Source organism: Phyllobates terribilis, unplaced genomic scaffold, assembly GCF_046119375.1.
Source record: "Phyllobates terribilis strain yellow unplaced genomic scaffold, ASM4611937v1 Scaffold_3__8_contigs__length_932513732, whole genome shotgun sequence".
Taxonomy (NCBI): domain Eukaryota; kingdom Metazoa; phylum Chordata; class Amphibia; order Anura; family Dendrobatidae; genus Phyllobates; species Phyllobates terribilis.
The window spans coordinates 140,979,886-141,051,974 of record NW_027362763.1 but is presented as its reverse complement, the minus strand read 5'-3'; the positions used below and the strand labels follow the sequence as shown (position 1 = coordinate 141,051,974).

The following is a 72,089-nucleotide window of genomic DNA, read 5'->3' as shown; positions in this document are numbered from 1 at the left end:
GGACAATCCCTTTAATTATCCTACAAATACTTTCAGACTTCACAAATATAGGCATGGCCGAAAGTGTTGCCACCCTTGAGTTTTTTCCAGAAAATGAAGTATATCTCCCAGAAAATTACTGCAATTACACATGTTTTGCTATTCATATCTTTATTTCCTTGGTATGTATGGGAACAAAAAAAAAATCTGAGAAAAAAAGACAAATTGGACATAATTTCACACAAAACCCCCAAATTAGGATAGATAAAATTGTTAGCATCTTTCCAAAATTGTGGGTAAACAACTTTATTGTGTGTGCCACATGAACAGAAAGAAAACTAACTGTCTGAGGACCTGAGAACCAAAATTGTTGAAAAATGTATACAATCTCAAGGATACTACTGCTCCGGTAGTCTCGCTCTGCTCTGACCCTTTGATCACTGCTCCGGCAGTCTCGCTCTGCTCTGACCCTTTGCTCACTGCTCTGGCAGTCTCGCTCTGCTCTGACCCTTTGCTCACTGCTCCGGCAGTCTCGCTCTGCTCTGACCCCTTGCTCACTGCTCCGGCAGTCTCTCTCTGCTCTGACCCTTTGCTCACTGCTCCGGCAGTCTCGCTCTGCTCTGACTCTTGCTCACCGCTCCAGGTGGCCTCGTCTTGCTCTACTCTCGCTCACCGCTCCAGGCGGTCTCGTCTTGCTCTGCTCTTGCTCGCCGCTCCGGGCGGCCTCACTCTGCTGTGTTTGTCCACCGCATCTGCGGTTCTGTTCCTGAGTCCCAGTCTGTACTGGGACCTATCCACTCTGTGCGCCAACCTGTCGTACCTGCCAGTACCTCCCTGCCTGCATACCAGTCGTACTTACCAGCATCCACCTGCCTGCATACCGGCCGTACCTGTCAGTACCTCCCTGTTTGCATACCAGTCGTGCTTGCCAGCAGCCACCCGTCTGTGTGCCAGCCTAACCTGCCTGTTCCTGTATTCCCCGGTGTGGGTCAACAGCCATGTCCGGGGTCTGGGGTCTGACCTGGAGTAGCCCCTGGTCCCTCTGCTCGGTTCCTCCTTGGTGCACTGGCGTCGTATGCCGTCGTGCGACCTTGGTCGGATCGGGTGGATACTTAGTTACGCCCCTCCAGGCATTCACTCTCCGGTACGGTCCAGTGAAATCACTACATATACACGCACACGCCAGTCAGTCCGGGTGTGTGCATTACACTAACAAACAGGCAATCCCGGAATGTGTTTTTAATATCTGTAACAGACATAAAGCATGCAGACTCAGGGTCTCAAACATAATATACGAGCACGCTGAAGATACTCAGGAAGCACCCGAGCGTGCTCGGTGAAAGGGTTAAACAAGCACGCTCGCTCCTCACTAATAGGCACTCGGTCAGACACTGCAGGAATCATGGAATAAGTACAGATTCAGACACTGCAGGTTTCTGACACCAGAGGTAAGGGAAAGATCCAGACACAGATACAAACAGGTTCAGGGAAAGGTCCCAATTCAGACAGGAACTGACACAAGTACACGTTATGGGTACAGGCCTGGGTATTCAGCTCCCAGGGTGGCAGAAAACAGACTAGATAAGACACAGTTAAAGGTTCAGGGTTCAGGCCTGGGTACTCAGCCCCAAGGGTGGCAAAAACAGGGAGAGAAACAGGACAGAACCTGGCAACTCAGCAGTTGCACAAACACACTGAAAGAGAGTGTTGCTCAGGCACCTCCGTACAGGTGGAGGTGCTTTAAGTACCCAGTGCCTCCCAGCTGGGGACACATTAGGAATGTGCGCACTGTTCCTTTAAGAAACAGGAAGTGCAGGCGCTGCCGCCTAAGCATGCAGCCAGGACACATGCACGCAGCAAGCAAAGAAAAAGGAACACACTGAACACAGCAAGTAGAAGAACACACTACGCAAAGCAAGCAGAGGAACTAACTGCGCGACTTGGAGTGATGAGCAAGTCAGTGTCCCTGCATGGTGAGGGATGGGAAACCATGCAGTAATGCCAGCAGTGATGTTACACACTCATTACTTGTATTAATTGCACCTGTTTGAACTCGTTACTTGTATAAAAGACACCTGTCCACACAATCACACTCCAACCTCTCCACCATGGCCAAGACCTAAAAGCTGTCTAAGGACACCAGGTACAAAATTGTAGACCTTCACAAAGCTGCGATGGGCTACAGGACAGTAGGCAAGCAGCTTGTTAAGAAGGCAACAACTGTTGGCGCAATTATTAGAAAATGAAAGAAACACAAAAAGACTGTCAATCTTCCTTTGGTTTGGGGCTCCATGCAAGATCTCGCCTTGAAGTGCATTACTGGCCATCTGGATGTTCCAGAGGAGGCAAGGGAGATCATGTGGTCAGATCAGACCAAAATAGAACTTTTAGGTATCAACTCAACTCGCCGTGTTTGGAGGAAGAAGAAGGATGAGTACAACCCCAAGAACACCATCCCAACCATGAAGCACGGTGGGGGAAACATCATACTTTGGGGGTGCTTTTCTGCAAAGAGGACAGGCCGACTGCACTGTATTGAAGGGAGTATGGATGGGGTCATGCATCGTGAGATTTTGGCCAACAACCTCCTTCCCTCAGTAAGAGCATTGAAGATGGGTCGTGGCTGGGTCTTCCAGCATGACAATGGCCTGAAACATACAGCCAAGGCAACTAAAAAGTGGCTCGTTCAGAAGCATTTCAAGGTCCTGGAGTGGCCTAGCCAGTCTCCAGACCTGAACCCAATAGAAAATCTTTGGAGGGAGCTGAAACTCAATGTTGCCCAGCGACAGCCCCAAATCCTGAAAGATCTGGAGAAAATCTGCATGGAGGAGTGGACCAAAATCCCTGCTGCAGTGTGTGCAAACTTGGTCAAGAACTACAGGAAACGTCTGACCTCTGTAATTGCAAACAAAGGTTTCTGTACCAAATATTAAGTTCTGTTTTTCTATCGTATCACATACTTATTTTATGCAATAAAATGCAAATTAATTATGTAACAATCATACAATGTGATTTTCTGGATTTTTTTTAAGATTCTGTCTCTCACAGTTGAAGTGTACCTACGATAAAAATTACAGACCTCTCCATTCTTTGTAGGTGGGAAAAGTTGCAAAATCGGCAGTGTATCAAATACTTATTTTCCCCACTATACATCTGGACCTATGCGTATGGAGTATTAAGAACCTACAGTGATTGGATTGTACAGATGTAGCAGGGGCACATTTTGCCACTTGATAAGTTTACCTGCAGTCCCATGCACAACAGTGATCTGAGTTGTGCAAACTCTGCTCGGCTACATCCATTTGTGCCTCAGAGTTTGTGGTCTGTAACTATGGTTTCTATTAAAACTGTACAGCAAAATGTAACTCGGTGAATACAAAGAACTGTAAAAGGGCTGATAGGTGGCCACACCAATTAAAGACTGTAACCAAAACAAACCACCTCGCCCTTAGGGGATGCCTCCGGCCATTTCCAGTGGTGACAGCGTAAACTTGTATGGGGTTACTAATACTTTGCACAGACACAATGCACTCTGGAGCCAGCAGGGATCTGAGGCAACTGACAACACGTCCCATTCCCTCTGGGCTGATAAGACTTTGGGTTTACTACAGACGTGTGTCTGTCAAGGTGGCTTGTAAAATGTTCAAATGTGTAAAGATTTACAATAAGATCTATAGGAATGCAGAAATTAGGTGACAGGGAGCCGTAGCTCGGGCCGTACAGAAGAAGAACGGAAAGTTTTTGTTAGAATTTGCTGCCAATTATTTATACTGTTTATAGAGACAGCGCCACAATCATCTCTGTATCAGCTGTTGTAATAAAGACGGATCAAGCATGTTGGATTTCAATATGTCCAGTCTGCCCATGAAATAAGCATGCACTGTAGCAATCAAAATTGTCCACTCCCCATTGCAAATTCAATTTATTTACAGTAGATGAGGGAAGAGCTGCACGACCAGCTCTACCCTCACCTACTGTATCCTCACCCATCCCTTGTAGATTGTGAGCCCTCGCGGGCAGGGTCCTCGCTCCTCCTGTACCAGTCGCTGTCACATTGTGTTCAAGATTATTGTAATTGTTCTTGTATGTATACCCCTTTTTCACATGTAAAGTGCCATGGAATAAATGGCACTATAATAATAAATAATAATAATAAATAATAATAAAGTTTAAAAACTTTTTGCTGTTTGCAATAAATCAATGAAACTGGAACAATTTAAAGAGAATCTGTCATCAGGATTTAGCCCTAGAAACTAAAGCCAGGGCTATAATGGCACTGAGATGCTGATTAAGCTGATACCTGATGTGAAGGGATCCGCTCAGTGGCTGACATCTTCTGTGCTTTGGGTCGGGACGTGGAGGCAGGGTCTTCTTCTCCCTCTCCGCCCCCCACCAGCCTCCTCTGCTTCTTGTGCCTCCTTTTTAAAATTCCGCGCCTCTGCCATAATCGAGTGGGCGGCGTGTGCACAGTGGGAGTCAGTGTCCTGTGAGCAGGACTTCAGTAAAATGGCGCTGGAGGCGCCGCATACGCAGATCAAGATTTCGGCTCAGTGAAAAATTCTCCAAGCCGACATCTCGATCTGTGCATGCGACGCCTCCGGTGCCATTTTACTGAAGTCCTGCTCACAGGATACCTGCTCCCAGTGTGCACGCACCGCCCACACAATGATGGCGGCTGCGGGGAATTTTTAAAAGGAGGCAGGTCACTCAATAATCAGTGACCTATACAAGAAGCAGAGGAGGTTGGTGGCGGTGCGGAGAGCCAGAAGAAGACCCTGCCTTCACGTCCCGACCCCAAGCACAGAAGACGTCATTTTATAAAAACTTCACAAGTATTCAACAGCCTCTGATCATATCCCTTCGCATCAGGTATCAGATTAATCAGCATCACAGAGCCATGCCTTTAATTTATAGGGTTAAATCCTGCTAACAGGTTCTCTTTAAAGACCTCATCACAACTAATATAACAAGTGGCTTCTGCAAATTTATCATAAAATGCCACTAATGACTACCTCAGTCTCAGAATTATTCACCCCCTTCATGACTAGCGTCTTTAGTACCTAGTAAAGCACCTCTGGCTTTTATGACCTGCTGCAAACATGATACATCACTAGACATCAGCTTCTGGCAGCATTCCTGAGGAATCTTAGCCCATTCCTCATGGGTAACGGCCTCAAGTTCTCAAAATATTCTTGGGCTATCAAGAGATTGGTCCAAAAAGTTAAGAGAAGAGATCATTAATTTGCACAAACAATATCAAGGATACAAAAAGATACAAATATATTTTATGCTCTTAGACTAGGGATGTCACACTCAAACATACAGAGCGCCAAAATTAAAAACTTGGACAAAGTCACGGGCCAACCAGTATTCAGTATAATGGGCCCCACAAAGTCCTTCATACAGAATAATGGGCCCCACATAGTCCTCCATACAGAATAATGGCCCCACATAGTCCTCCATACAGAATAATGGGCCCCACATAGTCCTCCATACAGAATAATGGCCCCACATAGTCCTCCATACAGAATAATGGCCCCACATAGTCCTCTATACAGAATAATGGGCCCCACATAGTCCTCTATACAGAATAATGGGCCCCACATAGTCTTCCATACAGAATAATGGGCCCACATAGTCCTCCATACAGAATAATGGACCCCACATAGTCCTCCATACAGTATAATGGGCCCCACATAGTTCCCCATACAGAATAATAGGCCCAATATAGTCTTCCATACAGAATAATGGGCCCCACCTAGTCCTCCATACAGAATAATGGGCCTCACATAGTCCTCCATAAAGAATAATGGGCCCCACATAGTCCTCCATACAGAATAATGGCCCCACATAGTCATCCATACAGTATAATGGGCCCCACATAGTCCTCCATACAGTATAATGGTCCCACATAGTCATCCATACAGTATAATGGGCCCCATATAGTTCTCCATACAGAATTATAACCCATATAGAAGTGGTGGTTCTGGTGTCACAGGCCAAATGAAAACCCCCTGCAGGACAGATTTGGCCCATGGGCCAGAGTTTGACATTTATGTCCTATAGAAAAAGTTGGAAGCATTGTGGTCCAAAAACTTAAGACAAGCAAACTGTCACGATTCCGCCTATTAGTGTGTCTGGATGTAGTGAATAACAGTTCTGCCGCCCAATCTAGCACAGTGGCGTGCTGAGCTGTCAGTATGATGATTGACAACTCAGCTGTCCAATCGGATGCTGGGGCATGCTGAGCTGTCAGTGTCTTGAGTGACAGTTTAGCCGTCCAATCAGGGCCAGGGCACGCTGGGGTGTCATCCATGTGTCTCCTGTTCAGAGTAATTACCTGGCTATTTAGCTGGCTCTCTGCCTTAGATTGCTGACAATTGTTATTTTCTCAAGAGGTGTGTGCTTGCTCTGTGCTCCTAGTCTCATATTCTGATCTTTTTTGATCTACCTTAGATTTGCCTTGACCATCCGGTTGCCTAGCCCTTTTGTCGTGATCTGCTACCTTCTTGGAATTCTGACCTCTTACTGTTACCCGACTACACCTTTGTCTCACCCCCCTGTCTATGCTGTACCCTCCTGGCTTTTGACCTCGGACCTCTTGACTACCCAGCCTCACTCATGGCTTGTCCGTGAGTAGTGACTAGCGTCATATTAACATCATAAACTTTGTAAGTTTTGCTAATAAATTTCATTAGCAATGAGGTGGTGAATAATTTTGATTGCAACTGTGGGTTTAAACCTATCCGAGAATGCATGTCTGTGGGTGAGAGCAGCAGTTATAAATGTCAAGTTCTTAGTCCATTTCTCATTCATGCGACAGCTGTCACAGCTTCTATCCAACTATCCCCTACTCCTGAGGAGCAAATATGTGCGGTCATACAAGGATGGACTCACAGAGATCAACTGATTGTAAGCAGGTCCTCAAAGAGAAAAATGGTTGTCCAGTTGGGATATCCTCTTTTAATGGAAAGGTATCACTAATGTATGTTCTGTAGTAGAATACTTACCAGCCGCCATCTTCTTCTGTTCTCACAGCCGCTCCAGTTGTCTTCTGCAGGTCTGACCTGCCGCATCTCTCCAGTGTTTGCTGGGCGGACCAGAAGTCACTTCTCAACGTAAGTCTATGACACAAGAACAAGGCTCTCATAGACACACATTGAGAGCTTGCGACTGTTACCTCTGACTTCCGGCCAGTCGGGAACTGCAATCACAATATGGCAGAGCGGGACTGGAGCAGCACTGGGAAGAGCAGAAGACGGCGGCTTGTAAGTATATTACTAGGGGCAGGGAACTTACATTAGTGATACCATTCTCAAGGTGAAGTAAAAAAAACATCAAAGTGGTGCTTTAACTACTTCAAGTCTACAAAAATGATCACCTATTCACTGGATAGGCTATAATTCTTAAATTGGTGTAGGCTTCAATGATCAAGAGAGTAGAGGCGTTATGTTCCCCATTCTCCCTTACCTGCTACCGCACCCAAAAGTAGTTGAGTGGAGCAGCACATCTGCTCTGCCTCTACCTTCATTGTCTATGAGAGCTACATTGTACAAGCACAGCACCATAGAAATTTTATCTTGCTGTAACTCTTTGGCATCTAAAGATCTCTGTGAAGCCTCGGTTTACAAAGGATGAGTTATAACTTCATGTTAGTTTTAGAGGAACCTAACTTAAAGTGGTTGTCCGCTGAAAACCACACGGTAGGTGGTTTCATCCACCAGATAGGTGATAACTTATTGACTGGTGGTGCTCCAAATGCTGGGACCCGCACTGATCAGCAAATCGGAGAATTTTTACGCTCCGACTGGGCTCTTTTATATCCATTAGAGTGGAGTGGAAGTCTACATGCCCGACTGCTGCTCCATTCATTTTCTATAGGTTGCCGTAAAAAGCCAAACACAGCGCTCGACAGCCCCATTGGGGCTGAATGGATGGATGGAGCGGCAGTCGAACATGCAAACTGCTGCTCCATTGTAACTGGGATAAAAGTGTCCTGTTCTGCAGATCGGTGCGGATCCAAGAAGTCAGACTCTCACCATTTTATAAGTTGTCACCTATCCCATGGATAACTTGATTTCTATGGACAACCCGTTTAAGTAATTTTTTTAATAGGACACAGACAGAAGAGGGGCCATGTACAAAAACAGCATATGGGCCCCTTGCAGCCCTTTATCTCATCATAAATCAACCCCTTTATGCGTCTGTGACAGAAGCTGCTTTGGATGTGGAAGTGGCCCCTTTTACCTCTTGGGCCCCTGTGTGTGTGATTTTATGTTATATAGGTGCACTTTAGTGTGCATACTTTTTATTGTGTTGTATTTTGTGTTATTTCTTTCGGTCATTTCTTTTTACATGTTTTTACTCTCACTTTATGCAGGCAATATACCAACATGTTGTTGTGGGTCCCTAGTCGTCTCAATGGTATCACCAATCAATGTTCCGGCTCGTTTCCTTGATACCAGGTTTTTGCTGGTGGTGGCAGCAGAGTGACGAACTCCACCTCATTTCTTTCTGGATCTTGTAGGCACACTTACAATGCTTGTGACGTTGTCATAATAATAATGGTAAGTTAGCTGACCATTGTCTCATCATGACTCCTCAAATCATGCTTTTGGTCAGCTAGGCCTCCCCACTGGATAGCAAAGGAGTCCGCGGGGGTTAGATTGGACATATCTATAACAGGATGAATACATTGGTGACTATGGGAGATGTTTAGTACAGCGCTCAGCTATCTCCATCAGTGGCAGTGATCGTCTGCAGCTACGCCGCTCAATTCAGCCTCTACTTTTATGAGGAAAAACAGGGGATCAGGAGCCCGGGCTCTGGCTCTTGAGAACGGTGTGGTCACAGTGGTGGGACCCTGAGCAATCAGACTATTATAACTTATCCTATGGATAGGTGATAAATGATTTTCGTGGAAAATCAACTCACTGAGCAGACCACTTCTGGGTTCTCCCAGGGTCCAGCACAGTGAATCCGTTGCTATTCCGGTCTCTGCTGATCGGCTGCAGCAGTGAAGTCACGTTGAACGTGCTGAAGCAAATCACTAACCACTTTGGGCTACAACATTGTGACCCTGCCACTGCCTTGTCTCTGTTGATTGGCTGCAGTGGTGATATCATGTTGAGTGCGCTGCAGCAAAACACTGAAGCGATGTCAATGTGATGTCACTGTAGCAGCCATCAACAGAGATCGGGACAGCTGTGTAGTCAGAGCGTTGGACCCAGGGAGGGTAAGTAGGGCTGTTTGTTTTTTTACAACAAACTGAGCAGATGGTCACAAGTTTCCGGAAAGGAAACAAACCCTTAAAGATTTTGGTTTAGCCATTTGGTTGTGGAGAGTATGGCCGTCATTATAGGTGTTGTCATCCAGCCTTACAGACTCCTGAACAGCCAATTTACATGGCTTACTGCCCCACAATGCAGCCAACTTAGAGAAGATGCAGTGTATTGGCTCCCAGTAATCCATTGTACTCGATCATGCTGCTGACGACACTCGCCAGCGCTGCAGAGACACGAAGAACATTGGTAGTAAGTGCTCCAGTGGAGCTGAAGTCACTGAAGTTTGGGGAGAGAGAAATGGATGGGTGAGGACACAGTATAAAAAGGAGAAATTTGAGGACACAGCATGAGGAGCAAGGGGGTCGATGGGGGGCATGTAAGAGGAAACAGTATGAGCGGGTGGGTGCAGACACAGCATGGTGAGTGAAGGAATGGGTGCAGACACAGTTTGAGGAGTTAGAGGGGAATGTATGCGGACACACAATGGGGAGGATGGGTGCAGACACAGTATGGGGAGCGAGGGAGGGGATGGGTGCGGACACAGTATGGTGAGTGGGGGGATGGGTGTGGACACTGTATGAGTAGTGAGGGGGGGAATGTATGTAGACAGAGCATGAGGATAGAGGGGAAGAATGTATGCGGACATAGAATGGGGAGCAGGGGAATGTGAGAGGAGACAATATGAGGAGGGAGGGGAAAGTATGGGAGGAGACTATTGAGGGGAATAGTGTGAAGAAGAAAGTATAGGGGGGAGAAAAGTGTGAGAAAGGAGAGGGCAGTGTGGAGAGCATGTACCATAAGAGGGTCAATGTGTGGGTCATATTTTGTGCAGGGAATATAGTGAGGGGCAATTTTTTATTCAGGGGCTCAGCGTAGGGCAGATATTTTTATTCAGGAGCATTATAATGACTGCTATTTTTAAGGGCACCGTGTGGAGATGTGCTGCTCAATACTGGAGAAGATGGAAGTCTGCAGAGATGAGCTGTGGCTGTGAGAAGTTATAATGGCGTCTGGATAAAATGAAGAAAAGAAAGAATGACTCCAATCAGAGACAACGTTATCTATAAGGTACCTGGATGTAAAAAATTTTTGTGATTCTAATTCTCATCAGTACTCTGGTTCCTATATGGTCCGCAGTCTGATAATGACTGATATCAACAACTCGCAGTATCTCTTTATCATTGTTAAGGACTTAGTGGACGTTGTAGATTCATGTAATACAAAAGTATATGGGTCTGATCTGACATTACAGCTGATGCTGATGTACCATGTACTGATGGTGGTTCTGATGCTGAATTCATGTACTGATGGTGGTACTAGTGATGTATTCATGTACTGATAGTGGTTCTTGTGATGTATTCATGTACTGACAGTTGTTCTTGCAATGTATTTCTGTACTGAGGGGGTTTTGATACTGTGTTTCTGTACTGATAGGGGATATACAGATGTATTTCTGTACTGCTGGTGGTCCTGATGATGAATTTGGGTTGTATTGCTGTGCTTCATGTACTGATGGATGTTCTAATGATGTATTTCTGTACTGATGGTGGTTCTGGTGATGGATTCTTGTGCTGTTATTGGTTCTGATCCTGTACACATGTAACAATTGTAATGCAGCAGCTTGCTAGCATTACTGTAAATGGTCCAGGATGTGTTTACCGGACCATGTACCTTCCCCTTTAACTGACTGGTCACATGACTGTGACATCACCCAGGTCCTGTATGCACAGTAAAGCTCTGTACACATGACTGGGACAGCACACAGGACCTATACACACAGCTGACTGATCACATGACTGTGACATCAGCAAGGTCCTGTCAGTATGTGGCTGTCTGTGCACAGCATATATAAACCCTGCTTAATTTGAGAAAGGTGTGTTCGGTGTGAGAGGCGTGATGCCTGTTCCCCATGTGTGTGGGATACCGTGATACCGTGAAGCCTGGCAGCCTGAAGGCAAAGACTGGATCCTGTGCGGATGCTAGTGGCCTTGGAAGGCAGCGGCTTTGGAGTGAAGCCTGGTACCTGAAAGGTCGAGCCTGGATCCTGTGTGGATGTCAGTGGCCTTTGAGGGAGAGCCGGCTTGAGTAAGAGTCCTGAAAGGCAGAGCCTGGATCCTGTGTGGATGTCAGTGGCCTTTGAGGGAACGACGGCTGGAGACCCCCCACCTGGGAAGCCGCAGAGCCACAGTGGTGGCAGAGTAACGGACTGAGACAGTTAAACCCGGCAAAGGTAATACCCTGTGCTATATGGACATTGTGATATGAACATTGCTACTTTATTACCTTGCCGTAAGCTGTAACCTGGAGCAAGTGGGCCGGTGTGCCACTTGGCTCATGAACATTGTGTTGATGTGTGTGAACAGCGGTTTATGAAGTGCCATAATAAACTGCAGCTTTGTGAGAAAAACGTAAAGACATTGCACGTGTGCATTGATTGACGCAGCGAAGCGAGTTACCCCCAGTATGATGACTAGCGCTGCCTTACACAATCCATAACTTCTAACATTACATGATACACAACTATGTTAATAAAGTGTTGTGCCATCTGACAAGTTAAGGGTTAATATGTTTTTATGTTAGGAGCATTAAAGGGATTGTTCAAGTTTGTGATGAGTCTGTAGTCATTCTATGTGACTGCAGACTTCTGAATTCTCATAGCACGCACTGCTGTTAGGATTCTGTGATGCCGGCAGTGAGAGTGGAAGGTCACAAAACCTCTAGTATGCGATTTGCATACATGCGGTCATGTGCCGACTAGTCAAGCGTGGAAAATGAATTGCGAGAGGCCGGACACGTCTAGTCGGAATGTGGCTAGAAGTATACAAATCACATACATGTGATCATATGACCGTCCACTCTTGCCACCGGCAAGGGAGAATCCTAAAAGTGTGCAGTGCATGCGCTGTGAGAATTCAGACTGCAGACTTTCAGCTCCAACCTGGACAAGCCTTCAAATTATAAAATGAAGCCGTGTAGCCAATCCTAACAGTGTGTAATATACTCACTGTCCGGATTCAACTCTGCTTGCTGGTTCCAGCAGTTATCACGTGACCACTTCACTCATGCCTTTTTCACACTTATGGTCACGCTACAACGAGCTTTTCATCCCTGTTTCTCTCAGTTTTTCACTGAACATTGAGAGAATTCGGAAGAGCAGCATGTCGCCACGTGACTGTAAGTATGCAAATCGCATATGAATGATTGGTCACATGATGACTACTCAAACCGCTTGGTCAGGTGGGGAGGCGCCAAACTGAATTCTTGCCCCGGGTGCCAGAAAACTTAGATACACCTCTGCTGTGGGGCACAACTGGGAATTGTTACCCTTTGAGAGCACTATTATTTTATTGGCACAATAATGGGCATTGTAACTGTTTTAGGGGCATTGAGAGGGCATTGGTGGCAGCGCCAGGATGGGCGGTTAGCACAGAGACTTGTATAGCTTGGAGAAGTCTTCATGGTGGTTTAGGCTGTGAGAGAGAAAAAATGAAAAGTGTCTTCTCCAGTAATTAATCCTACATCCAGCACTCCTGCAACTGTACCCATGTGATCCCAGTTCATAGCATCACTGGACTTTTCCACTGCAGTGCTAGAGGTCAACTAGCAGGCAGTGCCAGTGCACAGGTGGGATATCAGAGCCATGGGCTTTCGGTAGTCAAATTGCTTCATTACTATTATCCTGCTTTGTCCTATGTGCCAATTTCGATTTCGCTCAGTGCTAAATTGCTGTACAATTAAAATGTCTCTAATTGCCCTATGTGCTAATGTTGGGTAGAGTGTGATCCTAAATGCCAGAGTCCATTTGCCAATGCCCATGTTCAGTTGAGTTGTGATGCCCTACAGGCCAGTGTTGCAGTAGAGGACACATGCAGAAGAGGGCCCCTGTATAAGAACAATATGTGGGCCCTTTGCAGTCCTATAGCTCATTATAAAATACAATTCCACCTAGTTGAAATACCTAGCTAAAATGTGACTGGAATGAGATGAGATTTTATGCCCTTAATGCCAGTGTCCAAGCCTCTCATTGACAAATCTGGATGAGATGTGACTCGCTGATTTACCAGTGTCTAGTTCTCTCAGTGCCAGGGTCTAGCTGAGATGTAAGGTTCTGGATGCCAGTGGCTTAGAAGATATATTATGCCCTGCATGCCAATAGCCTTTTTCTTCAGTGCCAATGCCCAAATGAAAGGAGATACTTTGAATTCTAAATGCCTAGTTGAGATGTGATGCCCTAAATTTCATTGTCCAGTTCTTTCACTGCCAATGTCCAGCTTGAATTTAATGTCTAAAATGCCAGGGTCCATCTGAAAAGTGAAGCTCAAAATGTCAGTGTCCAGTAGAGAAGTGATGCCTTGAATTCCAATGTCCAGTACTCTCAGTGCATGTGTCCAATACTCTCAGTGCCAGGGTCCAGTACTCTCATTGCCTGTGTCCATTACTTTGAGTACCAGGGTCCAGTACTCTCAGTGCCAGGGCCCAGTACTCTCAGTGCCAGTGTACAGTACTCTCAGTGCCAGTGTACAGTACTCTCAGTGCCAGTGTACAGTACTCTCAGTGCCAGGGTCCAGTACTCTCAGTGCCAGGGTCCATTAGTTTGAGTACCAGGGTCCAGGACTCTCAGTGCCAGGGTCCAGTTCTCTTAGTGTCAGTGTACATTACTCTCAGTGCCAGGGCCCAGTACTCTCAGTGCCAGGGTCCAGTACTCTCAGTGCCAGGGTCCAGTACTCTCAGTGCCAGGGTCCAGTACTCTCAGTGCCAGGGTCCATTAGTTTGAGTACCAGGGTCCAGGACTCTCAGTGCCAGGGTCCAGTTCTCTTAGTGTCAGTGTACATTACTCTCAGTGCCAGGGTCCAGGACTCTCAGTGCCAGGGTCCAGGACTCTCAGTGCCAGGGTCCAGAACTCTCAGTACCAGGTCCACAACTCTAAGTGCCAGGATCCATTATTTTGAGTACCAGGGTCCGGGACTCTCAGTGCCAGGGTCCAGGACTCTCAGTGCCAGTGTACAGTACTCTCAGTGCCAGGGTCCAGAACTCTCAGTGCCAGGGTCCATTATTTTGAGTACCAGGGTCCAGGACTCTCAGTGCCAGGGTCCAGTTCTCTTAGTGTTAGTGTACATTACTCTCAGTGCCAGGGTCCAGAACTCTCAGTGCCAGTGTCCATTATTTTGAGTACCAGGGTCCAGAACTCTCAGTGCCAGGGTCCAGTTCTCTTAGTGTCAGTGTACATTACACTCAGTGCCAGGGTCCAGAACTCTCAGTGCCAGGGTCCAGAACTCTAAGTGCCATGGTCCATTATTTTGAGTACCAGGGTTCAGGACTCTCAGTGACAGTGTACAGTAATCTCAGTGCCAGGGTCCAGGACTCTCAGTGCCAGTGTCCATTATTTTAAGTACCAGGGTCCAGGACTCTCAGTGCCAGGGTCCAGGACTCTCAGTGCCAGGGTCCAGGACTCTCAGTGCCATGGTCCAGGACTCTCAGTGCCAGGGTCCAGCCGAGAGATGATGCCCTCATTTCCAGAGTCTAGTCCTCTTATTTCCAGCGTCCATGTCTGTAGGTGTCAGTGCCCAACTGAGAAACGATGCCGTTGAATGCCAGTGCCCAGAACAGATGTGATACGCGGAATGCCAGAGTTCAAGTCGCCAAGTGCCGGTGCCCTGATGATATATGACGCCCAGAGTGGCAGCGCCCAGCGGAGATGTGATGCCCTGGATGTCAGAACCGGTTCCGATGAGTCCAGGTGAGATGTCAGATGCTGCACTCCTCTCACAACTTTCTGACAGCTTCTACAGGAAACTCGATCCCTTTGGAACGTTGCGCGGCGGTCCCTTTGTCAGTGGCCAATCACCGCCCTGTAAAATGTTCCCGCCCCCTCCAAGGAGGAAGCCGCCAGCCAATCAGAAGTTTTGCAGTCAGTAAACCTCCCTCTCAATCACAGCCAAGCTCAAAAAGCGAGAAAAGCCAACTAAACCCGTTTGTGCGGCGCCCGGGCTCCCGTCCCCAGCGACAGATCTGTCCCAACTAGAAAGTCCAGTTCCACCGACACGGGCGACAGCATGACACAAGACTACGACAAGTAAGTGATCCGGGGCCGTGTGTGCCATGTGCTGTGCCAGCTGTCCGGGGCGCCCTCCCCTGTGCCCGGCTCCCCATATACCTGGCTGTATAGATGCGACACTCGCTGCCTCCCGGACAGGTGCACCTGCTGCATCCTCCATGGCTCCTTACTGGCAGCACAGGCTGCTGCTGCCCTATGGAGACCCAGCAAGTGGGGATCCCGAATAATGGAGCTGGTATCGCCTAGATCCCTGCACCAGGACAGTGGATGGATGAGGACTGCTGGATCAGCTGGGAGTGTGGTCAGTGCAGAGTTAATAATTTTCATCCAAAATTATTTATTATTAATAATAATAATAATATTTATTTTTGGGATCTAAATAATTAGTTTTTTTTTCTATAGATCTATTGTAATGTATTTGTTAGCTTTATAGATCTATGTGTCCCCATAGTCCTATAATAGGTGTCTTATATGCAATAGATCTAACATATGTCTCAGGTCCGTATGATGTCAAATGTCTCTTCTCTATAGTAAAAGTTATAGTAAACTTTAATCCATTATATTTAGTATATTTCTGCTCTTACAGTATAGTCTTGTGTTTATACATAATATAGCACCCTATATTAATATTATGGCTGTGCATCCTATTTTTTTGTATATAGCTCTATAGTAAAAGTTATGGCTCATAGGTCTATACTGATATGTAGAATATGTCTCACGTCTGTACCTGTAATATAAGATCTATGCTTGTAAGTATGATCTGTTGCATCTATCTAGGAAAAAAAGAAACTTAGAAGCAGCACCAGCCAAAAAGTAGGGGACCAAACCTCCAATATACCTAATAAAAAAAAAAAATGGAGGCAGCACACCTTATGAAAAAAACTTGTACTTCTAATAGCCCATAATGGCGACGTTTCGGTTTTAGATAAGACCCTTTTTCAAGTCATGACTGCACAAGTCTTTTATTTTACAACCAGCTGTTCTTTATCTAGACCTTTCTGCCCATCTCCTCTGCCCATGCCATATACCTGGCACCTGTAGTAAAAGGAAAGATTACTAGAACATATGTCAAACAGGTGAATTCCCTATAAAAGGAAACTCCATAACAAGCACTATTGTGTAGAGATCAGTTACCTGCAGTCCTATGAGCAGTAAAACCACATAAAACAATATTCTGAGCTCATGCGGAGGTATGACAGGTGACGAGCTCGCAGCTCTGTGGCATTTTTTTGCGTCTGTTTATTTACATAACGTGCACGCTACATTTGTGATCTTTCACCAACTGAAGGTTCCCATGCCGAGTGGCACATTTGTGGTTGGTGACGTGGGTGGCACAGTTGTGAATCACGGATCGGAGAAGCAGGATCCCCTTCCCCTTGTGAAAGTGTCTTCAAGGTTGATAAAGTTGGATGAAACCTGAGCCCTGCAAGGCGTTGGTCATAGAAGAATAATAGTAAAACAATTAGTGTCTGCCATCAGTTCTTAGTCCCCCAAATCCATAGAAACTGATACAAACAAAGACTTCGAGGGCGGCATTTTTTTTTTTCTTCAATATATGATTTCATTGTAAGATCTTCCTCCACTTCACTTATTTGCTCTGCTTTCTAGTCAAGGATCTAACGCCGAAGAGGTGGATCCCAGTTCTCCTAAAATCAAAGGCTTCCATAAAATTGTGTGAAAATAGTCCGAAAGCTACGCCCCTCTACTTATATTCCCTGCCTGTTTCGTGAGTCACGGTTTAGGATTTATACTTAATAGGTTGTTCCAAATATGATAAATGATGACTTCTAGTAATGACTGTAAAATGTAATTTTAATGGCAATTATAGCAGCTCAGGAGAACAAATATTATGTCATCCTTAAAACAGGAAACTATTGTTAAAATATATATATAAAATTATACATATAATTTTGTGTGTGCAGGTAAATATACACACATCTAAGAAAACATAAATGTTTTTTATGTAGTCTATATAATTTACCATTTTGATAACCAATAAATAAAATGCTATAATGCCATGCTAAACTCTTTAAAATGTATTTAATTAAAAATAGTAAAAGTATAATACAAGTATATAAAATAAAAAAATATATCGTGTAAAACCCGTGAAAAATATTATATTTTCCAAATGTGTAATAGAAAATTCCTGCATTCTATTTTAGTGACTTTATTCTACATGACTGTATGTTAATAAGTGTTTTTGATATGGATAAGAAAATGTTATTTTGATTTTATATAGCAGTTTTAGTAATCTATTCTACAGGCTCATTGGTAGGTTACTATTGCTTGAAAAATGTAGGATCCTATATTTTGGATTTGTGTAAATTGGAAGAATTTAATGGATTAGAGGAAAAATCGTTTTTTCCAATACTAAAATCAGACATGACTCATGGACAAGAGTGGTGCTGTTTGGGAAAGAACAAAAACTTTTTATTTTTTTTCAAACCCTCTAATATCAGATTGTAGTCCTGACCTATATACGGAGCACTGACCATGCACAATTATTGTCCGTCAGTTTAACGTCACGATATTTTATGTCAGTGCAGCTTGTGTTTTATGATTTGTTTCATAAGCTCTTCTGCAAGTGTGTGTGGGAAAGGACTTTCTGGCAAACCCTCTCTCTTGAAGTGATCATTCTGGCTTGGTGTACACCTTTTCAAGACAGCAGATTACCTCCAAGGCATTTTGGCGTTTCAGCTGAATGTTAAAATGGGAGGGTGCACAAGACAAAAACACCTGTTGTTTTTTTTTTTCTCTTCAATATATTGCTGAGGAACCTGTGTGCAAATGCAAAACAAACTTAGAGATGGCATTTTTTTTTATCTATCTATCTATCTATCTATCTATCTATCTATCTAATCTTAAAGTGTTACTCCCTCTATCTTGCATCATGCACACTGTGAGGTCTCATTCAGATGTCCGCTTTTCACTTGCGTGTTTTATCTGTGGTTTTCACTGGTATAACACATACACACTAGAGTCCTATAAGGCTGTTTTTCTTTTTTTTTCTTTTTTTTGCAGCCCACATGTCCACAAACAAATCTTGGAGATGTTTGTTTTTGATCAGTCATAGATGAAAATCCCCCATACAAGTCTATGAGTCCATGAAATCCCGGACAGCACATAGATGGCATCCGTGTACAATCCGTGTGCTGTCCATGATTAACACTGTAATGTATAGGAGAAGCTTTGTAGTTAAAACAGTGTAGAAAAGGGAGAAAAAAAACTTGGCACAGTCACAATTCTAAGGACTCATATATTGTAGCAGTAGGGGATCTGGTGGCTCTCTACTACTAGTTTTAAATAGTCCATGTATTCCCTAAAAGTTGGCACTTGCCATCCATTAAAAAACAAACAAACAAAAAAAAAACTTTAAATCAACATTAAAAGTACATTGCTGCAGGATGCATATAGACAGTGGTGTAACTAGAGTCTGATGGGCTGCGATGCAAAATTTGGACCTGGGCCCCCATCTGCGTGTTGGTCAGATGTATGAGACCTTGCACCTTGGACCCCCCCCCCATGTGTTAATGTCCCCCATCATGGCTCCTTCTTGTAATAATATCCCCCATCCTGGGCTCCATGCTATAACATTTTCTCCCATCTTGGGCCCCTTCCTGCCTTCTCCAGCACATTTTAAAAAGAAACAAACGATTCTACTCCATTTCCTCCGCTACCATGACACGCGGTGTCCTCTTCCATAGCCATTGCAGGAATTGGCAGCTGACTTCGGCGTGATGATACGGGCAGCTCATGACATCACTGCCATGCCCTATGCGTCATTGGCAAGCCGGCCTCTGATTGGCCGATGGCGTGTATTGTAGCACAAGGACCCAGTGAGTCTCCACACCGCAATACATTTCACCTGAAGCGCACATCCAGGCCCCTGCATATAGACCTTTGCTCATCCTGATACTTCCGCAGCAATGTACTTTTAACAGTGATTTAAAGTAAACTTTTTTTTAATGGATGGTGTGTGCCACTTTTCTTGAATACATGAAACATTGTAATTTATTTTATTTTTTTCATACGTGAAAATCGCTGTTTGTAAAAACTGAGACAAGGACCAGGATGAATTGTAATATTGACCTCATCCTAATTAGAGAGCTGGTCTAAAAGTTAAGATTATTATGGTTATAATTTTTTAGATGTATATAACTTTTAAGTAGTAATGAATGTGTAACCTTAATCTTTGGTTTCCTGACAGAGGTTGTGTGGGATTCAGGGATTGCTCCTTTTGTAATGCTGATCTCGGTACAGTAGACCATGTGAATCGCTGCGTCTATTGTAAGACGAAATATTAAGTTTTCACTAGAAAACCTTAATTACATCAACATTGCCCGGGGTCATATCTCAAAACCCAGAATACGAAGAGCGTGGCATATTTAGACGGGGGATCACTTTACTTCACATGTAAGGTAAACCAGCAGCTCTTAGCAGGTATTCAATCTGCACTGTATTGTATTGCTATTATAGTCTTAGGGCTTGAATGCAGCATATAGTGCAGGTCCCAGGACTGGTGTGGGCACTGTGTGCGCTCCTGAGCAATGGGGTTTAGTTGGAGAACCTGGCAGATTTACCTGTTAAACCTGAAATAATATATTATTCACAATTTTCTGCAATGACGCAATCCTCTTCTGATAGCATTGTTTACCTGATCTTGCTAGTTTAGGATAATGACTGATAGATTCCCTGCTTCCTTGTGTGGGAGGATAGTATTTGAGATTTTTGTCACTCGGGGTCTGTGCAAAGATTGGCAATCACTATGAGCACTATTAAGGCTATGTGCACACAGTGCGTTTTTGGTGCGTTTTTTTTTTCCGCGCAGAAATTTAAAATGATTCGGTGCAGAATTCACTTTCAAAATTATCTGATTGCAGTCTTATCTGTGTGGATCTAACTTTATGGTTGGCAAATACTTGTATCTGTAGAGCAAGGCTGATTTTAAAACTGGTAATCTGAAGATACAGTTTCGATGGTGAGCCAAGTTTGGCTCGGTAGAAGCCCAGGCATTGTGTCCGGACGTAAAATGTCATCAGCGGAATAAAAATGTGTTGTAATACAAGGACTGAATTGTGCTCCTCCTGCGATATACACTAATACATGGTTTGTAAATTGTATATACGGTAACTGCTGAATGTGGGGCTTTACATTAAAGTCGCAAGGGATCATCAACCCGTGGCACTCTAGTTTGCTTTGAAACTACAACTCTCAGCATGCCGTGTGATCCACAGGCTGTCAAGGCTTGCGAAGAGTAGCTGTTTCACATCCGCTGTAGAGATGAGCGTACGTTCTAGGATAAGGGGTAATGGGAGCTCAGGTCTTAGCCAAGTATCTTCGGCGTGCTCGAAAAATAGGTTTGAGTCGCTGCAACTGCTATTAGACAACCGCAACACATGCACGGATTGCCTGTTTGTTGGTCAATCCCTGCATGTATTGTGGCTGTCGACCACGAGACATGCAGCCGTGGCGGATCAAACCTATTTTTCGAGCACGCCGAAGATACTCGGTAAGGACCCAAGCGTGCTCGTATTACTCCTTATCCGAGTTGTGCAAACAAAACTTTATTTGTCCACCTAAAAAAATTGCAGCCGGACCCCTTTTTTTTTTTTTTTTTTTTTTTTTTTATAATATAATATATATATATATATATATATATATATATATATATCTCTCTATCACACATACACATTAAGGTCTTTGGAAAATGGATCCGTTAAATAACGATTAATTATTCTTCCATTTGAAACGGATCAAATTTTTTTTAATTTTTTTGCTTGTTTCAAATGGAAGATCATTGGACATGTGAACTTGGCCTTAGACCTGGCTTCACCCTCAAAGCTCTCAGTCTAGTGCATAGTTCAGCGGTTCCTGATCTTTATAACAAAAAAATCCAGTGTGAAAAACTTCTAAAATTTAATTTTTAATGAAATTCTTTTTTTTAAAAAAGGATGTGTGTCCAGAGACTAGAATTGTAATACACAAGAGAATGATTTAGAAACAGACGCGTTTCGGAAAATCTTCCTTAACCAGTGTTAATCTGTTTCTAAATCATTCTCTTGTGTATTACAATTCTAGTCTCTGGACACACATCCTTTTTTTAAAAACAAATTTCATTAAAAATTTATTTCAGAAGTTTTCCATGCTGGATTTTTTTTGTTCTTTTGGATCTTTTTGCTGGTGCACCACTGAATCCGGGCGTTTTTGACTCCCTATGGTGAGTGAAGCTGACTTTTCTTGTGGTTTTTTTTTGGGAAGTTCCTGATCTTTGACTCGTCTTGTATAAACTATTGTACAGTTGGTATTCCACTTTTTTTGTGACGGCCCCTAATTCCAGTTAATGTTTTGCTGTGACCTGTGGATAACCATACCTGGCATCTGTAACTGTGGGGCTGGTAACCAGTTAGGATTGCATGTTAATGTCCCTATCTTGGTTCAGCATCTTTCAGCTGGCTGCATTTTATTGCTATGTTTTTGATGTGCAAATGAACTAAACCTCAAATGAACAGTAAACTGTGGCAACAGAGGAACATTACTGACGTGAATTTACAATAAAAGCTCCATACATAGCCCTGTATACCCATTCTATGGGTGCAGTCGGGACCATACAATGGCCACTATTGTCAATCGCCAGAATATATTCTAAATGCTCCTGGTGACTTTCTTTAAATCTACCATTGCTACATCTGCATTACAGACTATTGGACGTGCATTGAATCTCCTGCCTGGACTTGAAAGTGTCAGACAACTGAGATGAAACTTTTTATGCCACTTTCTGGCCGATTGTTATTAGTCCTTTGTTGGACCAACCCAAAACAGTCCATCATTCTTTGTTTCTCAATGAAGGCAGCATTGGTAACCATACACATTATGGGCCGTGCTATGAGGCCTTTTGTAATGGGCAAAAGAGCCGAGTTTCGCTGGTCATTGTTTTTCTCTTTTAATATGTATAATGAATCCTCACTTGGCAGATGGTATGAAGAGGGGCGCAACAAATGATGTTGTTTTGCATTCTACAGGTGGTGGGGAGGGGGTTAATTAATGTGCGGGAATGAACAATGACATCTTCCATGATTCTAATATCTTTCCTGGAGCAAAAATGTCCATCCGTGCCGTTACTTATCTCATATCCGATTCTAGTTCTTTGAGTCTGATAACATTTCGTTCCATATCAATGGGTGATACATTTGCGAAGCATCCACTGATCACATCTATACCCATTGATCATGGGCAGTGTGTTGGCCCGGTGGTTAGCACTGTGGTCCTGGTTCAAATTTCACCAAGGACAACATCTGCAAGGACTTGGTATGTTCTCCCCGTGTTTACGTGGGTTTCTTCCCAGACTCTAAAGCAAACTTGGATTGTGAGCCCCGATGGGGACAGTATGTGTAATGCGCTGTGGAATATGATGGCGCTATATAAAATTTTGATGGCATGCTGATATTGAATGTATTTCCTTAAACATTAGTTAGTTATCGAATATCGTCAAGTATTTCTGGTTTTGCCGGCTTGATTTAATCAGAGCAAATAGACGGTGGTTTCGTTTTTTTTTTTTAATGCTTTCACTACAACTAATTTCAGGACGTCATTCCCTTCTTAGAACTTTACATGTGTAAAATGTCGATCGTTGGCAGTGCACATTTGTACTTCAGTATAGCTGGTAATGGTGTACTCCCTGTTCTTCTAGTAAACGGCCCGTGTTGGTGCTCCAGAATGACTCCCTGTATCAGCAGAGAGGTGCGTACAACAGCAGCGAGGATGACGCCTGGAAGAGTTTCCTGCAGAATCCCCTGACTGCAGCCACCAAGGCCATGATGAGCCTCAATGGAGATGAAGATAGTGCTGCCGCCCTTGGTCTTCTCTATGACTACTATAAGGTAGTGCTATCATAGCGCATGATCCTCTTTGGATATCCCTATAACTAGTGATGAGCAAATGTGCTCGGATAAGGGGTTAACTGAGCACGCTCGGGTGCTAACAGAGTATCTTCGGCGTGCTCAAAAAATAGGTTTGAGTCGCCGCGGCTGCATGTCTCGCGGCTGTTCGACAGCCACAACACATGCAGGGATTGACCAACAAACAGGCAATCCATGCATGTGTTGCCGCTGTCGAACAGCCGCGAGACATGCAGCCGCGGCGACTCAAACCTATTTTTCGAGCACGCCGAAGATACTCTGTTAGCACACGAGCGTGCTCGGATAGCCCCTTCACTATCTATAACCTATGTTGGCCCATCTATGTACATTATGTAGTTAATTATATGATGCAAAAGATTCATCTACCATTATTACAGTAAGTCATTGTGCCATTTTATCATCACCTTCATTTATTATCAGCCATAAGGTTTTATGGATTACTTGGAATATCTAGGTCTGCTGACCTAATGGCTACAGCTTGGCTACTCCTTTTATGTTGGCCGTACACACTCAATAGCTGTGGAGCAAATGCTTGTTTGGCCTTCGACTACGGTGACCCACTCTCCCCCCCCATATAAATGCATGCTTGATTGAGCATGCATGTATTTTCAATGAGGAAAGGGTCTTCCAGATGCCTCTGGTGGCTGCTTTTCTCCTTTCACAGGTTAGGCATGCTAAAATTCAACATGCCCGATATCAAGAGGGAGAATCAGGACATCCCCACTACCATTTGAAGGCCGGACAGTTGCATTGAGATTTACGGCTATGACAGAAGTTCATCTAATGAGTATGACCAACCTCAGCATCCTAGCTTCTTGCTTGCTTGGGGTGTACGGCGCTCCTGAAGATTGACCAGTTGGATCAGCAGCAATAGTTGTTCTGCTGGCCTGAAATGTGTCCTCTTTAAGGTGTCTCTGCAGCATCGGAGGAGCACCAGGGCAAAATACAGCTTCAAAGCAGCACATACAAGCTCAATAGCAAACAGCCGCTGATAGACTTCAGAGGTGGCCGGTGATCTAGGCAATGAGTAGTAAACTGTAAACTTCAAAAGTCCCTCCATTCTTAAAAACTGAGGCATTTTTAATAAGAAATTAAGTTTCAGAGTTGCTCGTTTTTACAAACGCTTTGCAATTTTACTCATTTAAGCAGATGACATTAACTCTTGTTATGTTGTTGCACTCAAACCACCAAATGGAAGAAGCCTTTGTCATTGATTTCTGTAGACCTTACAGCAAGGTAAATACCAAATTCTGGTACAGCATGAAAGGGGCTTAATTCATTTCTATATTATTAGAGCTGTCTCTTATTAACTATTTATTCTTTCATAGACTTGGTGGATATTTTTTGAGAGCCCCCATTAAAGACCTAGTAACTGTACTGATGTGTGATTGACCCTTCATGCAGCTATTTGTAAAGGTCCGTGTCTATCTTACAGGTTCCCAGAGACCGGAGACATTCCTCGACCAAACAAGACCATGAACACACAGAGGCAGACCATAATAAAAGGTTGGTTAGGAACTGGTCATGCTTCTATATTGTCCCTTTATGACAACCCCCCCCCCCTCCCATAGGCTTTCCAATTCAGTTTGGCCATGTTATTCGATAGGAACTGCCTATCTGCCATGGAAATGTAGAGCGGTTGTTTGATAAATCATAACCATGGATATAAGTTTGGCTAGCACCTTAGTTTGTTTGGTGGACCCTACACATCCATGCTTCTCATGGACCTACCTCGCCATGCTGTTTCCCTTGTGTGGCCATTTGCTGCTCTGGAACGTCAAGACATAAAATTATATTTTTTTCTCCCCAGGAATGGTCTGCCTCAAGTGAATGACTCCTCTTTGATTTGCAACGGTGAAAACAGAGTGCAAGTTCTGAAGACCAGTGTGCCATTTAATATCTTACTTCCTGTGTCCAATCACCTAGACAAAAGAGGTCACCTGGCTCCAGACACCACTGCCACAGTCTCAATTACATCAATGCCAACTCATGCCATCAAAACAGAAATCCATGGCCATGGCTTCACAGTGGGGATGCCACCAAATGCATACCATTCTGAGGCGGTGGAACGCATCGTGTCTTTTGATCGAAACGTCCCTTCCGACCACTACAATCCCAGCAACCAAGCGCCCAACTCTCAGAGGAGGACCCCCGACTCCACATTCTCTGAGACATTCAAAGAAGATGTTCAGGAGGTAAAGGGACTCTTAGAACCAATGAGGTTTGACTTATGGGCTAAAAACTTCTAAAAAGGTACACTATTTAAAAGTTTCATCCAACCAGAATACTTTTTCACCTATCCGATGCTTGGCTATCACTATCAATACCATAGTTGTCTAATAGTCTGAACCAGCGCTTGCTTTACTGGCACAACATTCATGCTACTCCCTGCTATACCCTACCTTCTTGGAGAACTGGGGTCCCGCATTGGTAGAATGCCGGTCCCACAAAATCCAGTATTCATCAATTTTCCATTGTCTAGGTGATAAAGGCTTCTGATTGGAATAATTGTCCAAATTTGTCATCTACCGTATCATCTAAATAAGACTTTGCCTGACTGTAAAACAAGCAGTGTTGTTTCTTAATGTACTTTTTTTTTTTTTCTTTAACTGTTTCATTGCTTCTTGAAATGCTTTTATATATATATATATATATATATATATATATATATATATATGTATATATATATATATATATATATATATATATATTTTTTTTTTTTTTTCTTTTATATTGAAGGTATTCTTTCCATCCGATCTTAACTTACGGATGGGCAGCGTGAGCTCTGATGACTATGTTTTTGATCCTGTTGCTGGGTGAGTTCAAGATATATCGTATATAGTAAAAAAAATTATGTATGTATATGTGTGTTAAAAAAATTCTATGTTGCTATTAAGACTATATAAAAGTTCTAATTTCAAAATAAATATATAAATTTGTTTTTGTTTTTTGTTTTTGTCGGTCAGAAAAAAAGAGAAAAAAACCCGTTAGCATTGATCATTGTCTTACCAGTCATCTACCTCTCCATTCAAACGCTTGCATGTTCCCTACTGGTCTCTATTACCTCTTCCCTGTTAATCTACAGGAAATAACTGCTCAGCCAATCACTGTCTAGAGTGATGATCTGCCTTAGCCACTGATTGGCTGGGTGGTCATATTGTGTGAATTGAGAGGAACAGTAAGTAGAGACCAATATAGTCTCCGGAAACTATTAGTGAGTTAAGGATCACTTTTTTTTTTTTTTTTTTTCTTCTCTTTTTTAATACAGGAATAATTTTGAATATACACTTGAAGCCTCAAAGTCCCTCCGACCGAAGCCGGGAGACAGCACTATGACCTATCTGAACAAGGGTCAGTTTTATCCAATCACATTGAAGGAAATTGGCAGTAACAAAGGGATCCATCATCCGATTAGCAAAGTTCGGGTAAGTTGGGGCAAAGAAGAAAGATATGCAAAAAGCTTATATGATTGCTTGCATCATTAATCTGTGTATGTATTGAATGTCAGCTGGACAAGATGGCCAACTCCTTCGCCCCCTTCCATATAAACATACACTCTTAGCTCTGCATGGGATGTCCATGTGTTTCAATGGGGAGGAGACAAGTTGCTGCCAATCACTTATTGCAGCATCTTATCTTTTCGGATAGAGAAGTATTGAGCATTTTGAATAGCTGCCACCTGAAAGACTGTATCCCCCTAAGATACAAGGTGGGTGTTCAGGTTCAATTTACTTTTCCAAAAAAAACAAAGCCATTCTCATCTATGTATCAAGTATTGCAGCTCATCCCCATTTAGGTGAAGGGGCCTAGAATACTAGACACCACCAAAGACCACTTTTCTAATACTAGAACACCTCTTTAATTATTTGGCCTCTATGCCTGTGTTAACACTTGAACCTTAGAAAGTACCATAGTATGAGTTCTGCTTAGGGGTAGGCATAGAATTCTGGGGGGCCGCATAGCAAAGGTTTAAATTGGGGGCTCCCTGCTGCCATTAAACTCCTCAGGTTCCTGTGATTGCATTGTGGAGGTGACCGAGGAATCTTTCGCTAAGATCTAACCGCTTAGACGCCACGGTGGCTATTCACCGTGGCATCTGAGGGGTTAAACTGCTGCAATTCGAGCAGTTAACATCAGGTTTCTGATGTCTAAGGCCACAGTCACACGTTCAGTATTTCACATCAGTATTTGTAATCCAAAACCAGGAGTGGAACAATCAGAGGAAAAGTATAATAGAAACACGTCACCACTTCTGCATTTTCACCCACTCCTTCTTTTGGCTTACAAATACTGATGTATAATACTGAATGTGTGAACATGGCCTAAAACAGGTAACAACTTACTCGCTGATCCCGCTCCATACAGACTCTCCTGACTTCTGCCATACATATACGCTGAATGTTCAGAGACGCCAGGCAGAGGACGAGGCTGTTTGGCACCAGCCACCCCTTTCCTCCAGCTCACAAGCCCCTTTAGCTGTTGCGTGGCCCGCTGCCATTGTTTCTGTTGTAACCACAAGATCAGAAAAATTGGATATATTCTGATAATCCGCCTATATCGCCTTGTCTTCCAGAGCGTCATTATGGTTGTGTTTGCTGATGATAAAAGCCGAGAAGACCAGCTCCGCCACTGGAAGTATTGGCATTCTAGACAGCACACTGCTAAACAGAGGTGCATCGATATAGGTGAGATACATTACCTGTATGAATATATTACTATTCTATTTATTACTAACATTTGCCCAGTTTTTGACCTGTTTCCTTCTTTTTCAGCGGATTATAAAGAAAGCTTCAATACAATCAGCAACATCGAGGAGATCGCCTACAACGCCATCTCCTTCACCTGGGACCTGAATGATGAAGGCAAGGTATGTGTCAAGCTTTAATTTTATATTGCTACATTTGTACCATAATTAAAAGGGTGTGTTGTGTTTATAATCATCCTACGTTTTTAATTACCTGCTGTGTTACGCCTTCATCGATGTAATCTGATTTATTATGGTAGCTACCAGAGTGCAGGACGTATATTAACCTGCGAGTCTAGGACAGCCGGGTTCTCCTGTTACAGTCGGCCGGTTTACTGCTCAGGAAGCTGGGACAGTGGTGCAATCGCTCTTGGGGAAGACATGTTGTCTGCTACTGGGACAATATGGGACTGAAATCCAACCCAAAGAGGCAGGAAAAATGTCATCTTACATGACGCCCATTTATGTGAATGAGTGACCAACATGGCGGCTCTCAGAGAGGACTTCTCACTCGAGAGATTATACATATATACAACCCCTGGCAAAAATTATGGAATCGCCGGGCTTGGAGGATGTTCAGTCAGTCGTTTAATGTTGTTGAAAAAAAGCAGATCACAGGCATGGCACAAAGCTAAAGTAATTTCAAATGGCAACTTTAGGGCTTTAAGAAACACTAAAAGAAATCAAGATTAAAAATGTGGTACTCAGTAAGGGTAATTTTTTTCAGACCGAGCAGAGGGAAAAAATTATGGTATCACTCAATTCTGAGGAAAAAATTATGGAATCATGAAAAACAAACACACAAAAGAACACTCCAATACATCACTAGTATTTTGTTGCACCACCTCTGGCTTTAATAACAGCTTGCAGTCTCTGAGGCATGGACTTAATGAGTGACAAACAGTACTCTTCATCAATCTGGCTCCAACTTTCTCTGATTGCTGTTGCCAGATCAGCTTTGCAGGTTGGAGCCTTGTCATGGACCTTTTCTTCAACTCCCACCAAAGATTTTCAATTGGATTGAGATCCGGACTATTTGCAGGCCATGACATTTGACCTTATGTGTCTTCTTTCAAGGAATGTTTTCACAGTTTTTGCTCTATGGCAGGATGCATTATCATCTTGAAAAATGATGTCCTCATCCCCAAACATCCTTTCAATTGATGGGATAAGAAAACTGTCCAAAATATCAATGTAAACTTGGGCATTTATTGAAGATGTAATGACAGCCATCTCCCCAGTGCCTTTACCTGACGTGCAGCCCATATCATCAATGACTGTAGAAATTTGCATGTTCTCTTCATGCAGTCATCTTTATAAATCTCATTGGAACGGCACCAAACAAAAGTTCCAGCATCATCACCTTGCCCAATGCAGATTCGCGATTCATCACTGAATATGACTTTCATCCAGTCATCCACAGTCCACGATTGCTTTTCCTTAGCCCATTGTAACCTTGTTTTTTTCTGTTTAGGTGTTAATGATGGCTTATGTTTAGCTTTTCTGTATGTAAATCCCATTTCCTTTAGGCGGTTTCTTACAGTTCGGTCACAGACATTGACTCCAGTTTCCTCCCATTCGTTTCTCATTTGTTTTGTTGTGCATTTCCTGTTTTGGAGACATATTGCTTTAAGTTTCCGGTCTTGACGCTTTGATGTCTTCCTTGGCCTTGTTTGTATTTGGTCTAGATTTTAGACGCAGCTGACTGTGAACAACCAACATCTTTTGCAACATTGCGTGATGATTTACCTTCTTTTAAGAGCTTGATAATCCTCTCCTTTGTTTCAATTGACATCTCTCTTGTTGAAGCCATGATTCATGTCAGTCCACTTGGTGCAACTGCTCTCCAAGTTGTGATCACTCCTTTTTAGTTGCAGACTAACGAGCAGATCTAATTTGATGCAGCTATTAGTTTTGGAAATGAAAATTTACAGGGTGATTCCATAATTTTTTCCTCAGAATTGAGTGATACCATAATTTTTTCCCTCTGCTTGGTCTGAAAAAAATCACCCTTACTGAGTACCACATTTGATTTCTTTTAGTGTTTCTTAAAGCCCTAAAGTTGCCAATTGAAACGACTACGTTTTGTGCCGTGTCTGAGATCTGCTTTTTTTCAACAACATTAAACAACTGAATGAACATCCTCCGAGCCCGGTGATTCCATAATTTCTGCCAGGGGTTGTGTGTATATATATATATATATATATATATATATATATATATATATATATATATATATATATATATATATATATATATATATATATATATATATATATATATATATATATATATATATATATATATATATATATATATATATATATATATATATATATATATATATATATATATATATATATATATATACATTATTATATATATATATATATATATACATATATACATTATTATATATATATATATACATATATACATTATTATATATATATATATATACATATATACATTATTATATATATATATATATACATATATACATTATTATATATATATATATACATATATACATTATTATATATATATATATATACATATATACATTATTATATATATATACATTATAATATATACACAGTACAGACCAAAAGTTTGGACACACCTTCTCTTTTAAAGATTTTTCTGTATTTTCATGACTATGAAAATTGTACATTCACACTGAAGGCATCAAAACTATGAATTAACACATGTGGAATTATATACTTAACAAAAAATTGTGAAACAACTGAAAATATGTCTTATATTCTAGATTCTTCAAAGTAGCCACCTTTTGCTTTGATGACTGCTTTGCACACTCTTGACATTCTCTTGATGAGCATCAAGAGGTAGTCACCGGAAATGGTCTTCCAACAATCTTGAAGGAGTTCCCAGAGATGCTTAGCACTTGTTGGCCCTTTTGCCTTCACTCTGCGGTCCAGCTCACCCCAAACCATCTCGATTGGATTCAGGTCTGGTGACTGTGGAGGCCAGGTCATCTGGTGTAGCACCCCATCACTCTCCTTCTTGGTCAAATAGCCCTTACACAGCCTGGAGGTGTGTTTGGGGTCATTGTCCTGTTGAAAAATAAATGATGGTCCAACTAAACGCAAACCGGATGGAATAGCATGTCGCTGCAAGATGCTGTGGTAGCCATGCTGGTTCAGTATGCCTTCAATTTTGAATAAATCCCCAACAGTGTCACCAGCAAAGCACCCCCACACCATCACACCTCCTCCTCCATGCTTCACGGTGGGAACCAGGCATGTAGAGTCCATCCGTTCACCTTTTCTGCGTCGCACAAAGACACGGTGGTTGGAACCAAAGATCTCAAATTTGGACTCATCAGACCAAAGCACAGATTTCCACTGGTCTAATGTCCATTCCTTGTGTTCTTTAGCCCAAACTTGTCTCTTCTGCTTGTTGCCTGTCCTTAGCAGTGGTTTCCTAGCAGCTATTTTACTATGAAAGCCTGATGCACAAGGTCTTCTCTTAACAGTTGTTGAAGAGATGTGTCTGGTGCTAGAACTCTGTGTGGGATTGACCTGGTCTCTAATCTGAGCTGCTGTTAACCTGCGATTTCTGAGGCTGGTGACTCTGATAAACTTATCCTCAGAAGCAGAGGTGACTCTTGGTCTTCCTTTCCTGGGGCGGTCCTCATGTGAGCCAGTTTCTTTGTAGCGCGTGATGGTTTTTGCAACTGCACTTGGGGACACTTTCAAAGTTTGCCCAATTTTTCGGACTGACTGACCTTCATTTCTTAAAGTAATGATGGCCACTCGTTTTTCATTACTTAGCTGCTTTTTTCTTGCCATAATACAAATTCTAACAGTCTATTCAGTAGGACTATCAGCTGTGTATCCACCAGACTTCTGCACAACACAACTGATGGTCCCAACCCCATTTATAAGGCAAGAAATCCCACTTATTAAACCTGACAGGGCACACCTGTGAAGTGAAAACCGTTTCCGGTGACTACCTCTTGAAGCTCATCAAGAGAATGCCAAGAGTGTGCAAAGCAGTCATCAAAGCAAAAGGTGGCTACTTTGAAGAATCTAGAATATAAGACATATTTTCAGTTGTTTCACACTTTTTTGTTAAGTATATAATTCCACATGTGTTAATTCATAGTTTTGATGCCTTCAGTGTGAATGTACTATTTTCATAGTCATGAAAATACAGAAAAATCTTTAAATGAGAAGGTGTGTCCAAACTTTTGGTCTGTACTGTGTATATATATATATATATATATATATAATTAGAAATATTTCTATGCTCCTAGTCCACTTTGTTTGACAGTTTCACTTTCTGACAATGTGACAAACAAAACTAAATATCGGGACAGACTTGTGAGGTAGTAGAAGGCAAAAACTGTTGTTCATAGCAACCAATCATGGTCCAGGTTTTTTTTTTTCCAAGGGTAGAATACACGGGGAAAGTTTTGCTGTGGTTGCTATGGGCAACAGTCATGTTTATAGCCCATAGCAACCGCAGCATTGCTTTTATTTCATATTCTGTTCTTGAAAAATGATAGCTTTGTGGTGATTGGTTGCCATGGGCAAAAAGACTGTCACCTATAGCCAACTCCATAAATGTTCTGTGTTCCCCCTCATCTCCCATCTCTGGAATATCCTTTTTGAAAGGGGTTGTCTCAGATTTAGAAAATGGTCTGTGTTTGTTGTCTTTTCTCCGTTTCCCAGAAACTGCTCCACTTTTGTCCTTGGGTGGAGTCTGGTATTGCACCATCAATGGGGAGGTGCCAAATTCTATAGGGGCACAAAATTTCACTTTGTTGCTTCTTGGAGCGGCTGGTGAGCTACATTTCCCCCCGCTCCACCTCTCCTTCCCCCAGCTCCTGTGAAGAGCGCTGAAGTCAAGATGCGTTAATCGTCTGCTGCTCTTTTTTGTTATGTTTGTTTGCAAAAGGCAAAAAATAATTAGGGTCTCAAGGGGCAATCTATAGTTTACATTGGTATTTTGTTAAAATACAATATATATGCTTGGGGCATAAGGGGTATAATATCTGGCTATTGGAAGAATCTGCATGCTAACAGCCCATGGGCTAGGGGGAGCAAAATGTTTACCTTGCCCAGGTGCTAGAAACCAACACTATGCCATTTTATTGCACCTGAATATGGATGAGCTGCAGTACCAGGAATCAGCAAGTGTGGCACTGTAATTGGATGGGGAAAAAAATCTGTATTATATTTTTTATTTTTTATATATTTTTTTTTTTCTCTCTAATTCTGGGTAATCACTTTGAATACACCTTTGCAATGTCAGGATCCTCCACCTTCTTTCTCCGCCTAATGGAAAGTTTCTCAGGAGACATCTTTCAGAGTTGTTTGTTTTCTCTTTTTCAAATGGATTTCATTTGTTTGTGGTGTAATGCAGTATATTATTCCATGCGGGCTATGTACACATGAGCTCGACATCCATGAACTGGAATGGAAGGGAGCTACCAGCGCTGGAGCCTGACAATGGCAACTACATACATCTCAGATTGATGCTATGAAAGGAGACTTATTCTTTCTTTCTTTCTCTCAATGATTTCCTGCACGCAGATGCTTGACTATTGTTGGCGGCCGCTAACGTGAAGGGCCCGGCAGGTTACTTGTAAGAAGCCAAAGAGGTGAATGCCTGGGAGAGTTCATAAACAAACACTGCAAGGATTGTTGAACTTTCTTTCCCATCAGTTTACCAAATACAAAGAAAGGGGGAAAAAAAGGAAAAGTTTATGCTATAGGCAGGTAGTTTAACCCCTTCTTGCAGTCCTGGTAAAGTGCAGCTGCCACTTTTAAGTTTGAATCGTGGAAAGAGTGTCCTGGTCATTAGACCATGTTCACAAGTTGCTGAACGAATCCAAATGTCTTATTTGTAGATTTGGCTGCAGATTTCAATCTGTTCCATTGCAGAGCATTGAATATGGGATCCACAGAAGGAGGATGGTGTCGATTTGAAATCCACCTCATAATTTTACATTTTTTTTATTTTTATTTAAATGTGAATGAGATTTTGAAGACCCCCCCCCCCCCCCATTTACTGTAAATTGCTGTGGCTTCCCGAATTTGTGAACTTGACCTTTATTTACTGCTAATTTTTATGGCCTTAACCCTACTCTGCATAATGACCCTGTGAGTACCGCCCTCTTGGTAAATACACCCCCTCTAAAGAACCCTGTGAAACACGCCATAAATAGTAGCACTAATTAAACTGTTCCTCTAAAGGGGTATTCCTATCCTCAATATCCTATCTCCATATGTAGTAGGTGTAATGATAATATTATCAAATACCTCCAATGAGAAATGTAGTATAGTTCTTCTGATTCGCTATGTCACTTACCTCATGTAGAGCATTGCAGTAGCTTTAGGTATCCATGGTTACGACCACTCCTATAGTGACAGTTAGCTCTTAGTGGTCGTAACCATGGATATCTAACATACTGCAATGCCCTGCACATGGAGCTTGACATAGCGAATCTGAAGAACTATACTAAATTTCTAAATGAAGGTATTTTCTAATTATATTATTATTATTACAATTACTACATGTTGAGATAGGATCTTGGAGATGGGAATACCCCTTTAATGTTAATACATGTGATGTTAAATCTTCGGCCCCACCACTCGAATCGGCAAACACGGTCAACCCAATAGACTGAGACCTGGCATATATTATCTAGCATCTTCTTGTACACCACATGGATATCATTGGATTTTACCCAAATTATTATTGTGACCCGCATAGGAGTAAAGCTATAAATGTGGAGTAATGCTTGGAAGATGGATACTTTGTTATTTTTAATGTAAATCTTATTAAGTCATGATTTATTTATCTGATTGACACCCAGTCACCCATCTCCTGGTGACGCAACATTTAAGTCTTATCGTGTGCCACCCTTTTTGATACATTGTCCTTGAAACGCGTTGACTGAATATCTGTCGATAACAAACCTTTTTGGGTATAAAGAAGTTCATCCAGTTGTTATCCAAAAGAAGCAACATGGGAAACAAACCCGATTTGATTACTCCCAAAGACTCTTGCATGTCAAATCTACTCTATTATTTGACTTCTATAATACTGTATAATTTAGCAGACTAGCCATTCAGGAGTATGGAAAAGTCATCGCATTCCACCAAGTGATTTGTAATGACAGCCATATTGGTTGCCACCAAGTTCCTCTGAACAAAAAAAATGCTGTTGAGAAGTTTCTTGAATAGATCGACTTTTTTATTTTAAGGATAATTTTTTTGGGTGGAATGCCTCTTAATGATTTGGAAATATTTGGCCTAGAAGTTAATTATGATATTGCTTTTATCACGATGAACCAAAACGGGTGGTCGGTCCAGATACCAATGGTGGCAGAGTGTCTGGATAACTCCTGTTTTTTCTTAAAGGGGTTGTATGATTTATAACAAGTTTTAAACTGTCCACAGAATCGGTGGTCACTTACTGTTCCATCACTAATGCCCTCACCAAAGGGCAGAGTAGGACATTTTAATCCCTCATTACAAAATGGAGTGGCAGATCAAATGCCCATCTGCTATTCTCTATAGGGCTGGAGAAATCTGAGCGCAGTGCTGGGCAGGCCTGTAAGAAATAAATGGTGTGGTGGTTGAACATGTGACTCCCTTCTAATGGAGGGCAAGTGCCCCGTTTTGTCGTTGGGTGCAGGTCCCAGCAGTCAGACCCCAACCGATTAGTAAGTTAGGCGATAACTTGTTTTCCCCCGGAGACCCCCTTTAATTACCTAGTAATGATCCATTTGATGTCTATTGGGCACAGCTCCTTACTATCGCTGTTGTCTTTTGCGTCTTACCATTGGCACACATTATTGGGATTTCTGACCTGACTTCTTAGGACACATCTATAAATTTAGAACTATTTGCATTTCTGTACATAATAATTAATTTCCCGTCCAACAATTATCTCCAGAGTTGCGCCACAAGTAATTTGGGAAATATTTTTAGCACCTATATAATTTTTAAATGCTTCTAGCCTTTGTCATCCTTCTCGAGAACCTGTAGACGAAGCGGTTAACTGCTGTAAATGTGTCGTCGTCAGATGCATCACCCGGTATTCATTGCTTTCCATTAGCCACTAATTGGCTTGGTCCTGTGATTTAAGAACATCAAGGTATGTAATTTAAAGCAATGCCGCACCGATGAGACGCCCTTTCTTAAAACAAGGCGTTGCCTGTTTTTTTTAGTGGTATTATAAAGGCTGTTATATAGCTCTTATTGTGAAACTGAGTGGGAGAGGCAGCACATGAGTGACTGTACCTAATGGGAGGGAAATGCAATGTACGTGGTGTGACATTTTGTATGTATAGTAGGATGACAACATTTAAAGCGACCCTCCACCCTGACCCTGAAAACTAATTATACATTGGTCAATGTGTAGTCACCCTCCCTGGTGCCCTCCATTTGCCTTCCATGCTGAGACCGGTATTCTGGTTCTCCAGGATGCCTGCCGCCATAGCATGGGAGGTACAGTGATAGGTCTGAACTACTCCTTCCCTGCCTTTCCTCTGCTCAGGAGGCTTGGATCAGTCTTAATAATGCTCTGTGGCCATCTTGGATGTTGGATAACCCGTACACCAGCCTTCGTGGTAGGAAAAAAAATGGAGGGCACCAAGGAAGATGACTGTACATGCCAAATATTAAGTCAGTTCTCAGTCCCAGGGTGGAGGGTGGATTTAATTTTTTAATCTATCATCAATCTAACACTTTGGGGCCACTTCACTTCCCAAATGTTAAAAAACACTTTGCATGGTAAAACTCGGAAAGTGGGGCCCTTACCATTGGTATAACCTCTGTGATGTAGATATTTTTTGAGTGGGGTGATGGCAACTAAGTTTGGAAGCTGATTGGCTAGTAATATCTGATTTTCATATTAATTTATTCTGCACCTTGATATTTTTGGCCTTGGTACATACAGATTAATGTTGGCAGTCTGGGTCGTACATAGAGCATTGGGCCCCATAATGAAAATTTACATTTAGAAGTGTTTTTTAGTGCTTCTTCTCGACAGTCAATTTACTTGATGGTTCACCCTTGTTCGCTAAAGTTACTTAGGAGAGGAGAGAGCTTTGTGAGTTCATACTGACTTTCATGGTCATGATTACAAGAAATTCACCCGCAGGTAGTGTCTCATAGTGTGCATAGAGATATGCTGTTAGCAATATAGTGACTTAGATTATCAATTATGCTGTAAATATAGTTAGGGGTGACACTTTTTGCTTCACGAACGTGTTTATGAACAGTCTACACTTACTGTGTTGGTCTAACGTTTTTCCATGCTATTGTCACTTGGAGTCTCATCAGACTGGGAATCTCCAGACCTTACTTATTTATTAATACAGTATTTGTATAGTTAGTAAGCAGGGTTGGACTGGCCCACCAGAGAACCGGAGAATCCTCCGGTGGGCCCTGGCTTCTCCTTCAGGGGCATCCATAGCAGCAGACTTCGCAGCTGCTATGGGGCCCTTGAGTCGGGGAGAACCCAGCGCCACCATCTGGATTTAAACAGTATCTCAGCAATTACGTGATAACCAATCGAATCAGCAAGCAGAGCCGAATTCTAACATTGTGTATCTTATGGTTATACCGGAAGATACAGTGCCTGACAAAAATTAACACTGGTCCGAAAAACCTCTTTAATGATAAATTGGTTTTGTTTAGATTAAAGGGGGTCCTCAGATCAAGTCCTCTGGTGGGTCCAACGTTGCTCAGTCTGATACTGGTAGTAAGAGACATTTTGTACATGGGATGAGCTCCTCTCACACGATCTGACAGATTACAATGTTTATTTCACTATGCCTGAGGAATGAAGATGAACCAGGTTATTGTGTTTTTTGCTGTGTTCCTTGCTTTTGTTAAACCTCTAAGGAAGAATCTTGCCAAACAAGCTGAAGATACTTTGAGGTTTGTTTCTCGGGGTTGGGCCTATACTAGGGCAATGGCTTATAGCCTATAAATGTCACTTACGGATGACTTCACTAACCAGTTTTACCACTTTTTTGAAATCTGTCCAGTGTGCAGATTAGTTTTATCTCAATACTTTTCATGATTTTTGTCTCCAATCCTCAGATATGCCGACTACTCTTCTGCTTCTCACTTTACCTCCTGCTAAATCTAGATCACCTGTATGACCAGCATGGTCCTCAAAAGGCCAGCCACCTGTAATCCTATGTTCTGGTGTATCACATGTCAAAGCCATTGGGAAATTCCACCCTGGATCTCTGTATAGTTGTCTGTGTAGTTACGTGTTTTGTGCATGTAATATTGAGGTCACTAAATGTAACGTTCATGGTCCTGTCCATTTTCAGATATGTTTACAGATGCCTCTCTGCCCACAGTCAGGAAAGAGTGTCCTTTCTCTGTAGGATCGAACACCCCATTCCATTCCTGTGTGTTTGCTCTGTGAGCAGTGTAGTGCCTCATATCCCCTGTAGGGGTGCTGCAGGGTAATGAAACACTTGTTGACAGACGCCTCCCCAGAGATTACAGATGATCCCTGTAGTTTTATTTTATGACGATACTTCTAATGAAAATAAAGGGTTTTCCACCGGGGACCATTCTTAAGGTTTTATTTTAGGTCACTGTGATGAGGGCCTGTACAAAAGTTTAAGGCAGGTGTGGAAAGATGATGCGAAATTTAAGAATGCTTTCAAAAATAGGAGTGTCAATTTTTATTTTATCAGTTAACGAAATACAAAGTGAATGAATCAAAGAGAAATCTAAATCAAATGAATATTTGGTGTGCATGTCCTTTTATCTTCCAAATGGCACCATTTCTTCTAGGTACACTTGTACTTAGACACCATTTTTGAAGGAACTCTGCAGGGAGGTTCTTCCAAACATCTTGAAGAACTAACCACAGATCTTCTGTGATGTCACTTGCACAAGTCTCTTCATGTAATCCCAGTCAGACTTTATGTTGAGATCAGGCTCTGTGGGGGCCTTATCACTTCCAGGGCTCCTTGTTCTTCTTTACGCCTAAGATAGTTCTCCTTGGCTGTATGTTTAGGGTCTTTGGTATTGCATTATGGATACAGTACAGACCAAAAGTTTGGACACACCTTCTCATTTAAAGATTTTTCTGTATTTTCATGACTTTGAAAATTGTACATTCACACTGAAGGCATCAAAACTATGAATTAAGACATGTGGAATTATATACTTAACAAAAAAGTGTGAAACAACTGAAAATATATCTTATATTCTAGGTTCTTCAAAGTAGCCACCTTTTGCTTTGACCGCTTTGCACACTCTTGGCATTCTCTTGATGAGCTTCTAGATGTAGTCACCGGAAATGGTCTTCCAACAATCTTGAAGGAGTTCCTGGAGATGCTTAGCACTAGTTGGCCCTTTTGCATTCACTCTGGGGTCCAGCTCACCCCAAACCATCTCGATTGGGTTCAGGTCTGGTGACTGTGGAGGCCAGGTCATCTGGCGTAGCACCCCATCACTCTCTTTCTTGGTCAAATAGCCCTTACACAGCCTGGAGGTGTGTTTGGGCTCATTGTCCTGTTGAAAAATAAATGATGGTCCAACTAAACGCAAACCGTATGGAATAGCATGCCGCTGCAAGATGCTGTGGTAGCCATGCTGGTTCAGTATGCCTTCAATTTTGAATAAATACCCAACAGTTTCACCAGCAAAGCATCCCCACACCATCACACCTCCTCCTCCATGCTTCATGGTGGGAACCAGGCATGTAGAGTCCATCCGTTCACCTTTTCTGCGGGGCACAAAGACACAGTGGTTGGAACCAAAGATCTCAAATTTGGACTCCTCAGACCAAAGCACAGATTTCCACTGGTCTAATGTCCATTCCTTGTGTTCTTTAGCCCAAACAAGTCTCTTCTGCTTGTTGCCTGTCCTTAGCAGTGGTTTCCTAGCAGCTATTTTACCATGAAGGCCTGCTGCACAAAGTCTCCTCTTAACAATTGTTGTAGAGATGTGTCTGCTGCTAGAACTCTGTGTGGCATTGACCTGGTCTCTAATCTGAGCTGCTGTTAACCTGCGATTTCTGAGGCTGGTGACTCAAATAGTTATCCTCAGAAGCAGAGGTGACTCTTGGTCTTCCTTTCCTGGGGCGGTCCTCATGTGAGCCAGTTTCTTTGTAGCGCTTGATGGTTTTTGCAACTGCACTTGGGGACACATTAAAAGTTTGCCCAATTTTTCGGACTGACTGACCTTCATTTCTTAAAGTAATGATGGCCACTCGTTTTTCTTTACTTAGCTGCTTTTTTCTTGCCATAATACAAATTCTAACTGTCTATTCAGTAGGACTATCAGCTGTGTATCCACCTGACTTCTGCACAACACAACTGATGGTCCCAACCCCATTTATAAGTCAAGAAATCCCACTTATTAAACCTGACAGGGCACACCTGTGAAGTGAAAACCATTTCTGGTTACTACCTCTTGAAGCTCATCAAGAGAATGCCAAGAGTGTGCCAAGCAGTCATCAAAGCAAAAGGTGGCTACTTTGAACAACCTAGAATATAAGACATATTTTCAGTTGTTTCACACTTTTTTGTTAAGTATATAATTCCACATGTGTTAATTCATAGTTTTGATGCCTTCAGTGTGAATGTACAATTTTCAAACTCATGAAAATACAGAAAAATCTTTAAATGAGAAGGTGTGTCCAAACTTTTGGTCTGTACTGTATGTATCTGCCTCTATTTCTCAGCATTGAGGGCATTATATTTCCAATTTTGACTCATCTGTCAAAGACCTGCTGCAATTATTCTCCACCATAGATCCTATGTTTTTGTGCACCGTTGACTCACTTGGCCTTGTTTCCATGTTGAAGGTGTGTTTTTTCTTGGGATGCAATTCTTCCATTAAAGACCACTTCTGGCCAGACTTCTTCAAACAGCAGATGGGGGTAGATGGATCCCACTAGTTGCTGCTAGTTCTGAGCTGATGGCACTGAATATCTTCCAAACTTTCCTTGACCAGCCACTGCATATACAGTCCTCAACGTTCCCCATTTCTTGGTGTCCTCAATGCTGAGAAATACAGGCAGATGATTATCCACTATACAATACCATCAGGGAGGCATCTGATTTGCTCCACATTTATTCTGCAACATGACAATGACTCCATACACTGAATGTCATTAAAGTACCGCCGGAGTGGTATGTTCCCTGCTCCTGGTAATATACTTACCAGCCACCATCTTCTGTTTTTGGTGCCACTTCAGTCCTCTTCTGCTGGTTGTCACCTGCCTGATCGCTCCAGTGTTTGCTGGAAGTCACAACTCAATGTAAGTGAGAGCCACAACGAGGCTCTCATAGGCTTACACTGAAAGCTTGTGACTGTTACCTCTGACTTCCGGTCATTCCAAAGTTGCGTTCACAAGCATTATTGATGCCACTCTGGTGGTGAAATAAAGCACCACTGCGGTATTTTTTTTTTTTTAACAAGTAATCTTCATGGTAATGAAGACCAAAGAATCCAGGAAAGGATGATACAGAGCCCGGATCTCCACATCATCCAGTTTGTATAACCTTACATGAAAAGACAGAAGGATTTGTACAAGCGACATCCACAGAAGATCTGTGGTTAGTTCTCCAAGATGTTTGGAAAGGAACTCTGCTGGGAGGCTGTTCCAAACTGTGTCCAAGTACAAGTGTACCTAGAACAATTGATGCTTTCATGCTGTTTGAGTAAAAGGCGGTGACATCAAATATTGATTTTGATTTCTCTTTTGTTCATTCACTTTTTTTTGTTAATTCATAAAAATAAATGGAACTATTAAAATGGCTATTTTTGAAAGCATTCTTACTTTGCAGCATTTTTTTTTTTTTTGCACAGCACTGTAAATATGTGACGATGCATGTGATTTAGGTGCTACTTGAGATGGGGCTATGGCAATTTCTAATTCTTTTTTTGTTCCAATGAATTTAACTATTTACTGCCGAAATTGCTGCAGGGTCCTTGTATGCTGCATCTTCTGAAATGTGATAATAATCTAAGATGCAAATATCCTGCTTGGCATCGATGGGAGTCTTCCTCTGACACAGTAGCAATGAGGCCATATTTAAATATCTGCAGTTGTGTAAGTCCCATCATTATTCCAGCTTTATCCGCACTGTGCACCGTGTATTCTCAGGAAAGAGATTATTCTATGGAAAGTGGGACGGGAATGCAATTATTTTTCCTTTCTGTGTCGGCTATGAAATTGAGGGCAATTTAGGTGATTATGGAGGAAGTAAAGGATAATCGTGTTGCAGAATTCTGGTGGTCGACTGTAATTAGAGAAGGATGTTTGATCTGAGCTGCACTAAATATTAAAGTACATTTACAGCCCCCATGCCAATTATCTAGTTCCTGTTTTATTTGTTTGTTTTTTTCTAATTTGAGCGCTGCTTTGTAGTGTTAGAAAATTGCGGCACTGCCGATTGTAGTTAAGACTGAGCAGCAGGTGGCGCTCTAACATAGAACTTCCTGACAACCAAATCCTAAATCTGCTTTGTTCAAACAGGTACTGTGGTTTTGTTTCCTTTGCAAATCAATTTTTTTTCCCTATAAAAACCTATTGAACCATATGGTAAATATGAACATTGGCTCACATGACTGCTATGACATTACTGCAGCACTTCACTTTGAAAAATCAAATAAAATATATGTATAATATAAATATAGATATTTATTACAATTGTTGCAATTTTATTTTGTAATTGTATGAAAACTGTATATTGCAACTTTTTTTTTTTTTCTAATAGCTTTTTTCTGTTCCCCAGGTCTTTATATCTGTGAACTGCCTAAGTACAGATTTCTCCTCTCAGAAGGGGGTAAAGGGGCTGCCTCTGAACATTCAGATTGACACCTACAGCTACAATAATAGAAGTAACAAGCCAATTCACAGGGCCTATTGCCAAATTAAAGTCTTCTGTGATAAGGTGAGTACCAAAAATAATGGCAGAAAATTCACTTATAACTCAACTGCTCCATCAAGTGGCCAGAATCAATATATACACTTTTTTTTAATGTGGTCAGCAGTGTTATGTACACTGTCCTGAAACCACTGCTAAATGGAGTACCGTAATTATATAAAAGCACAATATTGAAGAGCAGTAAACTTTTATTATCAATAATATTATTTATTGATTTTACTCACCTATATTGTGTCATTAATTCCACATTATTATTAAAAATAATATTACTATTTTTTATTTTTTTTTATCGAGCATGGAAAGTTATGAAACTACTTTATTAGAGGATCTGTCTTCATTCCTATACAAAAAAAAAAAAATTGCATGAAAATGGCTTCCAAACCCCTGCTTTTAACCAGTCTAATAGTTTGCTTTAAACTGTATTGATATCCGAACGTACTTGATGGATGATTTGCAAAGTTTTCTAACTTTCCATGCAGGACAAAATAAATAGAAGGGGAATCTGTCACCAGGTTTTTGCTACCTCATCTGAGAGCAGCATAATGTAGAGACAGAGACCCTGATTCCAGCGATGTATCACAGCTGCTGCACCCAGTAAACAATCAGAGTTTTTAGATGTAGCAGAGCTCAGAAAGCTACACCCGCCCACACCAGGCTCTCTGTGCACATTGTCTATTGATGGTGAGCTGCTTATTAGAGGAGGGGACATGGTCAGACCAGGGATCACGTAAGCTGTAGTCCAGGCAGTGATAATCTCTTGGTGATTAAAACATTCATTGTATGGAAACAGCACAACGACTAATAAGTGATACATCACTAAAATCTGTGTCTCAGCCCCTACCTCACGATTACATAGCGAAAACTTGCCGACAGGTACCCTTTGAGAAATTCACATTTCAAGCAGTTGGTGAAATTTGTGGTCGTCCTCAGGATGTGTGAAACCTCTTCAGGTTGCGAATGGGTTCAGCCATAGTATATTCTCATTGGACCAAAGGTGAACCTGTATTTTTAACCTCAGCCTAAAATGAATGAGGCTTTATTCCATTATTGACTTTTTATCTGATATCTTAAGGCTGCAGATAGGAGGAATTCCTGTATGATAGGACGAGGCTCGGCGTCTTCTGTGCACCACTTATCCTGCGTCCTCCCGCTTCTTTTGTCAGTTATTATATCTGATTACATTATTCTTTTTTTTTTTTGTCTGATTTCAGGGTGCAGAACGTAAAATAAGAGATGAAGAACGTAAGCAGAGCAAGAGAAAAGGCAAGTGTACTGAGCCCAACTCCCAGATGAACTGTAAGTAAGAATGATACGGGTGCAAGAAATCCTCCACTTCCCCTTATCACATTCTTAAGATGCTCCTACATGTTGGACTTGGGTCCCACTGACCTTCTTCCTTCACCTTTTTTCATGTCAGACAAAGGATCTCTTGTATGTTTTCCCTTTGCTCTTAAAGAAGGGGTTTGACTGTATTAGAAAAACCTACCCGCTTTTTTTTTCACAAACCATGACGCGCCTGCCTTCAGGTTGGGTGTGGTATTGCAGCTCCGCCCCATTCACCTCAATTAATCTTCACTGCAATACTCAGACACAACCTGTAGACTGAGGTGGCGCTGTTTTTGGAAGAAATTGGTTAGAGTTTTCTAATCCTGGACAACCTTTCTCATCATTGTTGATATATACATGCTCGGCCCAAGTGAGCATGCATGCAACAGCTATTGAGAGCGTATGATCAGTTTTAACCCCTGATAAAAGACATGTCGTACAATCTTGATCTTTCCAACACCTTACCATAGGAATCACATTTACAAGACTGTTAAATCTTTAGCGTGTAAGTTTCAGAAGAACTTGCAGCGGAATGTCTGTGTGTTCCGCTAGCTCCTCCCCTCTCCATAGAATTGTAAAAGCACCAACTGCCATCTCCTATCCCAGTAATGGTGAAATCTGTGTTCACTGAAGACAGATTTTACCCATGAATTGAAAGTGAGTGATCAGTCCAAGAAGAGAAAGAAGCAGATTGCTCTGATTAAAATAGATTGCAGATAGATATAGATTTTCATGTGTACAATAATATTGATTTGTGAAATAAAAATTAAATTGACAGTCACTCTTTGTTGTGAATCTCCATCTTTTATAATTTGCTTTAGGTTCCAAATACTGTATTGCTTATTTTCTTTAAATATCTTAATAGTGGTCTGAGCTACTATAATCCCAATACACCGCTCCAAATACTCCACATACTCCAATTTTAAGGGAATATGTCATCAGAAAATAACCTATTCTTTAAATCAGGTTTTTGTTTTAACTTTTATATATTTATATATATATATATATATATATATATATATATTACTCCATATCCTTATCTATTAAAAATGAGAAATCTTGTCATTTTCACATTGGCCTCTGGGGATTTTTTTTTTTTTTTTTTAGACTGTTTCCAGAAATGCACATTAGCAGCAATAGACAGGCAATAGAAACTTTATATTGAAAGATCTAATGAGTGTGTGCCAAGGTCATTGTGAAGGGAGGAGGAACTGTAATATCACCTTTTGTTATTGGTGGATCCTATTATCAGCTGTGTACAGAGGGGGTTTTCTGTCATTGTAATCCTGCCTCTGATGATAATGCACCTGCTGAAAATTCTTCCTGAAAGGACAGGCAGTAAGACTAAAAAAAAAAAAAAACCCAGTGGCCAGTGTGACAATTGCAAGATTACTATTTCTGATTCTAATTCTATAGGGTGGGCCATTTATATGGATACACCTAAATAAAATGGGAATGGTTGGTGATATCAACTTCCTGTTTGTGGCACATTAGTATATGGGAGGGGGAAAACTTTTCCAGATGGGGGGTGACCATGGCGGCCATTTTGAAGTTGGACATTTTGGATCCAACTTTATTTTTTTTCAATGGGAAGAGGGTCATGTGACACATCAAACTTATTAAGAATTTCATAAGAAAAACAATGGTGTGCTTGGTTTTAACGTAACTTTATTCTTTCATGAGTTTTTTTACAAGTTTATGACCAATTATAAAATGTGTTCAAAGTGCTGCCCATTGTGTTGGATTGTCAATGCAACCCTCTTCTCCCACTCTTGACACACTGATAGCAACACCGCAGAAGAAATGCTAGCACAGGCTTCCAGTATCCGTTGTTTCAGATGCTGCGCATCTCGTATCTTCACAGCATAGACAATTGCCTTCAGATGACCCCAAAGATAAAAGTCTAAGGGGGTCAGATCTGGAGACCTTGGTGGCCATTCAACTGGCTCACGACGACCAATCCACTTTCCAGGAAACTGTTCATGTAGGAATGCTCGGACCTGACACCCATAATGTGGTGGTGCAGCATCTTGTTGGAAAAACTCAGGGAACGTGCCATCTTCAGTGCATAAAGAGGGCAGCACATCATCATGTAGCAAATTCAGATATCCTGTGGCATTGAGGTTTCCATGGATGAAGAATGGCCCCACTATCTTTGTACCCCATATACCACACCATACCATGGTTCTTGTATTCCAACAGTCTTGGAGGGATGTATCCACTGTGGGTTAGTGTCAGACCAATAGCGGTGGTTTTGTTTGTTAACTTCACCATTCACAAAAAAGTTTGCCTCATCACTGAACATAATGTTCTGTGTAAACTGAGGGTCCTGTTTCAACTTTTGTTTTGCCTATTCTGCAAATTCAGTGCGCCGATCTGGGTCATCCTCGTTGAGATGCTGCAGCAGCTGGATTTTGTAAGGGTGCCATTTGTGAGTAGCTAATATCCGCCGAAGGGATGTTCGACTGATGCCACATTCCCTGAGTTTTTCCACAAGATGGTGCACCACCACATTATGGGTGTCAGGTCCGAGCATTCCTACATGAACACTTTCCTGGAAAGTGGATTGGTCGTCGTGGGCCAGTTGAATGGCCATCAAGGTCTCCCGATCTGACCCCCTTAGACTTTTATCTTTGGGGTCATCTGAAGGCAATTGTCTTCCCCCTCCCATATACTAATGTGCCAAAAACAGGAAGTTAATATCACCAACCATTCCCATTTTATTTAGGTGTATCCATATAAATGGCCCACCCTGTATATAGTATATTATAATATAATATGATAAAACAGGTCATTTATGTTCTGACTAATTCCATTAAAAAATTCTGTCACCACTAGGGGGAGTTTAGGAGTCTACAGTAATCTCCTTAGCGCCCACTAGTGGTGGCTGTAGGCAGCTAGAATATGGTGATAAAGATTTAGCCTTAGAAAGAGTTTTGATTTCTGTATTGGAAAATGGAGTTCTGATTGCTGTAAATATAGATTAAGAAGGTAATTTGTGCAGAACTGTGTACTTATTAAGATTAACCACTCAGGGGAGCAATAGGAATAAAATAAAAGAAGAAAACGGCCATTTTTGACCTGGTGACAGGTCCTCTTTAATGAGGTTCTCCACGATACTGACAAATCCCTCCTCTAGGCCGGGCCTGTAAAATAAAAAACACTAATGTAATTGGCCCCCATACACATAAGAGCAAAGTCAGTAAAGCGCTCCAATTCTGGTGTGACCCGCTCACTATCCTGTGTGTATGGCGGGATCGTCCTGACTCTCCAGCATAATATAAGCTAGGAAAAAGAAGAATCTAACATGTTGGATGTTGACATCAGATCTTTTTTGTTTTCCCACTGCTGGGGCTCACTGACCACAGCCTAGTAGCCTCCTATTAAACACATGCACGCATGACTGAGCAGAGTGTGCATGTGTATGGGGGGATCAGGAGAAATTGGGCTATTGAAAATATATGTACACCTTGGAATGAGCAGCGGCACATTGTTTTTTATTTTACCCAGTTTGGCCTATTTGTGAGACTTGTCAGAATCTTGGGGAAACTCCTTTAACCTGAAATTGCACACTGTGAACTCCGGGCAACAATCACCAATGCAGTTTTAGGCTATGTTCATACTTTGCGTTTTTGAGGGGTTTTTTATGCACATTTTAAGCTGCGTTTAACAGTATCAGCAAAAGCTATGAGATTTCAGAAATCTCATGCACAGTTTTTTTTCCCTGATTGAATTTGAATACTGCTGCATTTTTGAAAACTGCATCATGTCACTTCTTGGGTGAAAAAACACTGAATAGAAAGCAATGAATAAGTGCAAAAATGCAGCAAAAACACAGGTATCAGGTTTTGCTGCATTTTTAGTGAAAAAAGCATGTGCAGCAGTATGTGAAACCCCCGCCCCAAAGTTTAAATCCTAATGTCTTGATCTCATCACCTGAGATGGCAGTTTAGGATTAGTACAATTTAATTTAATTATTGATGTTTGCAAAATAAACATTGGCCGATCAAGATGGGAAATTGAGCAAGGGCTGACCAAAGTGTGAAAGTAAACGGTGTCCTACAAACTCAATACTCTGCCAATGTTGTAGGTAAACTATTCCCACCCAATTCAGCCCCCCGCTTTACATTTGTAATGTGCATTTTTTTTTATGAACTTTTTTGTTCAGAATAGTCTTTTTTTTTCAGACCTAAGAATCTTTTTCCACTAAATAATTTGATCAAATTGCCCTTTTTTTTTTTTTCTTCAAAAAATGGTTTGATGTTTTCACATATGTCTTGCATTGGTGACCTGTTTTCATGCTTCTGTGGTGGAAGCAAAGCTGAACTTTGGGATCCTGAAAAATGCAGCAAAACCTGCTTTTTGTAAGCAGCTTTTATACTGCCAAGAGAGCAGGTTTTGCCTGCAGAAAAAAAAGCAGCAAAACGCAATGTGTGAACATAGCCTTACAATCTATGCACAGTGTAAACTATATACATACACATATAATATACTAATTTTGTTTTCTTTTTAACTTGCTGGCAACTGAGGAAAATAAAAGGAAAATGGTAAATGCACAGCAACATTTATAATAACTTTCCTACTGATTACAGGGTCAAACCTTTTTAAAACTGATGCTTGCAAAGTGTGCAATAAAGGGTTAGGACAAAATGTTAAGCAGCACTATAATAAGTGTTGGGTTTAGACCGATTTTTCTTTGCTCCCAAGACGTCACGTGGAGGATTTTCCTACTGTGTATTACCAGAGCTCTTCCCTTTATGAACAGGAACTATTCTGGTGATAGGATTTCTCATTGCTGCGCCTCCTTATTCCCTGGCATCGTCTTCCGGAGAGCGCCTCCGAGCTGTCATGCCAGTGATCTGATTGTCAAGTCTTTGTTTTCCACAGTTACTGATGTGAAAGGGGCTCTTCTCCCATCCCACAAAAGGACGGACATCACAGTGTTCAAACCAATGCAGGACCTGGACACGCAGCCGGTCCTGTTCATCCCAGATGTGCACTTTGCCAATCTCCAGCGCACCACTCATGTAAGTGCCCTGACCCCATGATAACACGGGCAGGGGGTGTATGTTATACCCACATACAGAAGCATTGATAGAAATGAAAGACCATGTATTCCCTTTAATAATTCTTCATTATTTTCCCACTTCAGGTTCTCCCACTGTCTTCAGAGGAAATGGAAGGTGAAAGGTGAGCTACAAGTTTTACTGGGCATCATACAACAGAAGGCAGAAATTACAAAATCTGTACTTCTTCCCCATACATGTGCACGCTCGGTTTGACTGAATGTGCATATATTCTGATTGGGGAGAAGGGAGTAAGTCGCTGCAGAAATCTCTGGCAGACGCTTATCTCCCCTGGGCGCAAGAAGGATCTGGCATGTTACAATAACAGCCTGTTCCTGCTCTCCCCCAATATGTGATGCAGATTGTACTGTTAATGCTATAAAAATAATACTGGGTACCCATTAAAAACACCTACAGACTTCCTGGCTAATGGGGATAGAGCCTCTGCTCTTAGAGGGCTTCTCCAAAGTAGGAAAAAAAATTGTCCTGAATAAATTCCTAGATGGCTTTCATTAAAAGATCATTGGTTTTGTCTAGGGAGGTAATCACTCACTGTAATTTCTCATTACACTGAGCGATGCCTATCCCAGAGTATTAATAAGACAGGAGCCCATGAGCATGTGCAGTAGGCACCTCCGCTGATTTCACCCACAGATTGATAGTAGTAGGACAGGAGCCCATGAGCATGTGCAGTAGGCACCTCCGCTGATTTCACCCACAGATTGATAGTAGTAGGACAGGAGCCCATGAGCATGTGCAGTAGGCACCTCCGCTGATTTCACCCACAGATTGATAGTAGTAGGACAGGAGCCCATGAGCATGTGCAGTAGGCACCTCCGCTGATTTCACCCACAGATTGATAGTAGTAGGACAGGAGCCCATGAGCATGTGCAGTAGGCACCTCCGCTGATTTCACCCACAGATTGATAGTAGTAGGACAGGAGCCCATGAGCATGTGCAGTAGGCACCTCTGCTGATTTCACCCACAGATTGATGGTAGTAGGACAGGAGCCCATGAGCATGTGCAGTAGGAAACGCTGCTGATGTCACCTAGAGATTGATAGTAGTAGGACAGGAGCCCATGAGCATGTGCAGTAGGAAACTCTGCTGATGTCACCTAGAGATTGATAGTAGTAGGACAGGAGCCCATTAGCATGTGCAGTAGGAAGGTCACCTGGAGATGACCTGTACTATCAATCTGTAGGTGACATCAGCGGAGCTTCTTACGGCACATGCTCATGGACTCCTGTCCTACTAACATTTTAGGACCGGATTCTGTAATTGTAGCAAGACCGAGGCCATTTTAATGTACAACCATAGTTATTACCTTCCTATACGACGCATGTCATTTTGCTAATTTAAAGATATGTATAAATATATTCATGAATAAATAAATGACATTATGGAGAGCCCCTCTTAAATATAGGGATGTTGATTTTCGAACAGTTTTTGGATTTTTATTTTTTTTACTGTTTATTAGAGAAGGGCTGAAAACATGATTCAGTATTCTATAAAATTTTTACACTTGTGTTCATTATATTTCTCTGGTTTCAGCTCAGGGATGAAGAGAGTGCCTTTCTCACAGGAAGAAGACTACACTGCACCCCCCGCCAAGATGCCAAGAGTGGACGACCCAAAGAGAGGTAGTTATACAGCGCTCTGCCTTTTCCGCCAGTCTGTCCAATTAGAAAACTGAGATTTGCCTGCTGTTAAAGGGGTATCCCAGCTGTCAACAATGCCGGCATTTTCCTTTTTTTTTCTGTTACATCGGTCTTCATCTTTATGGTGTTGTGCTGTTTTCCATGAATACATATTCTTTCTGCTTTCCCCTTTCAGTGCTGTTATACGTGAGGACAGAAGCCGAAGAAGTCTTTGATGCCCTTATGTTGAAAGATCCATGTCTAAAAGGGTTGATGGAGGCGGTAAGTGATGTAACTATATACCATGTCATTCAAAAAAAAAAAGTGCTGCAGCGGCCGGTAACTTTTACTTGTTTGCTTTTATTCTCCCTCATTCAACTTTTGCTAAATACTTTACAGGATAACTGTCTGTAAGATCCACCCCAATCCCACATCTATCAGTATCCAGGTCTCTGAAGGGTAAATCCATGGACCCTTCCTTTACATTTCAATCTGTTTTTGAATTACACAGTGATTCATTAACATCTCATTTGCATATGCATTAAAATGCCAAGTGCACTGGGCTTTTCAGAGCACTTAACAAATCTATGCCCCCTGAGGTTGTATTCCCACCTGGCTTCTTTAGCTTGATTGATAGATCACTGTCAAACTGTTAACTCAAACTCAGGCATCAAGCAAGAAAATCTGACAGTGAGTTATCAAGCTAAAAAGGCTGCTTCTGGGTGGGGAAACAGCCTCAGGAGGCATAGACTTCTTAAATGCTGTCACGCCCAGAGCATATAATTCCTCACTTGCATATGAATACAAAAGTTAATTGTTTTGGGAATGCAGCAACAGATCGAAGACATAAAGGTGTCGATGGGTTAACAGTTAATGTCCATATAAATAGTTTGGGTGTGGTGGGTTAGTCTTACTGTCAGATTTCCTCTAAAGAGATTCCTTCAGAACAATTCACCCTGCAAAACTGTTTATATGATCGTGTTAATCTCAGAAATCTAAACCTTTACTGATACAATCTGTTGCTGCCCAACTTTAAAGGGAATCTGTCAGTAGGATCACCTCTCCTAACTTGTTTATATGGGCATGTAGGTCATAGGAAGCTGAATAAAATGATACCTTGATAGCTGCGATCCGATGTTTTATACCAGAGAGAGACACATTTTTGTTAAGATCTATGGGCTGGACCATAGATCTCCCTGAGAATGTCTTTAGAACTTATTTTAATGAGGGACCGTTAGCAGTGCGAGACATGTAATGACTGATAGTCTGCTCTCCTGATCTACATGTCTCACACTGGTAACGCCCCCTTTCATTTAAAATAATCTCTGGAGGCAGATTCTCAGGGAGATCTATGTCCGGCCCATAGATCTTAACAGCTCATTTACATATTAAGAAAACACGTGAATTTCTCTTGAAAAAGACATCAGATCGCGGATATCAAATACCTGCATGCGATATAAACTGCTTAGGGAGGTTGATTCTACTGATGGATTTACTTTTAAGTTTTCTGGGGCGAGATCAGAGCATTTTCAAAGCTTCTGTATCCATGGCTCTAGTCCCTGCCTATCCCACCTTCCTCTGCTTCACTATAAACTAGTGGCGTACTTTTACCTAGCTAAGGACGAACTGTTTATTTTTGTCAATTTCCCTGGAAATTTCAACAATTTTTTTTTTTTTTTTTTCTCTCCACCTCTCTTCTAGATCTCTGAAAAATATGAAGTTCCTTTGGAGAAAATCGGAAAAATTTTTAAGAAATGTAAAAAAGGGTAAGTGTCCGACTGTGCTTGGTGACAAACTGTTTTTTGTTTAATAGTCGAAATTTCTTTTGTGAATTAATTGAGAAAGTCCTTTTTGGAGAAAGGTGATTGTGGAATAATAAAACAATTCAGAATCCTGATCCTTTCCCATGCTATAATATATAAACTGAGATTAACTAATGTGTTCTGAGCTACACATAGCCTTCAAACCAAACCAATGTATCTGTTATGCAAGAATATAATACGCTATTTCCCCTGTTGGGGGCGCTGCTGAGAAATTGAACACTTGCTGCTAAGTTACTGTGATCTCAGTAGCTTGGACACTTAAGAACCTCCATAATAAAAAGTGATTGCTCCAAAGAGGACAAACACCTATGAGGATAAGAAATATGCAGCTCAAATCACGTTTGCTTAAAAAGATCATGTCATATTGAAAGTATGGTCCAATCTGCAGGTAACGTGTTTTAGAGCAAGATAAGCTGAGCAGCTTGATGTCCATATTTGTGGGAAAAGATTCAGTACAACTAGTATGTACAGTACAGACCAAAAGTTTGGACACACCTTCTCATTTAAAGATTTTGCATTCTCTTGATGAGCTTCAAGAGGTAGTCACTGGAAATGGTTTTCACTTCACAGGTGTGCCCTGTCAGGTTTAATAAGTGGGATTTCTTGCCTTATAAATGGGGTTGGGACCATCAGTTGTGTTGTGCAGAAGTCTGGTGGATACACAGTTCATAGTCCTACTGAATAGACTGTTAGCTGCTTTTTTCTTGCCATAATACAAATTCTAAGAAAAACGAGTGGCCATCATTACTTTGAGAAATGAAGGTCAGTCAGTCCAAAAAATTGGGCAAACTTTGAAAGTGTCCCCAAGTGCAGTTGCAAAAACCATCAAGCTCTACAAAGAAACTGGCTCACATGAGGACCGCCCCAGGAAAGGAAGACCAAGAGTCACCTCTGCTTCTGAGGATAAGTTTATCCGAGTCACCAGCCTCAGAAATCGCAGGTTAACAGCAGCTCAGATTAGAGACCAGGTCAATGCCACACAGAGTTCTAGCAGCAGACACATCTCTACAACAACTGTTAAGAGGAGACTTTGTGCAGCAGGCCTTCATGGTAAAATAGCTGCTAGGAAACCACTGCTAAGGACAGGCAACAAGCAGAAGAGACTTGTTTGGGCTAAAGAATACAAGGAATGGACATTAGACCAGTGGAAATCTGTGCTTTGGTCTGATGAGTCCAAATTTGAGATCTTTGGTTCCAACCACCGTGTCTTTGTGCGACGCAGAAAAGGTGAACGGATGGACTCTACATGCCTGGTTCCCACCGTGAAGCATGGAGGAGGAGGTGTGATGGTGTGGGGGTGCTTTGCTGGTGACACTGTTGGGGATTTATTCAAAATTGAAGGCATACTGAACCAGCATGGCTACCACAGCATCTTGCAGCGGCATGCTATTCCATCCAGTTTGCGTTTAGTTGGACCATCATTTCTTTTTCAACAGGACAATGACCCCAAACACACCTCCAGGCTGTGTAAGGGCTATTTGACCAAGAGGGAGAGTGATGGGGTGCTACGCCAGATGACCTGGCCTCCACAGTCACCAGACCTGAACCCAGTCGAGATGGTTTGGGGTGAGCTGGACCGCAGAGTGAAGACAAAAGGGCCAACAAGTGCTAAGCATCTCTGGGAACTCCTTCAAGATTGTTGGAAGCCCATTTCCGGTGACTACCTCTTGAAGCTCATCAAGAGAATGCCAAAGCAGTCATCAAAGCAAAAGGTGGCTACTTTGAAGAACCTAGAATATAAGACATATTTTCAGTTGTTTCACACTTTTTTGTTAAGTATATAATTCCACATGTGTTAATTCATAGTTTTGATGCCTTCAGTGTGAATGTACAATTTTCATAGTCATGAAAATATAGAAAAATCTTTAAATGAGAAGGTGTGTCCAAACTTTTGGTCTGTACTGGTATGTATGTATGTATGTATGTATGTATGTATGTATGTATGTATGTATGTATTCATTTAAACACCTGTTCATTCTCAGATCAGAAGTCAAGTGGGCGGTCTTACACTGTGATGAGCAGCTAAACTATGCACTGCCCACTGGACTCCTAAGCCTAGAATGAGCAGAGGTTTAAGTAAGGTAGAATAAATTTTCTCCCAAAAATTATATCAATTTGTTCAGCTCATTTTGCTCTAAAATATAAGTGAACTTAACTACTTAAAGGGGTTTTCCAATCTCCAGGATCCTAGCACAATAAGCAGTTGCAGCAGTAGTAGCAGTTGCAGTAGCAGTAGTCTCCAATTAGAAATGTACATATTGGGATAGGATCTTGGAAATGGGCATACCCCTTTTAAAGAAAACCTTGAAAATGGAAAGTTGACATTTTAATCATTCCACTTGACAATGGCTTTTGGAATAAATTAAAATGTTCACTATTTTTTTTACTGGTTATCACTTTCACATAAAACGATTATTTATTATCTTCCTCATTTTTTTTCATCCAGAATCCTGGTTAACATGGATGACAACATAATCCAACATTATTCAAATGAAGACACATTCCATCTTCTGATCGAAGAGTCTGGAGGATCGTACAAGCTGACTCTCACAGAAATCTAACCTTCATCACTTTCCACCCCAGTGCCCTTAGACTGGACATGAAGGGGCAATGTTCATCTCTAGAATGGTTCTGCTTCTTTTGTAGGAAACTAGACCCCTCTACAAAATGTCCCCCCTTAATTAAACTTCCCTTTTTTTTTGGACTTCACCAGCATGAGCCAGACCCGTCAATCTCGGCAAATGTTAGAAGACCAAAAAAGATGTTGTGTAACATGATCCGAAATTCAGGCCAAGACTGAGCCACATGTCTATATCAAGATGTGACCGTTTTGTAAAGGTTCGAGGTGTTCTGTCAAGGACCAGGTCAAATTGGGCAGAGAAGAGCCTACAGCATAACATGAAGAGGCTAAAAAAAGGGGCTTTACGTCCTTTAAAAAAAATCCCCTAAGAGTGCCCTTGTATGTGAAGAACAAAATTGGGATTTGTCTGAAAACCCAACGACTATGTAAATAAGAAGTGCAATATATATATTTTTTGTAACTTGTTTGTATAGGTGTATATACACATGAGCGGATTACCTATATAATATAATATAATGAAGTCTAGTATGCATGTGGATATTGGTGAGGTTTTTATTTTATATTTTTTTGTTGTTTTCTAGATGTGTGGTGCCAAATGAAGGGACCATAATTTATGTAACAAAGGCACCACAGGATGAAGGGTCCAATTTTAGAAAACAGCCGGGCACCGCCGATGCCACGTTAGTATCGTGGGCCAGTGCTTTTTTTTTTTAAACATTTTTAGGCAGGAAATTTGTATTAGGCTCAGAAATTACGCACATTGTACAAAAGAAAAATGACTTTCTATATCAACTAGAAGCCATATTTGCCTTTTTTTTTTTTGTGAAAAATTTAAAAAAAAAATAAAATAAAAATTGTCCAATCACATACAAGTGATAGATGTCCCCCAGTAACTAGATCTATGCTTTCATTGTGATCTAATCTATCGATTTTGCTCAAAGCCTTTCTTTTTCTACTCCTAAGAGTTTCCTGGGTTGATTTCACACATCACATCTGCAAATCCTATTTTTTTTTGTTTAATAACTGAAACCATTTTGCACTAGATGTGTGAAATCTGCCGATCCGCCACCTGTAAGTCATCAGACAGTGATTTTTTTTTTTCAGTGGCGGCATTTAGCGATGTCCATGGTAAAATATTCACTATGAAATGGTTGTATGTCACTAGAGGAAAAAAAAAATTCTTGCCGAAGAAGTATATTTGATTGAGGTGCAATACCAGACATGGCCATGGTGGGGCGATGCTTCTGTTCCTAATCTTCTACAAAGTTTTTAAGCCCCAACCTTAACCTTATGGAGTAGTGTTTCTTTCCATTAAAGTGCCAGGCCAGCAAACTTCGTTCTCTCAGCACTCCTCCACTCTCTGTATATATTTCTGAATGTATAGATCCCAGGACTCTTTGTATATACATTTTATATATTTGGATATTTTAAAAAGTGCCTTTTTTTATTGACACAGAACAGAATAATAGAGAAAGGGTTTACGTTTCTGCTTCAGGGATATTGTCTTAAAAATAATGTGTAAAAGTGAAAATCTTATTTGTTACAGTGTAATGTGGGAAATGTATGTGGTTTATAAGTAAATTGGTACAAGTATGACTTCTAGGTTCCATTTCTGATATGTCTCCTATGTATGATTTGTATCTACATTATTCATTTTATATACATTTTCTGAAATGTGTGGGGTTTTTTTTGTTTTTTTTTAAAGCCGCGTAAAACCTCAAATTTCAGGAAAATTGACTCGAGCTTGCTGATCTCTACAGACAGTGTTTTCACATGTCCTAAAAAAAAGTCTTACTCTTCTTGGTTTGGAGGACAAAACTTGCCCATTTAAAGGGTTTGTTCAGGCATTGGGTAGAAATCTGCAGTCACTCTATTATGTCATGATTCGGCTCCAGGAGCCGATTTGTATACATGTGGTCATGTGCCAACTAGATGTATGTATTGAGCGAGGGCGGGCACGTCTAGTTGGAATGTGGCCAGAAGTATGCAAATCACATACTTGCGATCACATGACCGCCTGCTCTCAGCATGAGAGAATCCTGAAGGTGTGCAGTGTGCGCACTGTGAGGATACACAAGTCTGCAGTCACATAGTGACCCCTCTAAATGAATGAGTTAATGGACCGCACATAGAAATCAACAGTGTGTTGTCTGTTATTGACTCATGGCTTGTGAGGAAATGCTTGAGGTACCTAAGAGTTGACATACGGATGGTAAAAAAAACGGACCAAAGACAGATGGAAAGTGGATCCAGCTCACTGATAAAACTGCTCCATATTTTGCAGTTTTATTGCATGTGTGATTTCAGCCTTAGACCAGAATTTTTGGAGCCAATGACTCGACCTCTCTGAGTGACCAACTTTTAGCTTTGCTGCATAAATCTCCAATAGGAATTGGAAAGATTGGTACTTGCCAACACCACCACCTTCATAACCTGTGACTGCATCTGCCAGTTCACTGTTTTTACTGCTCAGCATTACAGACTAGATGGCCGTCACTACATCACGCTGGGTTCACATCTGCGTGGTCATTTTTGGTTTTCTGTTCCATTATAGGAGGAGAAAATTGAAAATGACAAGATTTGAGATCCGTCACACAGCAGACACCAATTACGTCGGACAGACCCCCCACTGACTAATAACAGGGTCTGCGATCTTATAACACGTTGTGCTATATCTTTTCTGACAAATGAGTCTCAGAATGGATTCTCCGGTGCGGATGTGAGCCGAGCTGTACCAGTACAAGGGTAAAAACTGTAACCTCAGCAGTAGAGAAGAGCGAATCTCTCAATATTCTCTTCTAGGAAATACTTGATTTAGTCCAAACCAAAAGTGCCCCCCGAAAGGACATTTATAAAGCTCTGAGAATTCTCCAGACCCCATAATATACGGAGAAGAGGGAAGAGGTTAAAAGCTTATATGCACCTAACCTGCCACTTCAGCTCCAAGCCTGGTGCTTTGCTCCAACCCCTGTAGTCTTCAGATATCTCAACACTGGATGGGACGCTTGGTCACCTGACCGCATGAGGCCGAGTTGGCATTGGAAGATCCGAAGACTGAAAGGACTGCCAAAGGAGCTGTGGTGGCAAGAAAAGGTGACCATAAGCTTTTGTTATTTTTTAACCCCTTCATGGCTCTCAAAATAATCCAGAAAAATTATGTCTGGCTTCGAAACCATTTTGCTGACTTTGAAAGAATCGAAAACTGAAAAAACTCAGATTCTGTTGAGTCCAAAATTAACAACAAATTTGTTCTTTTAATCTGCAAATCAAAGGGTCAGATTCCTTTCCTACCAAATACATAGACTACAGAATAGGAGATGAATACATTTATAGGGGTGCCAAGCCTTGAACTCCTAAAGTTAGGTTACGCCCCCACGATGATATTTTGACGCTACGTATTATTGCAGAGCAGAAGACGCAGCGTCTCACAGTTCCAGCAAAGTGGATTGGATTTATAGAAATCTGTCCACTGTGCCCACACTGACCTGCGGTGCAGTTTTGAAATCCACATCTCAATTTCTCTTGCATTAAATATGTATTTTATTTGTGGATTTTCCCCATAGACTTGAATGAGATGAGGAAAATCTGCAGGTTAAAAAAAAAAAAAGCATGTAATCTGCACATGACTTTATCAAAGCCAAATACCAGGAAATATCAAAATTTACCTACCAACAAGAGACAAAAACATGATTAAAAAAAAGCATGTAAAGAAAAGGCACTCAAAAACGTAAAGAGAAGACGCATGTGACCTGCTGTAATTTACAGTTGAAACCAGAAGTTTACATACACTGTATAAAAAGACACATCTGCAGGTTTTTCTCAATATCTGACATGAAATCAGAATAAACCTTTCCTGTTTTAGGTCAATTAGGATTACTATAATTTTTAATATTTGCCAAATGGCAGAATAATGAGAGAGAGAGAATGTTTTAAGGCATTTTTATTACTTACTGCAAAGTCAAAAATTTACATTGATTTCATTAGTATTTGGTACCATTGCCCTTAAACTGAATGACTTGGGTCAAACGTGTGGGATATCCTTCCACAAGCTTCTCACAATAGTTGGTCGGAATTTGGGCCGATTCCTCCTGACAAAACTGGTGTAACTGATCCAGGTTTGTAGGTCGCCTTGTTCGCACCTGCCTTTTCAGCTTTGCACATACATTTTCAATAGGATTGAGATCAGGGCTTTGTGATGGTCACTCCAAAACATTGAGTTTGGTATCCTTAAGCCACTTTGTTAACATTTTGACAGTATGCTTTGGGTCATTGTCCATTTGGAAGACCCCTTTCCGCCCAAGCTTTAACTTCCTGACCCATGTCTTGAGATGTTGCTTCAGTATTGCCACATACACTTCACAAAATAGATGGCATCATGAGAAAAGAAGATTTTCAGTCCCTCCTGCAGAAAAACAACCCCACAACATGATGCTGCCACCCCCGTGTTTCACAGTTGGGATGGTGTTCTTAGGCTTCCAAGCTTCTCCCTTTTTCCTCCAAATGTAATGATGGTCATTTTGCCCAAAAAGTTACATTTTAGTTTCATCAGACCACTGGACATGTCTCCAAAAATGAAGGTCTTTGTTCCTGTGTGCATTTGCAAACATTAATCTGGCTTTATTATGTTTCTTTTGGAATAATGGCTTCTTCCTGGCAGAGTGGCCTTTCAGCCCATGTTGCTACAGTACTTGTTTCACTGTAGATATTGACACAATCTTACCAGCTTCTGCCATCATCTTCACAAGGTCTTTTGCTTTTGTCCTTGGGTTGATATGCAAATCTTGGACCAAAGCATGTTCATCTCTGGGACACAGAACCCATCTCCTCCCTGAGCGGTATGATGGCTGGACATTCCCATCTTGTTTGTACTTGCGTATAGTTGTTTGTACAGATGAAAGAGGCACCTTCATGTATCTTGAAATTGTACCCAAGGATGAGCCAGTCTTGTGCAAGTCCACAATTCTCTTCCTGATATCTTTAGACTTTCCCATGATGCTACACAAAGAAGCAGTGTGTTTCAGGTGTGCATTAAAATACAACAACAGGTGTGTCTCTAATTAACTAAGATGTTGCCAAAAAAACAGAAGCTTCCAAACACATGACATCATCATATGGGCAGTCCAGAATTGTTTAAAGGCATAGTAATCATAGTGTATGTAAACTTTTGACTTTGCAGTGAGTAATAAAAATGCCTTAAAACATTATCTCTCTCTCATTATTCTGGCATTTGGCAAATATTAAATATTATGGTAATCCTAATTGACCTAAAATGGGAAAGGTTTATTCTGATTTCATGTCAGATATTGAGAAAAACATTCATATGTGTCTTTATATATAGTGTATGTAAACTTCTGGTTTAACCTGTATTTGCTCTATAGATACAATATGAGTAGTTATCATGGAGCAATGTGCCACTCGTTTCCCTCCCACCAGTTATTGGGGTTCTTCGGGGGGACTTCAAGGGATATGATGATATGTTAAAATGATTGTGGATCATTTTGATTGGAAATTGTAGCCTTTTCTTCATTTGATTGGATTATAAATTTCTTATTCCTCCTATTGTTTACTATTGAGAAAATACACACGACAACTATATGCACAAAGCTGCATGTGATGTGTCAGCTTGCACTTTGCACTTTGACATGTTGCACAACCGTCTCTTTAGAAATGTACATGTGAAATTCCATCTATAAATTTGGATGATGAAATATCTAGGAATGCACCAATCAACTAATAACCAGCTATGTTAAATCTCCACAGCACTACAAATTTTGGCTATGTCTGTGGCTTAATGGGAACCTGTCAGCAGGATTTTGCTAAGCAAACTACAGGCAGTGTCATGTTGAGGCTGCTGCACTAATTAATCTGATATCTGAGGCGAAGAAATCCGTCTTGTGTAATCAGTGTTTGAAGTTTTGCGTTAATGATATGCTCGTTGTTAAGGATCTGGGTGGTCGAACCTCTGTGCCGCAGTGCAAGGAGGGACCCAGAGGGGCGTAACTAAGTATCAACTCAGACCGACCCTGGTCGTACGGCGGCTAACGACTCCGTGACCAGGGAGGGACTGAGCAGAGGGACCAGGTGCTACTCTGGGGACGACCTTGTAAGAGAGCAGGTGGCTCCCACGGGTCAGATGACTGGGACTGACCGGTATAGCGGATGGGCACAGCAAGCAGGCAGAAGTCTCTGGGTTAGCTGGCAGGTGGTCACGGCACGTGACGCCAGAGCAGGCTGAAGTCTCTAGGTTAGCAGACAGGTGGTCACGGCAAGTAACAGCAGAGCAGGCAGAAGTCTCTAGGTTAGCAGACAGGTGGTCACGGCAAGTGACAGCAGGAGCCTCCAGGTAGGCTATCAGGTAACAAGCAGGTAACAGGCGAGTGCTCCCAGGTGAGCGGGCTAGCAGGCACGGCAGGTAGCAGGCAGGTAACTGGCAGGTGCTTCCTGGTTAGCAGGCGGACTTGCCCATAGACAGACTGGTGGGTAGAACGGAAGACACACTGTCAGGCTGGAGAGTAGTCAGGCTGGCGGACTGGAACAGTAGTCAGGCTGGCAACTGGACCTGAGGGCTGAAGCAGAGGTAAGTATACTGTGCAACAACTATTGCTCGGGCACCTCCATTTTGGAGGAGGTGCCTTAAGCACAGTGCCCGGGAAGCAGCGCGCGCCGACAGCAGCAGGAGGAGGAGCGCTGGAGGACGCCACGCAGGGAGCGAGGAGGTGAGAGGGACGGCGTCTCTGCCTGGCAGGGGGCAGAGATGCCGATGCTACAGTACCCCCCCCCCCCTTTACGCCCCCTCTTTTTTAGGCCAGAAAGAAATCTTTCAAGGAGAAGCGGGGCGTGGATGTTCTTGGGTTCCCAAGTTCTCTCCTCTGGGCCAAACCCCTTCCAATCTACCAGAAAAAAGGTTTTTCCTCTTACCCTCTTGGTGGCCAGAATATTCTCTACCTCAAAAACGTCCTCAGCGGAAACCGGGGCAGGGGAAGTACCTGGATTATTGGAAAAAGAATTAAAGACAACTGGTTTGAGGAGAGATACGTGGAAGGAGTTGGGAATCCGTAAGGTGGCTGGAAGCTTTAACCTGTAGGCCACTGGATTGATTTGTTTAAGGACTTCAAATGGACCGATGAACCGAAGACCCAACTTGTAGGAGGGTATTTTGAGCCGAACATGTTTGGAGGAGAGCCAAACCTTATCTCCCGGACGAAATTGAGGCGGATCCAGACGTCTTTTGTCAGCAAATCTCTTCATCCGCTTGGAGGACTGAAGAAGTGCGGACCTAGTATTCTCCCAAATGGTGGAAAATTCGTTGACTAGAGACTCCGTGGCAGGGTTGTCCACAGAAGCAGAGGCGGGAAACGGAATCCGGGGATGTTGACCATAGACTATAAAGAATGGGGACTTGGAAGTTGATTCGCTCTCATGGTTGTTGTAGGAGAATTCGGCCCATGGTAGGAGGTCCACCCAATCAGTATGGTGAGCATTAACAAAGTGCTGGAGGTAGCCGGTAAGGATCTGGTTGATCCGCTCCACTTGACCATTGGACTGTGGATGGTAAGCTAAGGAGAAATCTAGGGTGACATCCAGCAGCTTACACGTAGTTCTCCAGAAACGTGAGGTGAACTGAACCCCTCGATCCATCACTATGTGGAGGGGTAGACCATGGAGACGGAAGATATGAAGGAAAAAGTCCTTAGTTAGCTCTGATGCAGACGGGAGGCCAGGCAGAGGGATGAAGTGGGCCATCTTAGAAAAGCGGTCGGCAACCACCCAAATGACTGTACAACCAGCAGAGACAGGGAGATCTGTAATAAAGTCCATAGCAATGTGTTGCCACGGGGCATCAGGTACGGGAAGAGGTAGGAGATGACCAGCTGGTAGATGTCTGGGAACCTTGTTACGGGCACAAGACGAACAGGCTGAGACGAAGTCTACCACATCCTTGCGCAGGGTAGGCCACCAGTAATGTCGGGTAATGAGCAGGAAGGTCATTTTCTGGCCAGCATGGCCGGCTAGTTTAGATGAATGACCCCAGTGAAGAACCCTCCTCTGATCTGGTACTGCTACAAATGTCTTACCGGGTGGAAGACTAGTCAGATCCAAGGGGGCCACATTCATAACCTTGGAGGGATCAGTGATGTGCATAGGCTCCTCCTCTTGGTCGGAGGACAGGAAGGATCGGGACAAGGCGTCGGTTTTGACATTCTTGTCCGCCAGGCAGAAATGTAGAACAAAGTCGAAGCGGGCGAAGAACAAAGACCACCGGGCCTGACGCGGATTGAGTTTTTGGGCATTTTGGAGATATGCCAGGTTTTTGTGATCTGTATAGATGATCACCGGGTATAGAGCCCCTTCAAGCGGGTAATGCCACTCCTCCAGTGCCAACTTGATGGCTAACAATTCTCTGTCTCCAATGGAGTAGTTGCGCTCAGACGAGGAGAAGAGTTTGGAGAAGAAGCCGCAGGTTACCATTCTCCCGGATGAAGATTTTTGGGTGAGCACCGCTCCGGCTCTGGAGGAGGAAGCATCAACTTCCAGGAAGAACTGTTTGTTGCAGTCCGGACGGTGCAGTACTGGGGCAGAGGAGAAGGCTTGCTTTAAGGAAAGGAAGGCCTCCTCAGCTTCGGGCGACCATACTTTGGGATTTGCTCCCTTACAGGTGAGCGCAGATATGGGAGCAGTCCGGGAAGAGAAGTGCGGAATGAAGAGACGATAGTAGTTGGCGAAGCCCAGGAATCGCTGAATCGTCTTCAACCCATCTGGATGGGGCCACTTTAGGACAGCAGAGAGCTTATCGGGATCCATTCGTAGGCCTGTCTGGGAGATAACATAGCCCAGGAAAGGAAGAGAGGTCTGCTCGAAGAGGCACTTCTCAAACTTTGCATAAAGGTGATTCTGCCTGAGCCTAAGCAGGACCTGACGAACATCCCTCCGGTGTGTGGGAAGATCCGGAGAGAAGACCAAGATATCGTCCAGGAACACTACCATGCAAGAGTAAAGAAGATCACGGAAGATGTCATTGACCAATTCTTGGAAGACGGCGGGAGCATTGCAGAGACCGAAGGGCATCACACGGTATTCATAGTGACCATCCCGGGTATCGAATGCCGTCTTCCACTCGTCTCCTTGATGGATACGGACCAGGTTATATGCTCCACGTAGATCCAACTTAGAAAAGATCCTGGCGCCCTTAAGGCGAGCAAACAACTCGGAGATGAGCGGCAGGGGGTATTTGTTTTTTACCGTGATCTGATTGCGTCCTCTATAATCAATATAAGGGCGTAGCGAGCCATCCTTCTTCTTGACAAAGAAGAATCCGGCTCCAGCCGGGGAGGTAGATTTCCGGATGAATCCCCTAGCCAGATTCTCCTCAATGTATTCGGACATGGCCCGGGTTTCGGCTGCCGACAACGGATAAATACGCCCATGGGGGGGAGTGGCGCCAGGTACCAGGTCGATCGGGCAATCATATGGCCTATGGGGTGGCAGTGTCTCTGCTTCCTTTTTACCGAAGACATCTGCATAGGACCAGTATGGAGCCGGAAGACCGGGTAAATTAGCTGGGGTAGGTGGTGGACGAGCCGGGCGAACCGGAACCAGGCAGGTCCTGTGGCAGTCCTGACCCCACCGTAGTACTTCACCGGATTGCCAATTCAGCACGGGTTCATGCGTCTGGAGCCAGGGTAGACCTAGCAATAGGGAGTGGGAGAGTCCGGGTAGCACATGGAAGGAGATTTTCTCAGAGTGCAGCATTCCCACCTGTAGGGTTATGGGTTCAGTGACGAGCAGGATGGTCACCGAAAGGAGTCTTCCATCCATGGAGGCAACTGACAATGGTTCAGCCAGAGGGTTGGTGGGAATCCGGTATCTCTCTACCAGGGACTGGGAAATGAGGTTCCCAGCAGCTCCAGAATCCAGGTGAGCAATTTCAAAGTGACGATTCTCTCCCCAGGAGATAGAGACAGACAAAGTCAGGGACGGAGAGGGCTTACTTTTGCCTAGGACAACCTCTCCGAGCGGTCCTAGACACTGGAGTTTCCCCGGGCCTCTCCGGGCAGGAACGGATGAAGTGCTCCTTACTGCCACAATAGAAACAGCTCCCCTCAGCTCGGCGTGACTCTTGGCGAGATTTGACCATCTTGGTCTGGTCGATCTGCATAGGTTCGGGTGAGTGCGCCCGGGGAGTGACTGGTTGAGAGGCAGGTCTCTGGAAAGTAGGAGCAAGGCGAGGAAACTTTCTCTCCTGGGTAGTCTCTTTGGTACGTTCTTGGAAACGGATGTCAATCCGAGTAGCTAGTGACACTAGCTCATCCAGGGTGGTAGGAATGTCCCGACCGGCTAACTCATCCTTAATCCGACCGGAAAGACCCTCCCAGAAGACGGACACCAGAGCCTCGTTGTCCCAGTCAAGCTCAGAAGCGAGGATACGGAACCGTATGGCATATTGGCCCACGGTGAGACTCTCTTGGCGGAGACGTAGCAGAGAGGAGCCTGAAGAGGATTTTCGTCCAGGTTCATCGAAGACTTTCTGGAATGCAGCGAGGAAAGATGATAGGTCGGACACCAGGGGAACCCCTCTCTCTACCCCATGCCAGTGCTTTCCCAGTGAGATGGGACATGATGAATGCCACCTTGGCCCGGTCGGAGATGAGCTGATGTGCCAAGAGTTCGAAGTGCAGCGTGCACTAGTTTATGAAACCTCGAGCTAAGGCGGGGTTTCCTGCAAAACGTGGAGGTGCCGAGAGTCGGGATCCAGGGCTGGATGCCGTGGTATAGGTGGGCAGTGGTGCTGCCGGAGCGGTAGTCACACAACTCGAGGTGGATACAGGTGGGACAGACAGCGTGTCCAGTCGGGAGTTGACATTCCGCAGGTAGTTAAGAATGGTTTCCTGTTGGGATCTCTGATGGGAAACCTCCTGGTACAGGTCCGTAAGCGAGGGGGCTTGGGGGCCACCGGGTTCCATGGCCAGAGCAAACTGTTTACGGATCCGGGTGGTGGAACCTCTGTGCCGCGGTGCAAGGAGGGACCCAGAGGGGCGTGACTAAGTATCAACTCAGACCGACCCTGGTCGTACGGTGGCTAACGACTCCGTGACCAGGGAGGGACCGAGCAGAGGGACCAGGTGCTACTCTGGGGACGACCTTGTAAGAGAGCAGGTGGCTCCCACGGGTCAGATGACTGGGACTGACCGGTATAGCGGATGGGCACAGCAAGCAGGCAGAAGTCTCTGGGTTAGCTGGCAGGTGGTCACGGCACGTGACGGCAGAGCAGGCTGAAGTCTCTAGGTTAGCAGACAGGTGGTCATGGCAAGTGACAGCGGAAGCCTCCAGGTAGGCTGTCATGTAACAAGCAGGTAACAGGCGAGTGCTCCCAGGTAAGCGGGCTTAGCCAGCTCGGCAGGTAGCAGGCAGGCAACTGGCAGGTGCTTCCTGGTAAGCAGGCAGACTTGCCCATAGACAGACTGGTGGGTAGAACGGAAGACAGACTGTCGGGCTGGAGAGTAGTCAGGCTGGCGGACTGGAACAGTAGTCAGGCTGGCAACTGGACCTGAGGGCTGAAGCAGAGGTAAGTATACTGTGCAACAACTATTGTTCGGGCACCTCCATTTTGGAAGAGGTGCCTTACATATTGGAGTCCCATTGGCCGGGGACTCCTTAGGATGGCGCGCGCGGCCCTTTTAAGAGAGAGGGAGCGCGCGCCCTAAGCACAGTGCCCGGGAAGCAGCGTGCGTCGACAGCAGCAGCAAGAGGAGGAGCAGCGCTGGAGGACGCCGTGCGGGGAGCGAGGAGGTGAGAGGGACGGCGTCTCTGCCTGGCAGGGGGCAGGGACGGCGTCTCTGCCTGGCAGGGGGCAGAGACGCCGATGCTACACTCGTGCTCTGGGGCCAGACTGTAGGCAGGGTCTTTCCTTTGTGATCTAGGCCAGATCAGCAAGAAAAGACCTGCCCACAGGCCACCCTGAAGTGTGTTCCTCAGCATAGAGACAGCCAGAGAGAGAGAGCGAGAGAGAGAGAGACACAGACTTGGTGCAAGCCACTCCATCTTGCAAGTTACAAAGGAACCCTGGCCTTTGTCATTCAACCCCTATATAATGCGAGTGACTTACCACATGGTCAGGGTTACATCTGCAGAGTAGCTGCTGGACAGAGGAGCGATATTGAGGACAGAGTAGTTGAATCAATCCTAACTGAAAAAAACTATGTAATGCCACTCTCTTGTTAGGACCTGTCTGAGGTCCTTGACTAAGAAAGGCTCCTGTGGACAGACTTGGCACAAGTTATTCTATCCTACAGGCTCCAAATGAATTCTGGCCTTCACTCTTACAGCCCTGTACAGTGATAAAGACTCATCACAGGGCCAGGATTGTACATAGCAGATGCTGACTGTAGGAGCGAGCTTAAGGCTAAAATGGTTCAGCCAACCCTAACTAAAATAAATTATAACATAATGCTACTTTCCTAAATGTTAGGATCTTTCTGAGGCCGTCGGCTCAAAAAACTTCCTTGGAAAGACTTGGAGCAAAACACTCCATTTCTTATGGTTCCATAGGAACCCTGGCCTTCACCCTTGAACTACATTACAGGGACAGTTTCATAGTTTTAAGGTTGAAAGACACAAGTCCATCAAGTTCAACTTAAAAGCTAATGTGTTGATCCAGAGGAAGGCAAAAACCTCATGAGGCAGATGCCAATTGCCCCATATTAGGGGAAAAATTCCTTCCCGACTCCACATATGGCAATCAGACTAGTTCGCTGGATCAACGTCCCATAACAAAATCTAGTACTAATAACCTGCAATATTTGTTCAAGAAAGTCACACAGACCCTCCTTAAACTTTTGAAGAGAACTAAGTATTACAAGGTAATGTGATAGAGAGTACCATAACCTCATTGCTCACACAATAAAAAGTTGCCATTTTACTTCGTTTAGACACAGGGCATTAGGAGCTTGATGCTAGAGTGGTTGAATTACCTTTAACTGAAATAAATTGTTAACACAGCAAAAAAGGGCAACAGTATTTATTCACCTGCCCAGGTCTCAAAACTAATGCATTAATCAGGATGAAGCAAACCCATATAATAAAGGTGGGGGCAGCACAGGTGCAAAATACTGATGAGACAACCTCTCATAACCTACCAATTCATGAAGGGGATGATTGCTTAGTATTAAAACTGCACAAAGAAGGCTTGTATAGGGCACTGGTCACACACAGGTAGTGCACAGTGTCTGGCTTACAGCCTATTAGTGACGCCCTTACTATTAGATTATGTGGGCTATGCTCTCCTCATACACGTTACCACGTGTGACATATAGCTAAAGCCCCTGCCTTCTTAAGAAAAAGGCTGTGAAGATGTAACCTTCTCTTTATTGATTGTGCAATCTACTAACACGTATACAGTAGATACAGCAAACATGAAACACAGCATTGTACCTCATGGATAGGGCTCTTACCGGCTATGCTTGGAGCAGGCTGTTTGTACAGAGCACAAGGTACGAGACTGTAGGATGTGGACGGTCTTACCTTGTTCCTGCCCCTGAAGACAACAAACACGTCATGTGAATACTGTCATGCGGTTTTATCAGTAAAAGTGATGTGTGTCTTATGTAATATATTATGGTGATGTACAACATGTGAAGTGTTAATACATAAGTATAGCATAGGATAAGCTTAGGATACCATAAGTATAACATAAACCCTAAAATACTAATTTTATTATATTTCATTAAAAGCGGGACATTTGGGCGACATACGGCATAAATATGATACACATCAGTATTGAACTTTATCAAGATAAGTTCCTTTTATTGTTTAGTCTTGTGACCATTTTTGTCACTGATACCTCTATGGGTGATTAATTCCAGGGCAGGCTAGGGTTATTGAGGGATAGCCTCCTTGGAGCAGGGGCGCCACAGCGTCAACTTTAACTAGGGTGACAACCTCCGCTGTAAGGCAGGTAATCAGCATCTAGGGTGTTGAACAGGGCCGAATGTAGCTTTTGTTTGGATGCTGAATGTAGCCTGTGTGTAGCCTTTGGCTTGGAGATCCAAAGATATTAGGAACGTTCTTGGGTGATTTTATATATTTACACATTGTTACTTTATTCACTGTTGCCACTTTAATCATTTAGTACACTCTGAGGATTGATTGTGATTGATTGATTGTTTGATGTGATATCTGTACCAGGTTCTGGTAGACTGTTAGATCTTTAGTCCATGTAAGTAAAAATAAGAGACTTTTAGGGTCTTGGAGGGGCAGCCGCCGTTGATCGGGGTGCTATTGTCGTCTATATATAACCTCCGCTGACAGGCAGGTCTATCCTAGGGTATCTATAGCGTGAGTTTTATTGAAGTATATAGTGCTCAGTGTGTGTGGCCTGCCTCTGATTTAGAGGTGCCTCCTCCGGCAGTCTGAATAAGGGTCTATCATTAAGGGTGTGACTAATTTGTTTTCACTTGGGGTGATATATGTCCCACTTTTAATGAGATTTAATAAAATTTGTATTTCAGGGTTTATGTTATACTTCTGGGATTTCCTAATTTGTTTATAGAATTTTTGAATTGCATAAGACATAAGACATCTCTCTGATGTAGCTGTGATGTCAGGAACCCCTCCCTTCTTTCCCATTCTTCTTCCTCATTCACCATCTTCAGCCATGTTAGAAGCTTATGTGCTTCCAGCCTGTTTCTAAAAAAGTCTTTTTACCTGCTGTACGTTTGCACATCATCAAGTATTCTGCTAGAATATAAATTTTCTTCTGAATCTTCAACAATGTGCTTCCTGCAGTCGAGTTAAACTATTTGAGGACATCACTATCTGTGAGTACGGTAAAGAGACAGCCTAGAACCGGTGTCTCACAGCACCCTATGCTTGCAGATTAGCCATGGAGTCAGAATAGTGTAAGTTCAGTGAGAGTTAGTGAAGTGCATAGTGAAGGTCAAGTTCAGGTGCGGTGGGCTGCTAGGGGCAGCATGTCACTTGTTCCAGGCAGTGGGAGGCATTACTTGGATCCAGAGCAGTCACTCCGGTCACGTCCGGAGCCTAAGGTCTGGCATAGGGGCTGCTGGACACATCGAAGTACAGTGGAAGATGTACAGGGACTTGCATAGACGGAAGTTGAAGGCCGGTCCCAGGTGCAGTGCCGAGATGGACAAGAAATACCTGAGACGGACAGAATCAGTGGGCTTGGAGGTAGTTCGGGATGAGCTAGCAACAGGGCTGAAGTGGAGTTATGCTAAGATTGAGGAAAATGTGAATTGCTGTGCCCTATCCCACCTGTGCCTACTTGATGAACTTGAATTGTCAAGTAGTGATGAGCGAGCATGCTCGCTACTATTCGGTGCTCGCCCGAGCATCTCACTGCTCAAGATGCTTGGCGGTCGCCGAGTATTTCCGGGGTTGCTCGGCGGGAGCTCAGTCCCCTCCCTGCATGTTTGGCGCTCTTTAGAGCGCCAATCAACATGCAGGGATTGCCTGCCACACACTGTAATGCCGCAGCCATGTTGGTTGTGGCACTACAGTGATTGGCTGGCCGCACAGCGTCATCAGGTCTATATCAGACCTGGCGCCGCCATGCCGGTCACAGTGACTCCAGAATCAGACAGTGTAGGGAGAGCTGCAGCTGAGCTAGGGAGAGATTTGTTTGTTTCTAGTTTGTGTAGGTATACCAGACTATATTAGAGACACATATCCATCTCAACTAACAGTCCTTCTGAGGACTAATCTAGCTACAGCGATATCAGTGCTAGGCAGGCAGGCAGTGTATATAGCAGACTGCCGTGTACATAGCAAGAGGGTCCATTCCAGTTCTGTCTGCTGAATTACCGATATTTGTAGAAATAGCCCCAGGTATCAGTGGCCAGGAATATATATATTTTTTATTTTAATCCTGATTATTTGCTTAAAAAGCAATCCAGAGAACACCGTTTTCCTGCGCCATTTGCTTGTTGGCACTGCAGAATACAGCCATGTCCTTTCCATATTACAGCGCTAAAAATCCAGCTATTTAAAACTGGTTTGTCCATCACACGGATCGCATATAATTGCGCTGAATATATTGCCTTTTCTGGCCTCCATTTCTGTTTGTCAGTGAAGCTATTGACACCAGTTTGCTGTTAAAAACAGTTACCTACAGGCCAGCTATTTAAAACTAGGTTTGTCCGTCACACGGATCACATATAATTGCCATGAAAATATTGCCATTTCTGGACTCCATTGAAATTTTGTTTCAGTGTGTCAGTGAAGCTATTGACACCAGTTTGCTGTTAAAAATAGTTACCTACAGGCCAGCTATTTAAAACTGTGGTTTGTCCGTCACACGGATCACATATAAATTTGCTTCAAATTCAGCCATTTGTAGTGAGCATGGATATTGTCCTTCATTTAAAATGGGCGAGGCAAGTGGCAGGGGACGGGGAACTGAACGTGATGGTGATGGTGCATGTAGAGGCCGAGGCCGTGGGCAAGCTGAAATTGTGCCACAACAAACACCCACATTTTCTCGCTCAACCTTCCTGTCCCAATTAATAAGGGACCTCAGAACACCACTATTGAACACAGAGCAGTGTGAAAAGGTTATTGGTTGGATAGCAGATAATGCTTCCAGTCACTTAGCCACCACCACCATCACCCTGTCTTACACACGGTCAAGTCTCAGTAGCCGTGAGTCTGGACCGCATATTCCTCACCCTGATCCTCCTTCCTCCCACCATGCCAAGTGCCCAGAGAGAACTGATTCCACACTTGGACACTCCGAAGAGCTGTTCA

General features: G+C 42.9%; 1 protein-coding gene across 3 annotated transcripts; it reads left to right on the top strand.

Moving 5' to 3' along the window:
* Positions 1–15,181: 15,181 nt before the first annotated feature.
* GRHL1 (grainyhead like transcription factor 1) lies at positions 15,182–57,006 on the top strand. Of its 3 annotated transcripts, none has more exons than XM_073674169.1 (16): positions 15,182–15,336; positions 23,006–23,195; positions 24,670–24,740; positions 25,045–25,429; positions 25,974–26,050; positions 26,503–26,659; positions 27,808–27,919; positions 28,007–28,101; positions 42,740–42,898; positions 44,104–44,155; positions 49,106–49,245; positions 49,371–49,408; positions 50,839–50,927; positions 51,121–51,206; positions 52,626–52,690; positions 55,194–57,006. In XM_073674169.1, the coding sequence occupies exons 1-16, from the start codon at positions 15,317–15,319 to the stop codon at positions 55,306–55,308; spliced, it is 1,851 nt and encodes a 616-aa protein (XP_073530270.1). In that variant the 5' UTR covers positions 15,182–15,316; the 3' UTR covers positions 55,309–57,006. The 3 variants fall into 3 exon arrangements, with proteins under 3 accessions (XP_073530270.1, XP_073530269.1, XP_073530271.1); XM_073674168.1 differs by having other exon boundaries at positions 44,104–44,188; XM_073674170.1 differs by lacking the exon at positions 15,182–15,336 and adding an exon at positions 15,382–15,619 and having other exon boundaries at positions 44,104–44,188.
* Positions 57,007–72,089: the final 15,083 nt, after the last annotated feature.

What these genes read in the sequence shown, in the direction of transcription:
- GRHL1 (XM_073674168.1), top strand. Translation starts at nt 15,317, where the DNA reads ATGACACAAGACTACGACAA. An exon ending in TTAAAGTCTTCTGTGATAAG is followed by an intron (nt 42,899 to 44,103) that starts GTGAGTACCAAA and finishes GTCTGATTTCAG; the next exon opens with GGTGCAGAACGTAAAATAAG. An exon ending in GCCCAACTCCCAGATGAACT is followed by an intron (nt 44,189 to 49,105) that starts GTAAGTAAGAAT and finishes TGTTTTCCACAG; the next exon opens with TTACTGATGTGAAAGGGGCT.